We start from the raw sequence: 72089 nt of genomic DNA, 5'->3' as shown, positions 1-72089 counted from the left end.
AAATTAGAGACAATACAATACCAAAAAAAATCCCCTTAACATATAACAAGTTTCTAAAGTCATATAAAAATGACCATTAGTCATAGAAAAATGGGCAAAGAAATGAAATACCCAAAGTAAATAGACCAAAGTGATGGACCGGCAAGATGGCTCAGTGGGGAAAGGCGTTTGCGGCCAGTCCTGACCACCGGAGTTTGGTCCCTGAGGACCCACCTGGCAGAAGGGAAGAACTGACTTTTGCAAGTTGCTCAAGGACATCCATTTGGACAGTGTGGCACCACAATTCACATACATATATTTGCATATATAGAAAACAAACAAACAAACAAACAAATAAATAAATGTAATTTTGGGGGAGTTTTGAGACAGGGTTTCTCTGTGTAGCTTTGGAGCCTGTCCTGGAACTCACTCTGTAGCCCAAGCTGGCCTCAAACACAGAGATCTGCCTGCCTCTGCCTCCCAAGTGCTGCTGGGATTAAAGGTGTGCACCACCACCGCCAGGCAAAATAAATCTTAAAAAAAAAAAAAAAAAAAAAAAAAATCTCTGCCCTGCCCTGGATATTTTACAGTCTCTGTGAAAATTACATGCACACAGACGCTTTTACCTAACAAGCCTTCTTATGGAGTCTACCCAACAGACTCACATGTAAGATGACACATGTATATTCAGCCATTCTACCCATTAAATTCTTGTTGTTGTTGTTGTTTTTAGTGTAGCCCTGGCTGTCCTGGAACTCACTCTATAGACTAGGCTGGCCTCGAACAGAGAGATCTGCCTGCCTCTGCCTCCCGAGTGCTGGGATTAAAGGTGTGTGCCACGACTGCCTGGCTTAAAAATGGTTTATTAAGCACATCGAAGACTCCAAGGTACTGGCCATAAATTATTCTTCATCTACAAAACAGAATGATTTGTAGTCAATACAAAAAGTGAGATAGGTCTCAGCTGGCAAGATGGCTCCACATATGAAGGTGATTGCTACCAAGCCTGATGACCTGACTTTGATCCTTGGGACCCCTGTGGTGGAAGGAGAGAACTGACTCTCACAAGTTGTGTGAGCTCCACAAACTAAATAAATACATACACACAATAAGTAAGTAAGTAAAGTGAGGATGTACAAGAAACAAATAAAAATTTTAAATGGACAGCTCTAATTGTGTTAGACATAAATATTATGCAAAAGGCAGTACAACTTACAATGTATACAGTAGATTCACATTTGAGTACATGTATATATTGGGTACACACACACACACACACACACACACATGTGCACAAAGCATTTAATACAAATTGCTGTAGATGCATCCAAGATCATCAGCTCAGTGTATAAAAACACAGATTCCTATGTTTCTTGCTTTACATCCTCCATTTCTCCATTCCTCCCCCACACTCTTCATCCTGGACATGTTCCTTTATATGATGCTGTAACCAGTCTTTCTCTGCCCCTCCTGCTAGCCCAAATAACTACATGGAGACTTCTTATTAATCATGAATGCTTGGCCTTAGCTTAGGCTTGTGCCTAAGTAGTTCTTATAACTGAAATTAACCCATATCTTTTAATCCACAGTCTTTTACGTGACTCGGTTGTCTTTACTCTATACTACTCACCCTGTTTCCTCGGCGTCTGGCTGGCAGCTCTGCCTTTCTTCTTCCCTGAGGCCTCTCTGTCCACAGAAGTCCCGCCTGACCTCTTCCTGCCTAGCTATTGGCCATTTAGTTTTTTATTTAAACCAGTCATAGTGACACATCTTTTCACAGTCTAAAGGAATATTCCAAAACATGATGGCTGTAACAGTTAAGTAGTTATGTACTTTGACCATGGCTAGTAAAAAAAAAGATGGGGCTCTTGTCCCAATTCCATTGCAGCAAAGAACTCTTCCCGGTGGCCCTCTAGTGGACATCCCCTTGAGGACCATTGGGCCTGCTCCCTCTTAAATTCACCTCAACAGTAGAAAAATTGCCAAAAGCATCAGACCAGTAGGTTTCAGCCTGGGGTGGGTTTTGGTTTTGTGTTTGTTTTGTTTGCTTTTCTTTGCTCTTGTTTGGCTTTTGCCCTGGCTAGAGCAGCTGGAGATCCCCTCAGTTGTTACATCTTAGGGAAAGGTGTCCCTAGCATCTGCTGAGCAGTGCCTACACCCAAAATAACTCACTGACATAGACTGGTTGTTTGGTGAGCAACTCCTGCTGGGACATCATCCACTGTGACTAGGAATACCTTGATTGGCATAAGGTCAGTTTTCTACATCCATATTTTCATACACACTTCCCTTGCTAACTTCCTGACCGGGATCCTGTGTCTCCCTCTGAGACCCTGGTAAGGGCTCTATGTATGAGAGGACCCCATGGTTCAAATAAGAGGGGAGGAGTTCCTCAAAGGCCGAGAATTGTGTTGCTGGGAGAAAGCTGAGTTTATCATTACAATATGGGGAGGAGAAAATAGAAAGAAATGTGGAAATCTGCTGATTTACTAGACTTGAAGGAGCGACCTAGCACTTGGAAGGATTCCAAGAGAAACCAGACTGTGTTTTCTAAATGTAGCTCCTGACACAAACAGATTTGGGCTTCTCTCAATGTTGCTCCCAGATACGTCTTACGGCAGTGGGTAATGGTTAATGTTCAAAGGGCCGTCTGTCCCACACCCCCACCTCACCGTAGCTCATGGACCATCCGGGAAGAGGGGTGAGCAGAATTAAGAGCCAGTCTATAGACTGGGACAGTTGCTATGAAATGTTGTCCCCTGGACAGGACATGGCTATTACGTACACGGACTTACAGCAGCTATGGTTACCTACCCAAGACCAAGCCAGGTGAAAACTCGAGCTTAGAGGATGGAGGGGCTCCCAACGTCCCACCCCAACCAAGGAGCTCTTGGTAGTTGGTGGCTGTTGGGAGGAGGGAGACTTATTTTCTTTGGGGAGGTCTCAAATCCCTGCCCCCCAGGTTGCCTGAGCTACCTATGAATTTCCAGTGAGACTTTGTTTAAAAATATAAAATAAAATAAAAAAAGATACATTGCTCTGCCCATTTTGACTAGTTGTGGATTTCTGTGATAGGCTCCTCTGCCATAAAAACTTCTTTGGTGAAGGATTATGGCATTAAGAATGTTATAGACATTTTAAAAAGCAAACTGTGGCATCATATAGATATATGATTTATCCTTAGTTTCTTGTTCATAATTCTTTTCTCAAGGCAAGTCATAAAAATTAGAATTTCTGTTCCCAAAAGAGGTCATGGAAACTGTTGCTTATGCCAGGTGTGATGACACATGCCTTTAATCTCAGCACTTGGGAAGCAGAGGCAGGTGGATATCTGTGAGTTCAAAGTCAGCCTGATTGAGGGACAGCAGGGCTATGTAAAAAGACTCTGTCTCAAAAAAAAAAAAAACAACAACAACCAAAAACCAACCAACCAAACAAACAAACAAACAAACACACAAACAAACAAACCAACACACATATACCAAAAAAAAAAAAAACAACAACAACAACCAAAAACCAACCAACCAAACAAACAAACAAACCAACACACATATACCAAAAAAAAAAAAAAAAAAAAGACAAAGACAAACAACAACAACAAAACTATAACCTTCCCCCCTGCACTGGAATTGGCCAAGAAGAAATGCCACGCCATGTTTTGCCAGCATGTATGTATGTTCAGTCCATGCCTGCTGGTGTCCATGAAATTCAAAGAGGGAGTGGTGGCTGCTTATGAACCATCATGTGGATGCTGTGGAGACAGCAGCAGCAGCAGCAGCAGCAGCAAGAACAACATTGAGGAAGCAGCGCCAAGCCGCAGTGAGGCAGGGTACCCTAGGTGACTGTGGGCGCAGAGCCCACCCCAGCCAGCCTCACCCAGCTTTTGGCATAGCCCTCAGCTCTTCACTTCCGGTTTGCCACTTCTCCTGTGAGCCCAGGACTGAGGTTTCCTCCCCAGCCTGCCTGTGGCCTGCCCGTCTTGGCAGGCCAGAGCCAGCCAATCAGAAAAGGGCAGATCCTGCAAACTGCCCCCTTCTCTTCTTTTTTTGATATATCTTTGGGTGTGCCCTGACCGGTCCAACGATGCCACAGCTAATCGAGTTAAACTAATGTAACTGTTGTTGCTTAGCCAATCATGTTTGCTGGAGATGACCTACTGTCCCCGGAATCCCCTATCTGGGGCTAAAAGCAGCTGGAAGCTTCTCTCAGGGTTATCCCCATTTTTGTGTGGCTGGCCCCTGCATACGGGAATTTTCTCTTGAAAATAAATTCTTTTGCTTTTGCATACGTGAGTGGTGGTCTTTTGTGGAGTGATTCAAGGACCCTAACACTGTGAATCAAACCAGGATCCTCTATAAGAACAAGTACTGTGGTGATATTTTATTTGTATGTTAATAAATAAAGTTTGCCTGGAGATCAGAGGAAATAGCAAGCCGTTTTAAATAAACAAAAAAGTCAGTCATTGGTAGCACATGTCCTTAATCCAATCACTTGGCAGGTAGGGTCTCTGTGTGTTCAAGGCCATACTAGGGAACAGAGCCAAGCGTGGTGACACACACCTTTAATCCCAGTACCAACCATAGAGATCTGGAGGTCTGTACAGACAGGCAGTGACAAGGAAGTGAGGTAGCTGGGCTAAGAGCCGATGAGAGGGCAGAACGGCAAGGCAATAGAGACCTAGGTAGACAGGAAGTTGTGGCATTTTGGAAGCTGCAGAGCTGGTGAGGTAAGGTTGGTTGGTGGCTCTATTTCCCTGATCTCTAAGGCTTTCACCCCTATATTTGGCTCCATGGTCTTTATTTAATAAGACCGCTTAGAAATTTGGCTACAAAGTACTATTAATTGCTGAGCCATATCTCCAGCCCTCAAATGACATATACGTTTTGGGAGACAGACACAACACAAGTATAATAGGTGACGGTTAATGAGAATACTCTTGGGGGAATGCTCTCAAGACTGGTGGAGATATGTCTGGTGCCAGAACACCTGTCTGCACTTATGAACAAGACACTGACAGAAAGCCACATGAGAGGTGGGTTGTAACTTGTGCATATCTGTGCATCACCTTTATGGTAACAATCAGGCACAAAGGAGGTGGTGCGGGGCATCTTAAGGGCATGTTTTCAAAGTCCACATAAGAAGTGGAGTCAGCTATAATAATTATAACATTGATGATGATGAAAATGATGATGGTGGTGGTGATAGTGAGGAGGAAGACCGATGATGTATTTCTTGATAGTATTTGATTTAGGCTTTCTTCAGGGGTTTGCAATTTTGTGCCTGTCCCATCAGTACCATGTTTTGCTACAAGGATGTCCCCCGAATCTCAGAACTCTCTCATTCGAGGTTCACATCTCTGGGTATCTTTTTCTCTTCAGTGTGCATGACATTTTCTACACTTAAAAGTTTTTTTCAAAAGTTTTCAAGGGTGGCAAGATGGCTTATCAGGTAAAGGCACTTGCTGCTAAACCTGACAACGTGAATTCAGTCCCCAGAACTAACATGGTGGAAGTAGAGAACTGACTCCCTACATTGTCCTTTGACCTGTGCATGAGGTCAGAGGTCATCTTTGGAATCTTCGGGGATTTATGGGGCCACCTGAAGCTCCTGTCATAATTAGATATAAATGAGATAGCTTTCAATGCTGTATATGTTCTTATTGAAGACAAGTCCAGAGTTTGGGAAATCTACCCATGTGGACTTTGATCATTGTCTCATAGAGGTCATTGGGCTTTGTCAATGAGTGTGGAATTTCATTACCAAAAGGACCCCCAACCCGTGTGTGTGTGTGTGTGTGTGTGTGTGTGTGTGTGTGTGTGTGTGTACGTGCACATGCATACACATTCTAGAGCTCACCATGATCGCTGTCTTCAACTGCCTTCCACTTTACTTTTGGAGACAGAATCTGTCAGTGAATCTGGACCTCGTAGACTGGGCTAGACTGCCTGGCCAGGAAGCATCCAGGATCCTCCTTTCTCTCCTCCCAGCGCTGGGATTCTGGGTGTATGCCATTCCATCTACCTTCTTATGTGGAAGCTTGAATTCCCACTCAGTTCTTTGTGATTTCACAGCAAGAATTATTGGCTGAGCCATTTTCTCTTCCTCTCCTTATCCTGCTTTCAATTGTAATAGTGAGTAAGCTGAGCCTGAAGGTGCCTGTCTGCCCATAGACTCTCATAGGAGTTCATCTCTATTATTTCCCTTCTTGCATGAAGCTACCTGGTCTCTACCTAAAAGTTAGTGTTGACCAGGGTCATTATCTGACCCCAGGAAAGACAACTTATCATTCAGTCAATAACCTATCAGTTACTCTTTCATTATGATGCTGTACAATGGGTACCATTCTATCTGGTTAGCTGGATCAGTATCAGCTTTGTGTAGCACAGTCTTAAAAGTTCTTCTTAATAAAATCAAACCTGGAGCCAGGTTTTGGGTTAAAGCTGGAAGATCAGAGAAGCAGAACAAGCCACAGCTTCCTCATCTTGCCAATCCCTCAGCTGATCCTGTTTCCTCAGACTAGAAGCCTCTGAGTCCTCATCTGGATGGATCTCAGCTGAACTGCTGCTCAAAAGCCTAAAAGATTAACCAGTTCTAGTTCCTGGTCCTCACACCTTATAAACCTTTTTGCTTCTTGCCATCATTTCCTGGGATTAAAGGCATGAGTCACCATGCCTGGCAGTTTCCAGTGTGGCCTTGAACTCACAGAAATCCAGATGGATCTCTACCTTTGGAATGCTAAGATTAAAGGTGTGAGTGCCACCATTTTCTAGCCTCTGTATCTAGGGGCTGTTCTGTCTCTGACCCCAGATATGTTTATTAGGGTGCACAATATTTTGGGGAACACAATACCACCACAACTTTGTTGGGAGGCATCCATTTGGTAGCACAGGCCAAACTGAAAGACAAACGGAGAAAATGTAACGATGGGAGCCGACAAGCAGGGGAGTTCAGCAAACGCACTATGTTAACTAGAGAGAGAGAAAGTCTTGTGTTTGGTGAGCATCTGTGATCAGATGCAGAAAACAGTTGTGTCTTCACTATAGAAAAGCATGCAGCAAAGCCACGGGAAGCTACTCAGCTATGAGAATTATTGAACATGCAGAAATTCTAGTTCTCAAACCACATTTTATCTTCTTGAGTCCTATGTCTCTATCCCTATAATCATTGAACTCTACTCCCACGCTGTGTGGATGAACTCTATCAGGTTTTTAAATCAATACTAATTTAAATAGAGGATTAAAGAAGTCAGTATGGGGCTGGAGAGATGGCTTAATGGTTAAGAACACTGGCTGCTCTTCCAGAGGACCTGGGTTCAATTCCTGGCACCCACATGGCAGCTCACAACTGTCTGTAACTCTAGTTCCTGGGGGTCTGACACCTTCACCCCAATGCACATAAAATAAAATTATATAAATTACAAAAAAAAATCAGTATTGGTTTGAATAGACAGGGAAACATTTGTTCACAAGACATTAGTAATAGGTTGCTAAAACGACACTGAAATAAAAAACCAAGTTTTAAGAATGATAAATTAGAGGGCCAGGGTGGTGGGACTGGGGGAGCCTATGATGGAGAAATATGTCGTGGGAAGATGGGAAAGATGGAGTACATGGTGGAGAGAAAGAGGAGCAGAGCGTTGCTGTGGATATCAGTCCATATAAATAAAGTGCTGATTGGCTAGTAGCCAGGCAGGAGGACAGGGTAGGCCAGAGAAGGAAGAGGAGAAGGCTGGGAACAGGAAGGCTGGGAAGAGACACTGCTAGCCGCTGCCATGAGAAGCAACATGTAAGACACCGGTAAGCCACAAGCCATGTAGCAAAATATAGACTAACAGAAATGGGCTAAATATAAGAATAAGAGCTAGACAATGATAGGCCTGAGCTAATGGCCAAGCAGTTTAAATAATATAAGTGTCTGTATGATTATTTTATACATGGTTTGTGGGACCGCGGGGGCTTGGTGGAACCTGGAGAGAAGCTCTCCAACTACAGAGCGTTCTTGTGCTGTGGAGAGGAGGGGAACTGGAGACAAGATGGTGGTGAGGAACAGACCTGCACTGTCTCCTAAAGCCATGTTGATGTCTGAGGGCCATGCCAACGGGGGTCCTGTGCTGCCACCTGAGGCCATGGCGATGTCAGGCCTGGGCCGTCCCTGAGGGCCATGTCTGGGTCAGTGGTCCTACTGCAGCTGGGGTCTGTGTTGATCTCTGTGGCCCTTGTGACCACCAAGGGCTATGCAGATGTCATTGGTTTGGGCTGCCACCCGAAGACATGTTGATGTCTAAGTACGGGGCTTGACTGGCCCTGCCCCTCAAGTGTGGGCAAGGGACAACTGGCCAGGCACCTTGTTGAGGGGGAGGGGAGGCCTAATGGAGACCCAGGCTGATCAACTCAGCTACACCAGGTCCATGGTCTTGAGTTGGCCCATCCTAACATCTACCCCATCTATGAGCTGCTACAGCACATTAAGAGACTGGTCCTATAGAACCACAGTGGCAAGGTCTCCATGCCTCAGGGCAATAGCAGGATATCTAGAAGAAGTCTAGGAGAGGACCCACCTAGTACTGATGGTGTAGCAGAAGTCAGAATGACCACCAACTCATTATAATGACAATTTTCAGTAAAACTGTTCGGACAAAAGGCTATACTAAAGGACACAGGGAAGCTTCTAATGTCATTATGACAACGAACATGTGATGCAGAGGTAGGAAAGACAGAGGATCAGAATGGTACATGTACAGTGGAACTGGAGATGTGATAGTTGTGACCAGTATAAGAGAAGGCTGTAATTGATAAAGGAGCAGGTTGTTGCCCAGAGGGGTTGACAGCATGTTTGTTTATTTATTTATTCATTTTTTTTGAGACAGGGTTTCTCTGTGTAGCTTTGGTGCCTGTCCTGGATCTCGCTCTGTAGACCAGGGTGGTCTGGAACTCACAGAGATCCACCTGGTTCTGCCTCCCGAGTGCTGGGATTAAAGGCATGCGCCACCACCACCTGGCTTAATTTTAATTTTTTTATTTTAATTTTTATCCCTTCCTTCCTTCCTTCCTTCCTTCCTTCCTTCCTTCCTTCCTTCCTTCCGTCCTTCCTTCCTTTCTCCCTCCCTTCCTCTCTCTCTCTCTCTCTCTCTCTCTCTCTCTCTTTCCTGTTGAAGCAGACTTCTTTCTTGCCTCATTCCAATCATAACTCCTTTTGCAGAGGACCTCCCCCACTCCACTCCCCCAGAAAACCTTCTGGCTCTTATTTCAAAGGGCAAAGGAGAGAAAGGACATGTAGAAACAAGTGACTCAGGGAAAGACATAGCCAAAGAAATCAGCTCAATGGAAAAAAAAAGATTCTATAAACTCAACATGGGCCAGAGACACTTGAGTTCCAGCATTTGAGACTCAAATGATGCTTTCACACATTATTTCTAGTGAGTATGATGAGTAGGACTAATTGCAAGGTCTGGTGGGTGGAGCTCAGTGGTGGAGCTCTTATTCTATATGCATGGAGCTCTGGGCTTTATCTGAGCCCTAGGAGTCGGGGCACAGACTGAAACAAGGATGGCCGAAGAATGAATGAAATCCAAGCATGGAATCCTCAACCATGACACAAATATCTATGTAGCAAACCCGGTACAGATACAGTTTAGAGTCACTGGTCCTGAAGAGATGACATGGACAGGGCATAAGCAGGGCTATGGAAAGATGATCAGGAACCAGTGGGTTTTTGTGTTACCCATCTCCTTGAGGTAATACATGAGTCCAGGGCAATGAGTGATCCTGGAGAGGTTTCAGTCTAACTCTAAGAATGAACAAATTAAATTCCCACATATCTGATAGAATTAGAGAGTGGCCAGGACTCAAAAGTACAATGAGGTAGAGAACATCTTTTGTATATTTGTATCTGAGCCCTGAGGCTCAAATCCTCTTCATTCATGTTATCAATAACAAAAAAAGAACCAAGGTCACTTCTGAGTTTCACATGAATCACAGTGGCTGCAATGGCAGGCTCTTTTAAGTCACAAACCTTAGAGACATGGTAGGAGAATCTTATTCTTCCAGAATAAAGACAAATATCTGTACTAGCGCCTGTCCCTGCCCGACTGGGGCCAATCCAGTCGACCATTGAATGGTTATCAGTCTTTGCCGTGTGACCTCTTGCTGTTGTGCGTCCCTGATGCCATCCTATACCATTCTGGCAACTCAGCTACTCTCTATAGCTCTGCCGTTCCTGCTGCCATGCAGCGAACTGGCTTCTGTCCATTGTCTTTCTTAGCTCTGGCCATTCATAGTTTCTGACTACTCCTGACTTTCATTGTCCCGTAGCTTCTGATCATTGCCTTCCCTCTGGCTTTGTTCTTTTCATGTTATGAACTCCACTCAGCAAACTACTGGCTTTCTCTGTGTTACCTACTCAGCTTGGTAAGAGAGAATACTGGTGTTTGTTCCACCCTGGCCACTTCTGATAAGCAGAGCCATTACCCCAGATTTAGTTCCAGCTGAATTGCGGCTACTGTTGGAGCTTTCAAGTTTTTCTGAACCCACATCACAAGGGGCTGCTTTTGTAGTTGACTCTGGATGTGATAATGATAGTTACAAAAATAACAGTTTCTTTCTTTCTTTCTTCTTTTTTTTTTTTTTTTTTTTTTTGGTTTTTCGAGACAGGGTTTCTCTGTAGCTTTGGAGGCTGTCCTGGAACTCGCTTTGTAGACCAGGCTGGCCTTGAACTCACAGAGATCCACCTGCCTCTGCCTCCCCAGTGCTGGGATTACAGGTGTGCGCCACCACTGCCCAGCTGAAAATAACAGTTTCTACAAAGTGGGCCAGAATTGTTTCAAGTACTTTATCATTTGTCTCTTCAAACTTTTAAATATTCCCATTTCAAAGACAAGGAGGGCAAGCTGATTAGCATGGAGCAATGTTTCCAGGATTGAGTACCCAGTAGCATAACCCCAGGATTTTAGTTCATTAATCTAGCTTTTAATTTTAACTACTGCAGTGCTGATGCAAGTGAACTTCAGGAAGCCTCTGTTGGAGCTTTTGTGTGTGGCAGACAATGGGATAGGAGAACACCAAAGACTCCAATTCTATGTTGGCTGTGTCCAGTTATAACTGGGAAGTGTTTACCCAGCTGGAGACTATTCCAGAGGAGGCCAGGGGCTTTTACTCCCCTGCAAGGAGGGTCGGGTGGGGAGGATAGGCCTGTCTGCCACCTGTTATTACTGCTGACAGCATAGCTCAGAGAGCAAATGAGTATTTATTGAGCACGTACTATATGTCAGAGTAAGTGACTGGCACTTTACATTAGTTCTTTTACTGAATTTCCTACCAGTAAGGTTAGCATTATTGTTTTGTTTTCTTTTTTTTCTTTAGATTTATTTATTTATTTTATGAATGAGTGTTCTATCTGCATGTACATGCCAGAAGAGGGTATCAGATCCCACGATAGATGATTGTGAGCCACGTGGTTGCTGAGTGTCGAACTCAGGACCTCTGGAAGAGCAGCCAATGCTCTTAACCACTGAGCCATCTCTCCAGCCCAGTTTTCTTGTTCTTTATTCTGATATTGAGACCAAAATCCAGGGCCTCACATATGCTAGGCAAAGCACCCTGCTGCTGAGCTACATCCCAGCTGTTTTTGGTTTTGGTTTTTTGTTTGTTTGTTTTAAAGACAAAAATTGAGACCTGAGAGACTTATCATTAGTTTCTCTTAGGTTAATAGATTGTACCAGTAATAGGCTCTTCTGTTCCATATGTGTGGCTATATGAGTTAAGTATGTTGTATGCTGGAAAAGATACTAGAAGATCTTTCCTCAGATCTCCCAGTACATTGTCTGAATAATAAGGATTGTCCATTTGGAGATGAGAACAACTTCCACATTTGCTGGGTCCAGAGTCTAATAGATCTAGATAGCGTATATTCCAGTGTTGGAGGCTGAATTGTGTTGCAAGTGAAATTCATACACTGAATCCTTAATCTCCAGCACCTCACATTATGGCTGCATTTGAATACATGGCCTTTGGAGAAGTAAAGGAAGGTAAGATGAGGTCCTAGAACAGGACTTCATCTCACATGCCAGGTGCCTTCATAAAGAGATTCAGACGTGGGGTTGGAGCGATGGCTTAGTGGTAAAGAGCACTGGCTGTTCTTCCATAGGTTCTGGGTTCAGTTCCCAGCACCCACATAGCAGCTCAAAGCTATCTGTTCTTTCAGTTCTGGGAACCCTAGGCCCTCACATAGACATACACATAAGCAAAACACCAGTGCATATAAAATAAAAATAAATAAGTCATTTAAAGAGAGAGATTCAAATGTAGACAGTATAGACCTAGCCAGAAGGTAGTTATTTACCATCCAAAAAGGGAAGGCCTCAGAAGAAACCAAACCTGCCAACACCATAATTGTAGATTCCTAGCATCTAAGTCTATGAGAAATAAGCTTGTGTTGTTTAAGTCACCAGTCAGTGTTTTGTTATAGCATTGTTAGCAAACTAATACACACTCAGTCCTTCAGAGTCAACATGCTGAATAGTTTAGCCTTTGAAGCCACCACAGCTGTAACTGGCATAGCACACAGCAGGGTTTTGCTATTTTAACCACTTTCAAAATTGGGAACACAATATTCTGTTTTGTTAATTCCACAGACATGCAGGCTCTGCTTGCCTCCCAGGAATCCATTTCCGGTAGACGCTGCTGCTTGATTTTCTGAGCTGCGACAGATATCGTCCTCCTCAGTTAAGCCAGGAGTCTCCCCACTGATCCCGTTGACTGTTTCAGTCTTTGCCTGTTGCTGACAGTGTTAACAAGAAGGTTCTGCTAATAAGCCAGAAATTCATCAAATGCCTGCTTCTTGAGAGAAGTAAGAGACAGTGACTTGATTCTTTTAAACATTTTCATTCACTGTTACTCACCATAACAGGCTGGCAAGAGCATGTCACTATTCTGTTCAGGGACATCTCTTTTTATTTCTTTTCAAGTAGGATGAAAGCCTTAGGAAGGCCATTTCATTAATATTGGATTTTTCAGAGTTTTGCAAAAGCATTTTATCATCTTGTCCTATTTAGTTGATAGAAATACAGAATCAAGTACTTATAAATAATGCCAGTGGTTTACATAAAAAATTATGGTAGGACTCAGAATCCAATCCTGTTCATCTTTATAAAAAAATCAGAATACATGGAATCAACAATAATGAATACAGAGTCACTTGAGAATCCCTAGAGATGCATTACTGATATTCTTGTTACAAAGACTATTATTACAAAGGAACTTGCCTAAATGTAGCAAGTGTTCTGAAGAGAAGTATGATTTTACTGTAAGATAGAGAAGGAGCTTGAATTGAATTATTCCTTGTGATGTTGTTGAAGCTGGGCTAAAACACAGCCAGCTAGATGGCTTGTGCAATCCAAGTTGCATGTTGCTAGCTTTTGAATTACCAAGAGCATTTGATTAAATAGCATTGCTCACCACCAAGGCCATTCCCACAAGAGCAGCTGTACTCACAGCTGGATGAAGTCGTGTTCTCAGAAAAGCGTCTCGACTTTGGTAGCATGCTTGACCTCTCCTTCCAGCCCACGTTGCCAGTCCCCCATGGGTCTCAACTCTTGCACTGCTTTCAGACATGCTCGGGAATAAAGCTGAAATGGAATCCTGCCATAAACCAATGCCTATGAATGCCTGCTATAGAATTCTTAATTTATATGCTACGTGGTGTGTGTTCTTTGGAAATATGTAAAGCTATGCAAATACTAACCAGAAATCAATGCGGAAGAGGACCACTTTGCTAAGAAAAGAAGCAACAGAACTCAGCAGGCCCTACACACAGTGTAGGGCTGTGACCAAGGAGTCTGTGGGAAGCTGGTAAATGTCTAAGCCAAAGAGATGCTTATCTTTTATTGCCAAACTGACTCAATATTGTGTAGTTCTCTATTCTGTCTACTTGGAAGACATAACAAATCCTTAATGCAGTTTGTAGCCATGTCAGAAGTATGAAAGGGTGTTGTGTTTCCCACCTCTTGCCTGGGCCTCTATTTGCTAAAAGTCTGCTGTGAATATATGCAGACTGTAGAAGGCTGTTTCCTCATGGGTAAATGCTATGATTCTGGGTAATGAGGTCCACCCCCTAACAGTTCCTCCTCCCCTACAGTTGTCTTTCAGAGTTAAAATGGGAAAGTTTGAATTTTGCATTGTTAATGTGTATGTCAAATATTCTACAATTTATGCATACTTGCCTAATCCCAGGGACTCAGAACTGCTCATCTTTATCACAAGCACTCAAGACAGAAAACGAGAGCGGGGCTGATTTCATACCTCAGCTACAAATGCACTTGGAAAATTACTTTTAGTTCAACTTGTCTGTAATCAATCTTGGAATTGTGTTGTAATACGTTGTAGACTGTTAGTGGGGAGGAAGCAAGTCCTGGGGGCCTCTTGCTAACCTCACAGGGGGCCAGATGATGCTACTTGCCATTTTAATTTGCTTGATGATATTGAGGGAAACCAGATGCGAACGCATATTTCCAATTAAACTTTGCTGTGCTTGGCTGATGTTTATCTTCAGCATTGCATTTCAGATGACAGAGATGCATTTAACACAAAATTTGAGCCAGTGAGTTTTAAGGCTGAACTGTAGAATGAAGTCTGTTTTTTAAAAAAAGTGGAGGCACCTGTTGCAGGAGCTTATTTGGCTGGTGAGTCCAGAACTCAGTTTTAGACACTGAAAAAGAATTTCCCACCCTGAGACAGGGTTTCTCTGTGTAACAGCTCTGGATGTCCTGGCACTTGCTTTGCAGACCAGATTTTCCTTGAACTCACAGAGATCCGATGGCCTCTGCCTCCCAAGTGCTGGGATTAAAGGCATGCATCACCAACTGGCTAGCTTGGGTTATATCTTTTTGATCTGATGGTCCATAGACCCCTGAAACATTACAGGCTAAAGCCAATGCTATCCTCTACAACCTGGCAGTAAGACTCTGTTGCTGAAGACACCAGCTATTGTTGCTGTGCCATCAAATGTGGAGAAGTTGAGCTACTGTTCACTTTGAAGCTTCACCCCTACTGACTCATGTTCACAGTGCTGGAGGAACAGTACATGCTACTAGAGGAGGAAAGTAATCATCAGTCTCACCCCACTCTGAATCCTGCAACCTACAACCACCACTGGCTTGTAATATGTACCTACTGGGGCAATGGCGGCAGAAACGTTATGGTAGCAATGAACTCTTTCTTGATTGGATCTAAGGCCTACTCCACCAGACAGAACTCAAACTTGACACCGTTAATGAGAAAAAGAACATATGACTGGATAGGTCAGAGACCGCAGGGGGATAACCTACTACAATTAATACTGCTAAACGGACATAGCAATAAAATGACTCCTAATGACATATTGCTATCCTAAGAGTGAGTCAACAAACCTTCATCAGAGAATCGTCTTCCTGTAGTAGATAGCATTTATCACAGTGTCTTAGGTAATGTTCTGTTGCTGTGAAGGGACACCATGACTTAGGCAACTTGGCAACTAAGTTGCAACCAAGGAAAGCATTTAACTGGGGGCTCCTTAAGTTTCAGAGGCTTAGTCATAGTGGGGAGCATGACGGTATGAAGGCAGGCTGGCATGATCTTTTTTTGGAGAGAAAGAGTATGAAATGGCGTTTGTAGGGAGAGATTTGTACCAAACTGACAAAACCAACCAGTACGGGATTGGGGATTTAGCTCAGTGGTAGAGCGCTTGCCTAGCAAGCACAAGGCCCTGGATTTGGTCCTCAGCTCAGACAAAAACAAACAAACAAACAAACAAACAAACAAACAAACAAAAAATCAACCAGTACAATTTACCACTTGTCAACTTGACACACAAACACATCACTTTTTAATTCATGACATTTCCCTTTTTGTTCACCCCTCAAGATCTCAATATTAATATTAATATCAGGGGCCTGGAGAGACAGCTCAGGAGTTAAGAGTACTTGCTCCTCTTTCAGAGGACCAGAATTCACTTCTCAGCACCCACATGGTAGTTACTTGTGGTGGTTTGAAAGAAAATGACCCCCAAAGGGAGAGGCACTATTAGAAGGTGTGGCCTTTTGGAGAAGGTGTGGCCTTGTTGGAGGAAGTGTGTCACTGTGGGGGTGGGCTTTGAGGTCTCCTATGATCAAGTTATGCCTAGTTTAGTTCATTTCCTGTGGCCCGCAGATCAAGATGTAGGACTCTCAGCTCCTTCTTCAGGACCATCTCTGCCTACATGCCGCCATGTTCCGCCATGAAGATAATGGACTAAACCACTTAAATTGTTAGCCCCCCAATTAAATGTTTTCCTCTATAAGAGTTGCAGTGGTCACAGTGTCTCTTCACAGCAAGAGAAACCCTAAGTCACATAGGTTTTCACAACTACCTGTGACTCTAGTTCCACAGGATCTGATGTCCTCTTCTGACCTCTGTGGGCACAAAACACCCACACATAAAACACATTTGAAAAGTTAATACCACAGTATAAAACATAGATCACTTTGAAAGCCCCCCAGTCTTTAAAAGTTCTCTCTGAGGTTCCTGCCTGCTCTGTCCTTGCCCCATGGTGCTTGGGATTCAGGTTACCTCATCAATATGTGTCAGGTTGAATTTGGCTGAACGGTGGAGGGGGTGAGGTGCTTTAAGAGGTAGCCACTTCAAATGAGCCGACATGGAAGGCGTAAACACAGATCTGCCAGGGTTGTGAAGCAACATGAGGCCACTGCCGAGCAAAGTCCCACAAAAACCTATGTGAACAAAGTAGATGAGTTCAAAGAGGAAATCCGGAACAGAAAGATCGGATTTGGTTCTTGCCTTCCCAGTATCCCGCCGCTAGCTTACCGGCTACAGTTATTTAGTTTTATAACTCTGTCACCTTTTCTGAATAACTCAGACCAAATCTATGGGGAAAAGAATTTTCAAGGAAAGTGTAACTTTCTTTTCTTCTATCTCTTTTGGAAGCATACTTTCCCTAAGACTTTGGATTTTCCAACATTTGGGGCTTCCTTATGCTTTCTCTAAAGCGGCACACCCCTCCCCACAACCATGTAGCTATGTGCTGGTCTCATGTCTGACTTGCCAGCTTAAATGGTATGGCTTTTTTCCTTTTCTCCTACTATCTGTTACATTTATATCTTGATTGCCCTGAGGTTTTTTCTTTTTAAAACTCCAATAAAATTGCCCTTGAGCTTCCACCTGAGCCTATTGTTAAATTCTTTTTTGTTTGTTTTTGTTTTTTGAGACAGGGTTTCTTCCAGTAGATTTGGTGCCTGTCCTGGAACTCACTCTGTAACCAGGCTGGCCTCAAACTCACAGAGATCTGCCTGTGTCTGCCTCCTGAGTGCTGGGATTAAAGGCGTGTGCCACTGCTGGTTTTTTTTTTTTTTTAATTTTTTTAAAAAATTTTATTAATGAGACTGAGAATCCTTGAAGGGACCCTGATTTCCCCCAGTATCAGGAACCTCTAGAGCTGGAGTTTCAGGCGATGGGTGTTGGGAAGTGAACTTGGGTCTTCTGGGAGAGTGTTAAGTGCTCTTACCTGTGTAGAGATCCCTCCAGCCCTTCAGTTTTTAATAAGTGTTATCTAAAACTTGTTAATTGTGACAATAGCACTTTGTACTATTTATTTAGAAGTAGCACCAAGGAGATACTGTTAGATGTTACCTAGAACCCAGGAGGTCAGCAAAATTTTAATGGGTTAACTGGTGTTGGGGCTGCACCACCCAGAATCAGGTGTGGTGATTCATGTCTGAATACTAACATTTGGGAGGCCCAGGTAGGTCTGTCACAATTCAAGACAGCCTGGACTAGAGTGGAAAAAAAAATCATCTAAATAATAACAATAATAAAATCTGTCATTCATTTCATAAAACAATCAAATAGGGCAGCTGCCTGCAGAGATCACTATGGTGCAGCTTTTCTGAGTTCTAATTCAGAAGAATGTAGCTTTTTATGTTACATTTCTTTCTCCTCCCACCCCCAATACTGACCTCAGGTATCCTCAGGAGAAAATGGTGTGGCTGTCTGTCTCTTCCCCTTCTGGCAGCTGCGAGCATTGACAGCTTTCCTGCCTTGTTTTCTCTAAACTCTAATAAACTTGTGTAGATGTAACCGGCTTGTTAAATAAGAAGCACAGAACCAATTGCAGAGTTAAAAACCACGAGGTCAGAGCAAGAGTGGAAAACCTTACCCTTCACTGCTTCTGCTGTTCTTCCTCTCCGCAAGAGAGCTACCTCTCTGTGTCCTATCTTTTTTATAGATTTTCTGTTCTGTTTTCTCATTGGTTGTAAACCCAGCCACATGACTTCCTCGTCACTGCCTGTTTGTACAGACCTCCAGGTCTTCTATGGTTGAGATTAAAGTCGTGTGTCTGCCAAGCTGGCTGTGTCCTTGAACACACAGAGATCCACCTAGCTCTGCCTCCCAAGTGCTGGGATTAAAGGCGTGCACCACCACCGCTCAGCTTCTGCTCTGGCTTGCTCTGACCTCAAGGCAACTTTATTAACATACAAATAAAATCACATTTCAATAAAAATAAAATATCACTATAAACTTGTTCTCAAGTTTCCTTTTGAGTCTATTTTTAATTCTTTTATTAATGAGATTTCACAGAGGGCAGTGGAAGTAATCTAAATATTTTCTATCAAAAGAATGATCACAGGAACTTAAACTGTGGAATGCTATTTTATAACCTTCACCACCTTGAAAAATTGTGTTTCCACGAAGGCCTTGCTACATTCCTGAAACTTGGTGGCCTGGAGTGGCTGCCCTGGTTCCCCATTTCTTCATTTCCTTCCCTCTGATTTTATGAAAATTAGGCAACTTCCAAAGCATGTGTGATCAGACTCCACCCAGTGGGGAAAAGACACAGTGCTGCAAAGTTAAGAATTAAAAACCTACCACATTTCCTACTGTGGGTTTGCTGCTTGAAAGAAGCTACACACTCTTTACATAAGTAAATACTCACTTTTCATTTAAAATAATAATAGGATAATGGGAAAAGGCACTTCAGGTTGTGTGGGAGGTGGGGGTGGGTATGTTTAGGGGTAGTGGTTGGGGGTGGGTGGGGTGGGTGTGGTTATGGGTGGGATTGGGGGTGGATGAAGGGTGAATGGGATGGGACTGGTGGTTTGGGTGTGGTTATCGGGTGGGGGTTGGTGTGGGTGTGGTTAGGGGGTGGGTATGGTGGGTGTGGTTATGGGTGGGGGTTGGGGTGGGTGGGATGAGTGTGGTAGTTTGGGTGTGGGTATGGTTAGGGGGTGGGGTTGGTGGGTGGGGTTAGGAGGTGTGGTTTGGGTGGATGTGGTTATAGGTGGGGGTGGGGTGGGTGAAGGGTGGGCAGGATGAGTGTGGTGTTTGGGTGGAGGTGTGGTTAGGGGTGGGGGTTGAGTGTGGTGGGTGTGGTGGGTAGATGTGGATGGGTAGGGGGGATGGCATGATAAGAAACTGCAGGAGTGGAATAGAGGTATGTGTTCAGCAGTCAGGCAATCATGTATGGAAAGAGGGCCAAGGCCCAACCTAAAGCGTGGTGACAGAAGGGGCTCCTAATGTGAGCCAGAGCGGTGCACAAACAACGTATTTTGAACTTCATATTGTAGGTGATGATCTTCAATAGCTTTCTTTCTTTTGAAATACGAGAATTTTGGAGAGTACAGGTCAGTGACACCACACCGAGTCTCCAGTTTGGGTTTGTCTGATATTTCCGTCTAATTAGGACTGGTTATGCATTTTTGGGTAGGAAAACCAGGAAAAGATGCCCCAACTTCTTCATGATTCATATAAGATTTTCACTTTGACAACGTGTTTCTCCACTGTAAATAACTGTCTTCCCTTTTAAGTGTTTTGTAGGGAGTTATATAAAGAGCTATGTAAAAATATGGTGAACTGTAGAAAGCGCTTTGATTTAGCAAGTGAAAGAGGAGACGCACAAAGTTCTAGCTAAAAGGATGTTTATTGATACCTTTATAGTAAATAGCAATTAGAAATAGCCCATATTTCTATTTTTAGCGAATTTGGCTTAGTAAATTATTCATATAATAGAATACATGCAGTCACTAAAGTATGAGACAAGTGTATTACTAACAATACACTTAAGTTTACAATACAGTAAAGAAAGCAAGTAACTATATTGCATTATATGGCCCATTAAAATAAATATATATATTTTGGAGCTGAGGATCGAACCCAGGGCCTTGTACTTGCTAGGCAAGCATTCTACCACTGAGCTAAATCCCCAACCCGTTAAAATATATTTTAAAGTTTTATTTATTATTGTGGTATATGTGTGCATTTGTGCCATGGGATGCATGGTGGGAATCAGAGGACAGCTTTGTGTGCTGTGGAATAATCCATCTGTACACCGTAAAAATGTGTTGCTTTCGTTGTTAATAAAAAGCATATTTTCCAATAGCTACCCAGGATTTTAGGGGCAGAGAGAATGCTGGGATAAAGGGGGTGGAGTAAGAGGAGTCAAGCAAGATATGGAGAGGAAAGAGGAGGTACAAGATGAAAGAGAGGTAATGCCACATGGCAGAATGTAGATTAATATAAATGGATTAATGTAGATGTAACCATCATGTTAAACAAGAAACACAGAACAATTGCAGAGTTAAAAGCCAAGAGGTCAGAGCAAGAGCTGAAAACTTTACACTTCACTGCTTCTGCTGTCTTTCCTCTCTGCAAGAGACCTACTTCTGTGTGTCCTGTCTCTTATATAGACTTTCTGTTCTGCTTTCTCATTGGTTGTAAACCCAGCCACATGACCTCCTCATCACTGCCTGTCTGTACAGACCTCCAGGTCTTCTATGGTTGGTATTGAGATTAAAGGCATGTGTCGCCATGCTGGCTGTGTCCTTGAACACACAGAAATCCTCCTAGCTCTGCCTCCCAAGTGCTGGGATTAAAGGTGTGCACCACCACCACCCAGCTTCTTCTATGGCTTGCTCTGACCCCAAGGCAACTTTATTAATATACCAATATAATATCACCACATTTCCCCTTTTCTATTTTAATAAAAGAAAAAAGGAAAAAAGTTATAACTAAAATGTCTAGTCCATTTGTATTTGACAAATTCAGAGAAAATAATTCCATTATCTATCCTATTTTGGTAAGTCCAAAATGTACCTGATTCACTTTCTATGCTAACTTATATTACTATCGGAACTGTCTTACAACGTCTTTCAAATTTATACACTTACAGCTCTTAGTGAGTTTTTCTAAAATCCTTAATAAAGAAAATTATAACTATAAATAACTGATCTTCAACTTTCTCAGAGACCCAAGAAGGAAATAATACTATCTAATAAAAAATAAAAACAGGAAGTACATGCAGGCAGCTCCCCCAAAAAAATGTGAGTTGACAGAAACAGCCAGCTGCCTGGACAGTCATCTGAGGTTTCTCTGCAGTGTTGGGGCATCATCTTTAGCCTATAAACTTAGTGTATATGACAGACTCATTTGTGAACTAGGATGTATACAAGGTCAAGAGTTTGACCTCACATTTGGTGAGAGCAGTCCATGTACCAGAAACACCTGAATTCCATTAGTGTCATGTCATGATTCAGGATTTTAAGTTCTGGAAATTGTTGATTTTTTCTTTTTCTTTTTCTTTTTTTTTTTTTAAATTCAGCTGTCCATTTTTCTTCAGCTGTGTATATGTGGCTTCATCTCAGCATCCTGTTCTTCTCCACATCCCTCTATTAAATGCCAGTCTACTATTGAGAGGGGTGAGCTTAGTTATTCTTCAAGGATAACTGTTTCATCTGCTGTTCCATTGCACATCAGAAACCATCAGCCCACTCCCTGTTCAGCTGCCTTCAAAGAAAAGGGCACGGTACCTTTTACAGATTGCAAAGGCCACTCACTTCAGGGATGGTGCCATATTGTCCTGGCTTCAGAAGATGCCTTTTGTTAAAGCCACAACCACACTTGTTTTGGGCAAGAATCAGTAGTCCTTGGTTTCATGTCCTGTCTGTCAGCAGTTGATTCGAGGATACTTTGTTGTCCAGTGGCTAACTTTTGCCACAGTGAAAGTTAACTCCATATGCAGTTTCTTCAATGCGCATGTTTTCTCTGAAGTAGATTGGTACTGCCAGGAGCTGACATGTCTCATAGTCATAGCAAAAAAGAAAAATTCCTAAGTTATTAAAACATTTTAAATGCCATATTCTGTAGATCTCTGAAGGGTTTGAAGATGACCTGTCTATCTAAAATATATCTTTTCGATCTTGAAAACATACCTAATATGACTACAAGTTCAATTGTAATGTCTAACTACAAACTTTCATTTCTATATATCCTAATAGTTGGTAATACTAACATTCAAGGATTAGCAAATTGCATTACATTGTTAAATGAATGGTATAAGTACAAAATCTTGAGCAAGATTAGAAATATGTGTATGGTATATTCTAACAATCTCAATCTCAATAAATATATGTAATTTGTATACAATATAAAACAATCCAATCCAATGTAAAGTATTTAAAACTAGTCATTGTCTTTTTCTTTTTCTCTCTCTCTCTCTTTTTAAACAAGTACCTTAAATCTAATCTCCTTTGTCTAGCCCTTTTCCTAACCCTTAACTACTTGTAACCAACCCTCCTAAGCAATGAAAACTATCCCAGACCCAAAACCCATAAAAAGACCCAAAAAAACCACCTGCCCCACACCACTCCTTTGGGAATGTGGGTGTCATAGTCTTAAAATTGCTTCCTGCTGGGTATGGGCAAAGGTATCTTTATTCTGAAAAGAAAAATTTTGGGTTAATTGTCAAATTCTAGGAGAGGTAACTATATTCTTTGTTATCCATAATTTCAAAGTTCAGGGTTTATCTCAAGTACTTATTTAAGTAGTCTTTGAAACTGGATCATCTCAGCTAGCCATCTCAGAATTGCTCTAAGCACTTTGTGGTCAAAAGCTGATCTGTAGATGATGTTTGTCAGCTTAGGATATTATTATTGTCCACATGGAATTGTCATTATGTGGCCCATCTTCTTCCTGGAGATTTCAGTTGATGTTAGGCCTGACTGTGATTTCCTACAGAAAACTGATAAGAGACTCGAACACAAAGACATGTATAGGCAGCTAATTGAAGCCTTTTCTCTAGAATTAATTAGTACTCTATATGACCATTATTATCTTAACAAAGTTTTATATATATATATATCTTGTAAATTTTGATATAAAATTCATACTTTAAGAAACGTTTAAAGAATTAGAATAGAATCAAAGAATTGAGATTAGTAATAGAATAGTCCCTTAATTAATTTGGTTTTTCTCCTGTCCCATGTCAGAAGATGGCTCTTTCTTCTGGTATGATACAGGGAATTTGCATTTCCCTTTTAACAACATGCTTGAGTTTAAAGGAGGAGAGAGCCATTCTCTAACTCCAAAATCAGCTTTAATTTTTAATTGAACTGGGACTACAAGAAGACCAATAGTGTTAATTTTTTAGAGAAGAGCAGAAACAAACATTTAGGAAGATTTATGAAATTTTGTAGATGATATACCAATAGGCCATTTTATTCTTTTTCCTGGGACAGATGATTTGTCCTTTTTCTTGAGTTGTCTCATTTGTCCAGTGTTCTTCAGATTCCTTAGCCTTCATTCTCCTAAAAGACAAAAACAAAAACCCTTCCCCAAGACTAATTTTGGGGAGGTTCCCTTTTGGCAAGTTATATCTGATTAAATGAAAAGGCATGTATTAATGGTATAAATGAGTTTAAACTGTATGGTCATGTTGGTTGATGAACTATCACCTCCTCTAATTAAGAGGTCTCTCTTGTTCAAATTGAACCTTTATCAATTTTGATGGTACCCACAGCTTATCTTCTCCTGCAGAAACAAAAGCAAAACCTCGTCCCCAACATCACACATACCCTGGTTTCCATTCTGAGGTCAACACATCCTTGAAGTATATAGGCTGATTTAATTCTGTAGTTTTTTCTATTATCCAATGTCTCTCTGCAGCTGTTGTTCCTTTCTCATTGACATTGAGAAAATTCAAAGTTAATAGAGCATTGTGCAGTCTATTTCTGGGGGTTTTTGTTACCCCTTTCTGTTTATTTATCATGTCCTTTAGAGTTCTGTTGGATCTTTCTATAACTGCTTGGCCTATAGGATTATGTGGTATAGCTGTAATATGCTTTATACTATAATAAGCAAAAACTGTTTCATTTTAATAGAGACATATGCTGGAGCATTGTCAGTTTTAATTTGTGCAGGTATACCCATGATGGCCATAACTTCTAGCAAATGAGTGATTACAGAATCAGCTTTTTCAGAACTCAAAGCAGTCGCCCTTGAAATGCTGAATAAGGGCTGGAGAGATGGCTCAGAGGTTAAGAGCACTGACTGCTCTTCCAAAGGTCCTGAGTTCAATTCCCAGCAACCACATGGTGGCTCACAACCATCTGTAATGAGATCTGGTGCCCTCTTCTGGCTATAGTCATACATGCTGTATTCATAATAAATAAATAAGTTTAAAAAAAAAAGAAATGCTGAATAAGTATCAATAGTATGGTGTACATATTTCAATTTTCCAAATTCTGCAAAGTGAAACACATCCATCTGCCAGATTTCATTCCTCTGAGTACCCTTTGGGTTACATCCTGCTGGTAATGGCGTCTTATTGCAGAAGGAACAAGTAGGACATTTCTTTACAGTTTCCTTGGCTTATTGCCAGGTTATGGAAAAATCCTTTTTTAAGCCTTTACGATTGACATGGAATTTTATGAAATTCCGAGGCCTCCAGCACATTTCCTATCAATAATTTATCAATCTCATCATTACCTTGTGCTAGAGGGCCTGGCAGACCAGTATGGGATCAGATGTGAGTTATATATAAAGAATGACTCCTTTCCCTGATTGTATCTTGTAATTGAATAAATAGTGAAGTTAATTCTGAAGCATCAGGGATAAATTCTGCTGTCTCAATATGTAATACCACTCTTTCAGCATACTGAGAATCAGTAACTATGTTGAGAGGTTCTGAAAAATCCATTAATACCAACAGAATAGCATATAATTCTGATTTTTGAACTGAATTATAAGGACTTTGAACCACTTTAGTTAAATTTTCTGATTTGTAACCTGCCTTTCCTTGTTTGTTGGCATCTGTATAAAATGTCCGAATTCCAGATATGGATTTTTCACGTACAATTCGAGGCAAGATCCAATCAGCTCTCTTTATAAGATCAATTCTATTGCTTTTGGGATATTTGCTGTTAATTTCTCCCAAAAAATTACTGCAAGCTCTTTGCCAAGGTTCACTTTCTGTCCATAATTTTTCAATGTCCTCTTTAGTTAAAGGTACAACAATTTCTGCTGGGTCTATTTCTGCTAATTGACGAAGTCTCAATTTTCCTTTCAAAATTAAGTCAGAGATTTTTTCCACATAAGTTTTTAATTTTTTATTTGGTTTATTTGGTAAAAATATCCATTCCAATATAGTATCTTCTCTCTGCATTAATATTCCTGTAGGAGAATGCCTAGAAGGTAAAATAACCAAAATGCAATCCAGCTTTGTATCAATTCCATCCACATGTCCTTCATGTACTATCTTTTCTACCAAGGCTAATTCTTTCTCAGCTTCAGGTGATAATTCTCTTGGACTATTTAATTCCTTGTCACATTCAAAGTTTTGAACAAATTATTCAGTTCATCATTTTTTACCCCAACAATAGTTCATAGATGGGAAATGTCTCCAAATAATCTTTGAAAGTCATTAAGAGTCTGTAGTCAATCTCTCCTAATTTGCACCTTTTGAGGTCTAATTTTTTGTAGCTCTATTTTATATCCTATATAATTAATAGAATTTCCTCTTTGTATTTATTCAGGAGCAATTTGTAATCCCCAGCAAGGCAATATTTTCTTTACTCTTCAAACATTCTTTCTAAAGTATCTGCATTTGAGTCAGCTAGTAAAATATCATCCATATAATGATAAAGTATAGATTTAGGAAATTTTTTACACATCACTTCCAAGGGCTGTTGTACAAAATATTGGCACAGGGTTGGACTATTCAACATTCCCTGTGGGAGGACTCTCCATTGAAATCTTTCAACCGTTTGAGAATTATTGTAAGTAGGCTCCATGAAAGCAAATCTTTCTCTGTCTTTTTCTTGTAAGGGTATTGAAAAGAAACAGTCTTTTAAATCGGTAACTATGATAGGCCATCCTTTAGGTAACAGAGTAGGCAAAGGAATTCCAGATTGTAGAGAGCCCATTGGCTGAATTACTTTGTTAATTGCTCTAAGGTCTGTTACCATTCTCCATTTACCAGATTTCTTTTTAATAACAAATACAGGAGAATTCCATGGGCTGGTAGATTCTTCAATATGCTGAGCATTTAACTGTTCTTCAACCAGCTCTTCTAAAGCCTGGAGTTTCTCTGTTGTTAAAGGCCATTGATGAACCCATACAGGCTTGTCTGTTAACCATTTTAAAGGTAGAGCTGTTGGTGTCTTTGGAAGATCATCAGTTTTTGTGCCCTGTTCTTGTATAATATGAATGGCTGGTGACCACTCATTAGAATAATACCTTCTAATATTTCTCTCAGAAACATGTGCTAGTTTGTGATTTATTTCTGAGGTTGGAGGGATGTTAATCTGAGTATTCCATTGTTGTAACAGGTCTAGACCCCACAGGTTCATAGCTATGTTAGCCACATATGGTTTTAATCTGCCTCTCTGTCCTTCTGGGCCATCTTGCACTCTGTTTCACTTGAGATAATGTTCCAATTCCTAACAGTTGAACATTTACCTCCTGAAGAGGCCAAGATGGATGCCAAAATTCTGGTGCAAGTATGGTCACATCAGCACCTGTGTCTACCAGACCAGAAACAAAACACCATTTATTTTTACTGTTAATTTTGGTCTTTGTTCATTTATAGAAGTTTGTCAAAAATTTTTCTCTATGGTTTCTCCTGAATTTTCTGTTTTCTCTGTCTCAGTTGTTCCATTACTCTGAGTAGCCTGCTTTATTCCAATAGGCATTTGGTTATTTAACTGCTCTGAGTAGGAGTCTCCTCTATGATTGCAGGAAAGGTCTGAACTAGATTCACTGTAGGGGCCTGCCTGAGGCCCCTCTGGGAGTTTCCCAAAGACTGAGGCAAAGTATAACCTTGTCTGTCCCTTGTTGATCTACATTCATTGGTCCAGTGTCTTCCCTTACCACACCTTCTACATACTCCAGAAGGAAGGGGCATTCTGTTGCCATTGTTCCTTGAAAAAACATTGTTTCTAGAAGTGACCTGTTTACAGTCCCTTTTCAAATGTCCTTGCCTTCCACATCCAAAACATCTGACATTCCTCAAACCTCTTGAAATTGCTTCTCCTACCCACATATTATCATGATCATGAGCCTCAACATTAACCGTGTCTCTAATCCAATCTTCTAAGGGTGCAGATCTTGCCTTTAATGGCCTGATTATTCTCTCACATGCTGCATTTGCAATATCTGGCTAGCTTCTGAATTTGGGACCATTCTCTTTACTGCTGAAGTCAGTCTTTGTAAGAAATCTATGAAAGATTCTTTTGTAAATGACTCAGTTTTCTTTCCTGGATCCTCAACTCTGTCCCATGCATGCAAGGCTGCCATTCGACATAGAATTAGAGTTTGGATATCATATAAACATTGTGTTTGTACTACAGCATATTGGCCTTCTCCAACAAGCTGATCCTGGAAGACTTGTATACCTTTATCCCTACATTGCTTTGCTATGTTTTTAGCTTCCTCTTTGAACCATATTTGCCACTGGAGCTGCTGTCCAGGTTCCAGAACCGCCTGTGCCAGCTCCTGCCAGTCCTGTGGTATTAGCCTATTATAAGTTGACCAGGAGTTTACATTTGCTTTACATATGGGGAATGCATGCCATAAGATACTATTGCTTCCTTAAACCTTCGTTAATCTAACATTTCAACTGGAGTCCAAATATTTTGCATATTCACTTGACCAGGTTGCTGTTGTGTGGTTACCAGATAAATTAAGGGTGATTGTGTGAAAACAGGCTTTCTTTCTGTAACCTTATAATCCAATCCTGAAACAACTTCACTGTTAATTTCTTCTGTCTGAATCTGAATTTCTCTATAATTCATTTTAACAGGTTTAACAAGTTTTTGTAAAATTTTTATGTTGGCACTTAAATTAACTATCTTTTTAAACAGCAAAATAAGGATAAGAAGAATAATGTACATAATTCGATCAACATTAATTTTCTCATATAGTTGTTCTATTGTTAGACTGCCTAAAATTTCAAAGAAAGCCCAATTTTCTTCCAATGTACACCTAAAACCCATTTTTTTTAAATGTGGAAAAAAAACTCTTTTAAATAGTTTCCTTTAAAATATCTGATATGATTGACTTACCAATTCTGCGTAGAACAGTAGAAATCTGAGGGAATTTCAACACAGCTATCTAGTGTCCAAGGTGGGAATCGAGAGAGAGAGAGAGAGAGAGAGAGAGAGAGAGAGAGAGAGAGAGAGAGAGAGAGAGAGAGAGAGAGAGAGAGAGAGGGAGAAAGCATAGCCATGTTCTGGCTAAAAGCTTGAATCCAACCGCTTCAATGTTCCTGTCTGAGCGGAGTCGAGCCTGGGCTCTGGTTTCCTTAAGCTCCGTCCTTTGTAGTTGCGTGTAGCTACTGCAATTAGCGGTAGCTCCCACAGGCCTGAATTGTTTGTAGCACCAGTTTTTTAAGCAAGTAACTCCAGCTGTTGCGGTAACAGCTTGTAGCTAAGGTAGGTTGGGCCTGAGTCCTAAGCAGAGCTTGGCCTGAGCTAGGAAGCTGGGCCCGCCCAGGTGGGAAGCCCGACTCACTGCCAAGCCAAGCGGTTTTTTAAATGATTTTTTAAATGAATTCTTGCCATGTTGGGCGCCAAATGTAGATGTAACCATCTTGTTAAATAAGAAACACAGAACAATTGCAGAGTTAAAAGCCAAGAGGTCAGAGCAAGAGCTGAAAACCTTACCCTTCATTGCTTCTGCTGTCTTTCCTCTCTGCAAGAGACCTACTTCTGTGTGTCCTGTCTCTTATATAGACTTTCTGTTCTGCTTTCTCATTGGTTGTAAACCCAGCCACATGACCTCCTCATCACTGCCTGTCTGTACAGACCTCCCTCCAGGTCTTCTATGGTTGGTATTGAGATTAAAGGCATGTGTCGCCATGCTGGCTGTGTCCTTGAACACACAGAGATCCTCCTAGCTCTGCCTCCCAAGTGCTGGGATTAAAGGTGTGCACCACCACCACCACCACCACCACCACCACCACCACCACCACTCAGCTTCTTCTATGGCTTGCTCTGACCCCAAGGCAACTTTATTAATATACAAATAAAATCACATTTTACAAATATAGTATCACCACAGATTAATTTAAATTCTAAGAGCTAGTTATTAGTAAGCCTGAGTTATTGGCTGAGCATTTATAATTAACATTCAGTCTTCCATGTCGGTTATTTGGGGACTGGTAGGCAGGAAAGAAAAGTCTGTCTACGTTTGTGCAATTATTTCCCTTCTTGCACACTTACACATGTTCTCAGACTTAAACTCAAGTAGTTATGTCTGAAGGGCAAGCACTTTTACCACTGAGCCATCTTCCCAGGCCCCTCAATATGTTTTATTCATAGTAGGACTTGATCTTTCCCACTTGTGACCCTTTGGTATGAGAACTATTTACACAACTCTAAGTGCAGAGGTTCATATAATGGTATTATAGTGATATTTTATTTGTACTGAAATGTGATTTTATTTGTATATTAATAAAGTTGCCTTGGGGTCAGAGCAAGCCATAGCAGAAGCTGTGTGGTGGTGGTGCACGCCTTTAATCCCAGCACTTGGGAGGCAGAGCTAGGAGGATCTCTGTGTGTTCAAGGACACAGCCAGCATGGCGACACATGCCTTTAATCTCAATACCAACCATAGAAGACCTGGAGGTCTGTACAGACGGGCAGTAACGAGGAGGTCATTTGGCTGCGTTTACAACCAATGAGAAGGCAGAACAGAAAGTCTATATAAAAGATAGGACACAGCAAGTAGGCCTCTGGTGGAGAGGAAAGACAGAGCAGCAGTGAAGGTTAAGGTTTTCAGCTCTCAGCTATTGCTCTGACATCTTGGCTTTTAACTCTGCAATTGGCTCCTTGTTTCTTATTTAACAAGATGGTTACATCTACATGGTATACAAACCAGACACTGAGAACAAATCACAAGGAAATTTATTTTAATTCTTTAGGACCAGTGAGATGGCTCAGCTGGTAAAGGCACTGGATGCTAAGACATTCAGTGATGTGTTCCATCCCTGGGACTCAAATGGTGCAAAGAAATGATTCTGCAACTTGTCTTCTGACCTCCAAATGCCTGCTACAGTGTGCACAGGCCAACACGTGCACACACGCGCACGCGCGCGTGCACACACACACACACACACACACACAAACACTAAATGTAATAAAGAACACAATTCTAAAAAGTACAAAACAATTTTAAAAAATAAACTTTTAAAATATATTTTATTTTTATTTATGTGTATTTTCTGTGTGAGGATATACTGTGTGTACAGATGACCATGGTGTTGTAGAATATTTTAAGATGTGTTACATTTGTTTATGCTGTGGAATATTTGTTTAATGATGCAAAGATGTGTTGCATTCCTTTATGTTGTATTTGTTTAACTCTGTGAAGCTGTATTACTTTGCCTGTCTACATCTGATTGCTCTAATAAAGAGCTGAACAGCCAATAGCAAGGCAGGAGAAAGGATAGGCAGGGCTGGCAGGCAGAAAGAATAAAAGAGGAGAAGAAATGTGGGAGGAGAGCTGAAGGAACAAAAAAAGGAGAAGAGGACTTGAGGGGCCAGCCACCCAGCTATACAGCAAGACACAGAGTAAGAAGTAAAAGTAAACAGAAATAGATAAAGGTAAAAGCCCAGAGGCCAAAGATAGATGGGATAATTTAAGAAAAGCTGACTGACTAGAAATAAGCCAAGCTAATGCCAGGCATTTATAAGTAATAATAAGATTCTGTGTATGATTTATTTGGGAGCTGGGTGGCAGGCCTCTCAAAAGAGCCAAGAGCCAAAAAAGTACAAAAATAACCAACACCACCATGGAGGTCAGAAGAAGAAATGGGATTTCCAGGGTTACAAGTGGTTGTGTGCTATCTCACAGGTCCTCTACAGGGTCAGTAGTTCTCTTAACTGCAGAGTCTTTAGAGCAATATTAACATTTTAATACATTTTTTTAAAGATAACAGCAAATTTGCATTACTAATGAAACATATGTGCTTGTTCATTCTACATAAAGAAATCTTGGGCAGGGTGTTGTAGTGCATGCCTTTAATCCCAGATCTTGGAAGATTGAGTTTGAGGACAGCTTGGTCTACAGAGTAAGTTCCATGACAGCCAGGACGAGGACTATACAGAGAAACCCTGTCTAGAAAAGCCAAAACAAACAAACAAACAAACAAACAAAAAAAACCCAAGAAATCTTAGTTGAATATTTGACACTAGGTCATAGAGTATATTTATATCTTGATTTATAATTGTCAATGCTGAGAATGCTGCTTTGTATAAATACATGGTACAAAATGGCATATGTATGCTGGGTGGTGGGGGCAGCGGAGGTGGTGGTGGTGGTGGTGGTGGTGGTGGTGGTGGTGGTGCACACCTTTAATCCCAGCACTTGGGAGGCAGAGGCAGGTGGATCTCTGTGAGTTCAAGGCCAGCCTGATCTACAGAGTGAGTTCCAGGAAAGGCACCAAAGCTACACAGAGAAACCCTGTCTGGAAAAACCACACACACACACACACACACACACACACAAAAAAAAAAAAAAAAAAAAAGGCGAAGGTATATTTTGTTATTTTGTTCCATTTTAGAAATTATTGGAAATTCTAATCCAATCCAAAATCTACTGAATAATTTTTTTTTTCCAAAATAGACAGGGTTTCTCTATAGTTTTGGTGCCTGTCCTGCATGTTGCTGTGTAGACCAGGCTGGCCTTGAACTTACAGACATCCACCTGGCTCTGCCTCTCCAGTGCTAGTATTAAAGGTGTGTGCCACCACCACTTGGCTCTGAATAATTTTAAAAAATGAAATTCAAGTCAACAACTCCAACAGCAATATATAGAAACATTCAATTCATTATGCAGAGTTCTAACCACCATAGGACCACTGCTACTCAAAGGCAATTCAATCCAAAAATACAAAACTATACTGATTTGATACAAGTTGAAGAATGATGGTCGGGAAATACTAGAAGTTTTTTTTTTTTTTAAATGAAATCGTTATGCTTAAGAGCAAAACACCAAGTATGGTAAAAATAAAACAGAACACGGTAATTCGGTAATTCACCACCAGCAGTGTTCAGGTAGCGTTTGTTGGCTGCCTGTGACAGCACCCCCAGGCAATGCAGTGTATCAGTGGGTTCAGAATCAACTCTGCAGTGAAGTCCTGATGCACACGATAAGTGTTTCCGGAAATACCTATGATGCATTTGGCGTTTGATTTTGAATTAACCTTTGGTTGTTAGGTTTTCCAAAACCTTTCACTATTGCCAAATATTTCATGACCCCACATTAGAAGTTGCGAGCCATAGTTTAGGAAGCTGGGGTTTGTAGTCCTATGTCATATACAAACACACATATGCAGTCACAGACATTTTTTTGCCTAAATGTATACACTTTTATTAGAAGTTATACAGCAAAAGTTATTAAAGGAAATATGAACTTTTCTGGTTTGTTAAGGTGGAAAAGATAAAAAATATCTGCAGCATTTAGTTGATGATCAAATAAATATCAGTTTTTTTTTTTTCTTCTAGTGACAAACACAAGTTAGAAAACGGCAGTTCTGGAATGTACTGATTATGTGTGGCTCAAAGATTTAGGCGACAGGTTTGTATCTGATAAGCTTAGTCTAAAAGCTTTCTAACTTCCCCATTTCTTGACTAGCAGAATTCCCTCAAACCATAAAATCAGATTAATATGAGAAAAAAACCATCGTTGGTATTGAACCATCTGACAGTTAGTAGCACTATTTACTTCAATGGCGGGGTGTGAAAGGCTCCAGAAACGGCTGATTTCTGTCTGGGCTCCATTGATGTTTTTTTTTTTTTTTTTTGAGAATGCGCTTTTTTTTCTTTTCTTTCTTTTTTTTTTTTTTTGAGGATCAGGTTTGAGGCAAGCGCTGCGGGAGAGAAGCGCAAGTCAGAAAAGGGAGTTTCTTCCCAAGAAGCGACAGGTGAACCAAAGCAGAGGACCCCACGCCCTTTCCGACACCTGCGAGTGTGGGGGACACTGAGGGTTCAGGAATTGCACTGTCCGAGTCCCGACATCACGCCCGAGGCAAGAAGGCGCCCAGACAACGAGCGGAAGTACGGTGTAGGGTCTCCACGGACCTCACGTGGCGCCACCGGCGCAGCAAGGCTAGGCGGGCAAGCAGAGGCGGGGCGCGGCGCTGGGGCGGGGCGCGGCGCTGGGGCGGGGCGCGGCGCTGGGGCGGGGCGCGGCGCTGGGGCGGGGCGCGGCGCTGGGGCGGGGCGCGGCGCTGGGGCGGGGCGCGGCGCTGGGGCGGGGCGCGGCGCTGGGGCGGGGCGCGGCGCTGGGGCGGGGCGCGGCGCTGGGGCGGGGCGCGGCGCTGGGGCGGGGCGCGGCGCTGGGGCGGGGCGCGGCGCTGGGGCGGGGCGCGGCGCTGGGGCGGGGCGCGGCGCTGGGGCGGGGCGCGGCGCTGGGGCGGGGCGCGGCGCTGGGGCGGGGCGCCACTACGCGTGCGCGGCGGGGGCGGGGCTGTCGGGCGCCCGCTGGAAGCGCGGGAGGGGCGGGGCAGCAGGGGAGCGCGCGCCGTGGGGGCGGGGCGCTGGCGGCGCGGGCGCCGTGGGGGCGGGGCGCGCAGCGTAGGGGCGGGCCCTACTCCTCCCGGTCCAGCGCCTAGGCCTAGGGGCGGAGCTCCTCCCGGGCTGGGTCTCTCCCCTCCCTCGGCCGTTCCTCCCTCCTCCTTTACCTCCTCCTCCGACAGGCAGGCCGGCAGTCAGTCAGACAAGCAGCATGGCGGCGGTGGAGACGCGGGTCTGCGAGACGGACGGCTGCAGCAGCGAGGCCAAGCTCCAGTGTCCCACCTGCATCAAGCTGGGCATCCAGGGCTCGTACTTCTGCTCCCAGGTAGCCGCCCACCCCGCGCCCCTCCGGGTCTCCTCCTCCGGGCCCTGCCGCCTCCCCCTCGGGCCTCAGAGCGGCCCGGGCCTCGGGAGCCGGCCGCCGGCGCTCGTGGGAGCGGAAGCTGACCTGCGGCGGGTTCGGGCCGCGCATCGGCAGCGGGGAGGGCGGCCAGGTGTGTGGGCAGGTGGGGACGCGCGGGAACCGGTAGCCCAGGACCTCCGCCGGAGCCGGGGTCTGGTCCGGACGCCGCGGGCCGCGCTCCCGGGGCTCCACTCCGGTGCCTGTGCAATCCGGGACGGAGACGGAAACGACCTGCCGGGGCCTTGGGGTGGCCGCAGTCTCCTGCAGAGCTAGTCTCAGCCTCACTTCTCCTGTGTTTTACTACCGTGCTTTGGCGTTTAAGCAACTTGGAGTGTGGGAGTGGAGGGGGGGGGGTCTGTGCAATTCATTCTTTTCCGTTGGCATCTCAGTTTATTAATTGAGAGAACCGGTGAGCTAAAGAGATGAGTCACTTGTGTTACTGAAGTTCCCATAGAGTGGGAAGGACAGTTCCCTCCGGGGTTACGCTTTAAGGCTCCGATGTATTTAGGAAGTGGTGTGCAGCTGAGCAAACCCGGTGCTGAATGGGCAGTGTGTGTTTATGGAGCAGAATTTGTGTTCCACTGCGTTTGAGACTCAGAATGATGGCTCTAAGTTACAGTTTGTTGATGAGGGGCATATACATATTTTGGTAATAATCTGACAGGTTCCTGGGAGCGGTGAATTAATCAATAGTCCAAAGGCCTTGGTCTGCTAATTTCCTGTGAGATCTTGAGTCAGTGAAGATACTTAACTTCCCGAGTTCCAATGTTACCCTGCTCAGACAGAGTGAGGATAGTTTTCCTTCTGTATTTCACAGGTTTGCTCTGACGCTGAAATTAAGATAAGACCCTGTAGCCCTACAATGTAAGAAGTTTGTGTTTTAAAGGATTCCACTACAATTAATACTGATATCTAAATAAAATTGAAGTGGCTACGCGGTGGTGCACGCCTTTAATCCCAGCACTTGGGAGGCAGAGGCAGGCAGATCTCTTGAGTTCCCAGAAAGCCAGGGCTACACAGAGAAACCCTGGCTGGGAGGGCGAGGATAGTTATGGGAAAACAACAAAAAGAACTGTTTTCAAATATAAAGTGCATGCAAAAATAAATGTAAAATTAAGACCTATGCTTAACAGCCTTAAAATTTGTAGATAAGCCATCACGAGTTCCTCACAGTTGGATTGGTCTTGTGTTTAGAGAGTATGTGATCCTTGACCTTGTTGCTATCATTCTGCAAAATGATGCTATGGGGAAGAGTGTTGCTTGATCTAAAAATAGCATTAGGGCTATCAGTCCGGCATAGGGCCTCTTGTGGCTTTAACATTTTCCAGTTCCAGCTTACCGAGTTCTGTGTGGGACCTGGACTTAAAATAAAAATTTTGCTGAGCGGTAGTGGTGCACACCTTTAATCCCAGCACTTGGGAGGCAGAGGCAGGCGGATCTCTGTGAGTTCAAGGTCAGCCTGGGCTACAGAGTGAGTTCTAGTACAGGCACAAAGCTATACAGAGAAACCCTGTCTTAAAAAACCAAATAAAATAAAATTTGCTATGAAAATTGTGAGTCATCTTAGTAGATTAATGTAGTCTATACAATGTTTATTTTGGTTTTTTGAGACAATTTCTCTGAGTAGCTCTGGCTGTCCTGGAACTCACAGAGATCTCTGTTTGCCTCTCTCTCCTAAATGCTGGGGTTAAGGTGTGTGCCACCATGCCCAGCTCTATACAGTGTTTAAAGTTGGGAGGTGCTTTAATTCCATCATTTGGGAGGCAGAGGCTGGTAGAACTCTTCTAGGCTAGCCTGGTTTACATGGTGAGTTCAAGGCCAGCCCATGGGCTAGGAATTGAACCTAGGTCACCTGGAAGTGGCCAGTGCTCTTAACCATTGAGCCATCTCTTCAGCCCAGCCAGTTTCTTCTTTTTCTTTGTTTCTATGTCTTTCTTTCTACATTTCTTTCTTTCTCTCTTTCTTTTTCTTCCTTTCTATCTTTTTTTGTCTCTCTCTTCCTTTCTTTCTTGAGGAAAGAGTCTAACACATCTAATTACAAAGAAGAGAGGCCATAGGTTTAAGAAAGAGCAAGGGGTTTATGGCAAGGGTTGGAGAGAGGAAAAAGAGGGAAGTGATGTAATTATATATTAATTAAAATGTATATAAAAGCTCAAAAGGTTTTGAGAAACTGTTCATCAAGCATGGGTGGCATTCTGTTATAAAGAATATTGAATCTTTGTAGCTTGAAGAAATGTCAGACATTTTGTCAGCGCATCTGAGACTTATGTATGGTAGAGAGAATGCAGCCTGTGCTGGAGCCTGGAGTTACATTACCAGTATTACTGCTACCCCTGTCATCAGACATTCAGAGGGGCTTCTGCTGTCTTTCTTCATTCCCGTTATCACCGTCCACGGGCAGTTTGTAAAGTCTGTCACTGAGTCAGTGGAGCAGTTCATTCATTTCTCCACTGTATTCTTCACTTTGTAAACAAACCACTCAAACCAAAGCAGACAAGGTCTTTCTTCCCCAGTTGGCTCATGCTTATTTCAGTGCTGAGATTATTCCTGCCTTTGTGTTCCGACTCCACAGTTAGGGTAGCTCCTCTCAGGCTGCCGGATTGTCTTGCTGTAGCCATGGGCTGTGTGTATACTCTTTACTTACCCAAAATGTCACTTGCTCTCTCTGAAATCACAGCTGTTCTTTCAGCCCCAGTAGAGACCCTAAACACATTTTATATAGTGTTGAGACTAAGGCTTTCCTTGCCATTGAGTATCTTCTCTTCAGCGTTTTTTTTTTTTTTTTTGTTTTGTTTTGTTTTTTGTTTGAGACAGGGTTTCTCTATGTAGTTTTGCGCCTTCCCTGGATTTTGCTTGGTAGACCAGGCTGGCCTCGAACTCACAAAGATCCACCTGCCTCTGCCTTCCCAGTGCTGGGATTAAAGGCATGCGCCACCACCGCCCAGCCAGAGTTTTTTTGTATGCTTCTCACTTTTCCTAATGCTGGCCCCTTGTCTTTCTGACCAAACTACAAAGATGCCTATTTATAATACCGTAACTCTTTTATAACATTTTAATGACCTGCAATTACCTTATTCATTAGAAAACAGTGTCTTTGATCATTTTCACAGCCGAATGCCCATTTCCTTGTGCTGTACTTTGGATGCAGCAAGTGGTCAACACACTTGAATGCCTAAATAAATGTCTGAAAAGGCAGAAGGAGGTTCCTCCTCTGTGTAACGTTGTGCAGATGACTTCTGGCTTTCATTGTCTTTTGGAATAGGGGTACTAATAGTTCCTACCAAATGGTTTTGTAGGTGAAATGAGTAGGTAAGGCACTGACCAGAAAAGTAAACTATAAATAATGGCTCATTTTATTGTTATGCAGTATTTTATATTTAAAAACATAAAAATGTATTTATCAGAGTTGTTTCATTTTAAGAAAATTTCTTCCTTTAATAGAATAAGACCTATTATTTTTAAAGTTGATCTTTTAAAAGGTTCTGATATTTGAGTATCTTGATAGTTATCCCTTCTTTCTAAATTAATAGTAGTTGTATGTACCCAATTTTCTTTACTTGTAAGTGTTTTGTTTTGTTTTTTGAGATAGGGGCTGAGGTCCACTCATTTTTGTGTTTTCTGCAGTTCCTTGTGGTGTCAGTATACTCTCAGTTCATTAAATGAAAGTTGAAGGAATGGGCCTGCTGTGGAAAGTGCAATTCTACTTTTACATTATCCTTTTAAAGGGTGGATAATACTAGACAAAGGTGTCTATTAATTACTGTCATTTATTAATTATGGCTGAATTTAAAATTTCAGTTTCTTTCTATTTTTCTTTTTCTTTTCTTTTTTCCCTGAGCCAGGGTTTCTCTGTGTAGCATTGGCTGTCCTGGACCTCTCACTCTGTAGAACAAGCTGGACTCCAACTCACAGACATCCCCCAGGCCAAAATTTCAGTTTCTTAACTGTTGTTATTTAACAAAGTTCTGTGCTGTTCATTGTCTTGCCCTGAGCCAGTTATCAGCTGGGAAGGAACTAAAGATGCGTCATTGTTTATGGATTTCAGAACTTAAAACGTCAGTGACTAGCTAAACGGAGGAGACTGCATCTGCAGTCAGACCTGGGTCTCTGTCTTTGCTCCAGTATCCTTGGATAACTCATCTTCTAAGAGAGGAGAGATGGATGGTACCCTTCTTAGAGTTAGGAAGAAGGTGGATAAACATTATGTAAAATGCCTAGCGTAGTGTTTGGTAAAGGACTTCAAGATGCTTATTACCTTATGTATCATTTAGATTTATTTATCATGTGTGTGAGTGTTGTGTCTGCATGTGAGTGCCTGGTGTTCTTGGAGGTCAGGAGCAGTCATCTATCTGATCCCCTGGAACTGGAGTCCGGGATGGTTGTGAGCCACCATGTGGATGCTGGGAACTGAACTAGGGTCCTCTGCAAGAGCAACAAGTGCTCTTAACTACTGAAGAATTGCTCTGGTCTCAACCTCATATGTCGAAGGAAAGTTTAAAAATATTTGAGAGTATTACTTAAGCACATTTGGGTACATTGTTTTTATTATTTTTGAGACACGTTCTCATGTAGTCCAAGCTAGGTCCTCCCTAAGGACTCTGGCAATCCTAGCTTAGCTTTTTATGTATGCTGGGATTACAGGCATATGTACCACTATGCCCAGTTTATATTTTGGACAAATTTTTGCAGCCAGTTCTTTCCAAACAGCAGGGACAGAATTCTAACTCTTTAGTCCATAGATTGCCAGTAAGTACATACTGGACGTGCATGTCCCTCAGCCACCAGTGTCCGCTTCTGTCCGCGTCCATCACTGATGCTGTTATTTGCACTCAGCTCACATGGGTGTTCCTCATCCAAACTGTCATGTGACATTTCACAAAAATGGATAATCAGAAGGAATTGACTAACCAAAATAAAATACGACAAAGAAATGACAAATGATAATGTTGGATATAAAATTTAAACTAAATACAGAGCTGTAAACGGCACATTTTGGGGGAAGTTAGATTGATGATGCAGTGTTTAGAGCATTTGCTGCTCCACAGAGGGCTAGAGTTCAGTTTCCAGAGCTCTTAGGGGTGGCTTCCACCTGCCTTAAAATTCCAGCTTCTGAGGTTCTCATGTCCTCTACTGGCCTTTGTACTGCATGTGTACATGCACAACACACACACACACACACACACACACACACACAGCGTGCGCACTAGCAAATGAATCTTATAAAAAGACATGTTGGTGACATGGGATTGTTGACATTGCAGGCTTTCTAAAGATTCTAGCTGTGTAGCCAGAGGAAATGGGATTGGTGTGTGTCTGTCTTTTGGCATAAATGTTGGAAGTATATCATCTTAGGGGAGTGGCACTAGTTCATGCTGTAAGTAAAGTACTAGGCTTGACGTTAGGTATTCAGCAGTAAATATAAGATGGTTCTTTACCATTTGAGACAAATATTACATAAGTAATCACATAGTCTAAGTTATAAAGACTAATAAGAAATAAACAGTACATGGGGGACATAAAAGAGGGTCAGATTATGTTAAGAATGAATCTATTCTAGCAGTAGTAGATATCAAAAAGGCTTCAGACTAGGGAACAACCAATACAGATTGAGCACGATAGTGGTAGCCTCCAGATATGTACCCAAAGTTAAGACTTTTTTCTTTCTTTCTTTCTTTCTTTTTTTTTTTTTTTTTACGATTTTAAATGTGGACAGGTGGTGGTGGTGCACACCTGTAATCCCAGCACTTGGGAGGCAGAGGCAGAGCCAGGCGTATCTCTGAGTTCAAGGCCAGCCTGGTCTACAGAGCTAGTCCAAGACAGGCTCCAAAGCTACAGAGAAACCCTGTCTTGAAAAACCAAAAAAAAAAAAAAAAAAAAAAAATTTTTTTTTAAGTGTGTGTGTGTGTGTGTGTGTGTGTGTGTGTGTGTATGCATGCATGCATGTGTAGTGTCCACAGAGGACAGAAGAGGGCATTGGATCCCTTGGAGCTGGAGTTACAGGCAGTTGTAAGCCTCCTTATGTGGGTGTTAGGAACAGAACTTGGTATCTGTTCAGTCTTGTAACTGCTAAACATCTCCTGTCTATACTCGTAATGATCCATGAGGTCCTGAAGAACTACGGAGAATTGGCTTTTAATGCAGGCAATTCTTGCTTTGCTTTTAATGGTAGGACGGAACCATAGAAATAGGAGCTGATTCTATGCAAAATAATCTTTATAGCTAATAGGAAACCTTCAGTTTTTTTTTTATATATCCTTTATATTTTTCTTTTGGTTAAAACATTGAGAACTCTCTAACTCTTGGTTACTGTGGTAGTTTTCATTGCTGTGGCCAACTTCCTGAGGAGAAGAAACTCAGGGGAGGAATGGCTGTTTTGGCTTACAGTTTAGGGAGAGGAAAGCTGGTGGGCCAAGCATGAGGCAGCTGGTCACGTTGTATTTGCTGTCAGGAAGGTGGGTCAGACATTAGACCTCCAGGCTAGCTCCAGTGACCCATGTCTTCCAGCAGGGTTCCTTCTTCAAGGTTCTCCAGCCTTCCTCTAGGGAGAAATGTTCAGTCACAGCACAGGGGTGGGTTGGGGCAGGGCTACCGCAGTTCTGTTGAAGGTACTACTACACACTCTGCCACTGAGCTATAACCGCAGCTCAGATTCCTTTCTGAACTGATCCTTGAGTTGATGGCCTTGCTTGCTTGCTTGATCTCACTTTGTCTCGTCTCCTTCCCTCATGCCTCTGCCTCCCCCGCCCCCCCATCTCTCTCGTGTTTTTGAGACAGGGATTCTCTGTAACAGCCTTGGACTAGCTCTGTAGACCAGGTTGGTCTCGAACTCACAGATATCCATCTGCCTGCGTTTACCTCCTGGGTGTTGGGATTAAAGGTCTGCATCACAGTTGCCTGGCTGATGTAATTTCTTAAGCTTTTTATAAATATTTATCTTTCAAACTCTTGTGTTTTAGTCTTTATATTTACTTTTAATTTTTGAGGTAGACTTTCATTCAGTGTGTAGTCCTGGGTGGCCTGGAACCCACCTGCATGCCCCTGCCTCCACAGGGGTGGGATTAATAGCATGTGCCACCATGCCTGGCCCAGTAAGTGTTTCTTCTGTGTAACAGTTCTTAAAAATGTTTCTGATTAAGGAAGGCCTGAAACTGATTTCCTTGTTTGTTCTTTCAGGAATGCTTTAAAGGAAGTTGGGCTACTCACAAGTTACTGCATAAGAAAGCAAGTAAGTAGCATTGCTTATCTTCATGCCCTTTGCCTTGGACACAGCTTTTGTGTGAGTGTTGGGACTTCTCTTGGTTCTGAAAGTGTAGTTCTGACATCTGGAATTATTATTCCTTGGTAATAATATGTTATAAAGTATGTCTAATGACATCTGGTTAACCTTGTTTCATAAGGAAAACCTGAGACCTTGGCTAGGATAGATGGGTCTAGGTTGGCTAGTACCTGATAATGCCCTAATCTTTTGGTACCCTCTTGTCTTGGCTAGAAGTGTCTGCATATTGTAGGCCGAGGATACAGGGGCTATTCTGAGGACTCAGGGGGCTATTCCGAGGATTCAGGGGATTGTCCAGATCTCTGTTGCTCTGTAGCTGATAATGGTTTTAAATCCCTGACCTCCCTGTTTGTACCTTCCAAGTTCTGGATTATAGGCATGTGTGACCACACTGTGTTGATTTTTGGGGTGTCTTGTATTACCCCAGAAACTATTCACTATTTCTTAGCCGTTGTAACCACACTGGTGTGGTTATTCTTCAGATAGCCTTTCTTCATCAGTTCCTCATCCTGTAAATGTAGTTCTTAGTGTGGCTGACCCGAGACAGCCCGCTACAGTTACCTGGAGATTGAAAAGGACTTGCTGTGCTTATAGCATTGCCATCTGATGCTTACAGTTTTGGCAGGTAGTTAGTGTCTTGACTTTCTGTCTTGTCAAGACTTTCTGTCTTGATGATTTTGTTGCCTTGTACTCATCTGTCTCTGTTTTCTATGAGTTTGTTGGTCTAATGAAGTTTGTTAGTTTGATTTACCAAAGCACCTGAGGTTATTAGCCAAACTATCTTTGATGGGAAAGGAAATAAAATTAAATTTTTTTTTTTTTTTTTTTTGTGGTGGTATAAAGTGATACCTGTGCTTAATAGGAGTTCTGGGTTATTTATCCATGGGAGGAAATGTAGTCTGAGTGTTTACCAAGGCATAGAGCAAGACATCTACTTCTTTTGGTTGGTTCCTTTGAATGGAAGTGTACAGCTTGGAGGTCATGTATTTCGGGCCTTACATTGCATGAAGTCCAATGCTCTTTGGTGCTCTGCCTGTATCTTGTCTGATCCTATTGCATTGTGGTTTTTGAAAAATAGCATACAATGTCCTTTGCTTTCAAAGTTGTTTACAAAGTTTTGCTACCAGCCTCAACTCATTTCAAGATTACTAGGAATCAAATGCTTGTTTAGCATTTGGGACTTGGGTTAAATGGGTCCTGAAATGTAACTTACTTAAATTTTCAGATGTAAATTTCTAGTAAGTGAGTTCTTTATAGAGATTAGAAAAGAACTTGCTGTGTTTCAGCCTTGTTTGTCTTGACAGCCTTTGTGTTGTTTGTGTGAGGCCTGCTTTCAATTCTCCTTGAAAATACTGTTGGTAGAAGGGCAGGAATGGAGACCAGGTGGGAGATTTGAAAGGCTTCCTTTCCTGTTCCTTGTTTCCTCCCTAGGAGGATGGTAAGGCAAAGCTGTTTTGACTTTGTTTTGAGACAGAATCTAGATGTTTTTTGAAATTTCATTTACCACCATTTTATGTGTGCTTGTGCATGCATATATGCATGAATACATGCTACAAGTGTGGAAGGGAGTCAGGACTTTGGGGGGGGGGTCTGGTTTACTCCTTTTACCTTGTGAAGTGTTGGGGATCAAAATTAGGCTTGGGAAGTAAGTGCCATGTGGCCAGCTCTGAATCTAGGGTTGTTGCACTCTGTATGACCTGAACTTAATGAATCCCTCCTACTTTAGTCTCCCAACTATTGACAGATGTACCACTGCTCAGCAAAAGCCTGAATCTTGATTCTTCTATCCTAGATTTAAAGAGACATAACCCTAGAGGTTCCTGTTTCACACACACCACTTCATGCTAGCTTTACATGAAGCAAGCATCAATTGTCATTTTGAAGAATTTTCATTAATACTTGAATCTAGCATCAGTGAACGGAGTCCATTTTGGTTTTATGTTCAGAAATAATTTTGTATTGATAAGATAAAAACCTTCACTGGAAATACATTATTGGGGGTTGGGGAGATTGCTCCATGGTTAAGAGCATTGTCTGCTCTTCTAGAGGACCCGGGTTCAATCCCCAGCACACAACTGTTTGTAACTCCAGTTCCAGGGGATATGGTATCCTCACACAGACTTACATGTAGGCAAAACACCAATGCATGTAAAAATAAGTCTTATAGTTTTGGTTGTGAGCCTAGCCTTTAACAGCTGAGCTATCCCTCCAGCCCGTAAAAATAAATCTTGAGGAAAAAAAATAAATAAAACTTAAAAGCCATTGTTTGGTTAAACTGGAATTTTTTTTTTTAATGTAAGTTTGTTGTGGGGTGATTTAGGATCACCACTTTTAAATAAGAGCATAGAATTCAGCTGTTAAGTCTGAATTCAGATGGGAGAGTTTAGCTCATACTTGGTATTTTAAAGTTAAGTTTGTATGACTTGACATCGTAGAGAGCATACATTTACCATTGGCTGCCATTCTGTTTGAGACTGTACAGGGTGTCTGAGTGCTTCTTCCAGACACTGAGGTCTGAGCGTGGAAGACTGGTGAGCAGAGCGGTAAAGCAGCTGCTTGGTCAGGCTAGGCTGGCTTTTTGTGCCTGGGCTCTCTGGTTTTCAGCAAAGAGAGAAGTGAAGTATGCTGCTGCTTGGTAGCTGAAGACTGAGCCTTTCTTTTTCTCTTGCTTTTACATCTGTCCATCACTCTTTCTCACAGAAGATGAAAAGGCAAAACGAGAAGTATGTTCCTGGACTGTAGAAGGTGATATTAACACTGACCCATGGGCAGGTTATCGGTACACCGGTAAACTCAGACCGCATTATCCACTGGTGAGTATGTAAAGTCATTAGAATGGAACATTGTCTTTAACCAGTTTTCAGTTTCCTGAAATTGATGCTTGTAATTTGTATTCCAGTAGTGAATCACGAGCAGGATTGCCTTCAGAAGGAGCAGTGTACATTCTATCTAGATCTTAGGGTGTATTATTTGGGAACTAGTAGGACAATTGGCAGTTGTGGAAGAAGTGGAGAAGATTTTAGATATAAAGACTAAAACTTTATAAATTTTACAAAGGAATGGGATAAATATTTATTTTGGTTTTGGTCTTTCCCTGTGTAGCTCTGGCTCTCCTGGAACACACTCTGTAGACTAGGCTGTCTTTGAACTCAGATCTGCCTGAGTCTATCTTCCAAGTGCTGGGATTAAATTAAAGGCATGCGTCACCACCTGGTGGGATAAATACTCTGTAGCCCAGGCTGGCCTCTAAGTCACAAGTCATAGAGATCTGCCTGCCTCTGCCTCCAGTGTTGGGATTAAAGGCGTGCGCCACCACCGCCCGGCTGGGATAATTACTCTTATTTATGGCTGGCATGAGAGCACTGTATAATGCCGCTCTTCTACAGTTTTTTGTAGAGCGTGACACATTGTAACTGAATAACAGTGGTTTAAGTACCACTCCTGGCCCTACCTGTAGGGAATTTCATGCATGAATAGAATGTGTTTTGATCAGACTCACCCACAGCTCACTCTCCTCTCTAATTCCTTCACTACATTCCTTCCCAACTTCATATACTTAAAAAAAAAAAAAATACCAAGTCCACTTAATGCTGCCATTATGTGCATGGATGTAGGGCATCTACTAGAACATGGGCAAACTGTCAGGGGCTGCATCCTAAGAACACTGACTCATTTCTAGCAGGCATCAGTTGCCTATAGCTTTCCTGCCTGGGGTAGGACTTCATGAGCCCCTCCCCATCCATCCTGGAACTTTGGCTTGTTTGATCTTGTACAAGTCTTGTGCATTCATTCACAGCTACTGTGCAACAGCCCTCTTCTGTACAGTAAATGCTGTTTTGAGAGGTTCACAGCCTCTGACTAGTGGGGAAGGCCTTAAATCCAATGAGAAATAGATTCTTTACTTCTAGAGCATCCATGCCATTTTGAACTGGGTACATGGAGTCAGCCTGGTCATGACTGTAGCTGGAAGGGTTCCTAACTGGGTAAGCTGTTGGTTACTTTCCCCTGCTGATGGCATGTCCAGCACTCTCCAGAGCTATGAAAGCCAGTGATCAGCGAGCTTCCACATCAGGGAAAGCTTGGTTTTCATAGGACTCAAGAGGTTTGCCGTTTTGAGATGAGGTCTCTCCACATAGTCCTGGCTGTCCTGGATCTCATATGTAGACCCAGCTGGCCTCAAATCCACCTGCCTCTGCCTCCCAAGTGTTGCGGTTAAAGGCATGCCAACTATGCCTTCTGGACTCAAGAGGTTTTCTTTTTTCCTTTTTCCAGACAGGGTTTCTCTGTGTAGTTTTTGGTGCCTGTCCTGGATCTTGCTCTGTAGACCAGGCTGGCTTTGAACTCACAAAGATCCACCTGGCTGTGCTCCCAAGTGCTGGGATTAAGGGCGTGTGCTGCCGCCGCTGTCCCCCCTTAAAACTTCAGAATTTACTTAAGTTTAAATTTGCTACCCTTGAATTTTTTTATTTTATTTTATTTTATTTTTTTATTTTTGTTTTCTGAGACAGGGTTTCTCTGTGTAGTTTTGGTGCCTTTCCTGGATCTCGCACTGTAGACCAGGCTGGCCTCGAACTCAGAGATCCGCCTGGCTCTGCCTCCCGAGTGCTGGGATTAAAGGCGTGTGCCACTACCGCCCGGCACTGCCCTTGAATATTTAAAATGACTTGACTGGTACTTTTAATAAAATGAATATATCATTATTATAAAATTTGGAAAACTGCCAGATACATAAGAAAGTTTCTGTATCCCTCCCCTCCAGTGATTGTGTCTAGTAATATGTCCTTTTTCTTTTTACTCTGAGATACCACTTTACAGTTACCAGCTTGCCAGTTTGAAGCGACAGGTTGCCTGGTGATTTTTAATTTTTTTTAAAGATTTACTCCTTTTATTGTTTAAATTATGTGTTTATGTCTCTGTGTGGGTATTTGCACACGAGTTCGTGTGCCAGCAGACACCAGAGGTTACAGCAGGTTGTAAGCCACCTGATGAGCACAGCAAACTCTTACACACTGAGCCATTCTCCAGCCTCATACCTTAGCACCCTTAGCCTCTCTCCTTCCTCAAACATACATGTGGCGGCGCTGACACAGGGAGTGAGTTGAGCGGCAGTGAATGAAACAGGAGCTTACAACATTGACACACGGCTAGAATTACCTTCTTAAGTAAGGCTTTTGCTGAGCCTCCCTCTGGAGTCTTCTCCCAGGCTTGTCTTTGTTACTAGTTAATAGGTGTTGAACAGACCTATCCCATTACTTTTTCTAGATGCCAACAAGGCCAGTGCCCAGTTACATTCAGAGGCCAGACTACGCTGACCATCCCTTAGGTAAGTCCTGCCTGCCCGCCGGCCTGTCTCTGCATTCCCGTGTGTGGGCTTGGCTGTCCTTACAGAGTTTTCAGCGCTGGACATGTAATGTAAACATTGTTTGTTTTCCGGAGCTGAGGATCGAACCCAGGGCCTTGTGCTTGCTAGGCAAGCACTCTACCACTGAGCTAAATCCCCAGCCTCATTGTTTCTTTGTTTAAAGCCACATTAGAGCATTTAAGATAAAGACACCCCCCCCCCCAATTAGGAATCTGTCCAGTTCTGAAAACAATGTTTATGTGGCTATTAAAGACTATATTCAGAAAAATACAATATTTTCTGTTACACGAACTGCCAGATGGGAGGGAAGGCTTTGGTTTTCCTTTTGCTCTTACCTAGATGAAGGCAAAAGTAGATTACCAAGGCAGAGTGGGCTGTAGCAGTACAGGGCTAGTGAAGGTGGTGCTAGTGGTAGTTGTGCTGAGCATGCTGATGATGGTTCTCTAATAGTAACTGATACTTATTTCTGCTTAACTGTGTGTCAGGCACTGTGCTAAATTCTTTGCACGTGTTACTCCATTTAATACTTTCAACACGTCTGAGGTAGGTTCTGTTGTCTTCTCTATTTTATAGATAATAATAGTGAGACATGCAGAAAAGATGAATAATTTGCCACACGGGTCAGTGGACTTAGTCTCTGACCTTTGAACTTGTACAGTATTTAGGTTGGATTAGGCGATGACTGGTTTTGCATGTCAGAAATGAGAAAAGGTTGAATACCAGTGACTTTTTTTCTCCCCACCCTCCTCCCCAGGGCTGAGGACTGAACCCAGGGCCTTTTTTGTGCTTGCTAGGCAAGCGCTCTACCACTGAGCTAAGTCCCCAACCCCAGCCAGTGACATTTTTACATTATTTTTTTTTTAATTTAGAACATTTAAAAATTTTTGGGCTTGACATGATCTAATTACCTAGCCCAAGCTGGCCTCGAATGTGCAGTCGTCCTGTCTCAGCCTTCTGAGTGTGGGACTGCTTATCTGCTGCCACTGTGGACAGCCTGCACAGCTATTCAGCTTAGATAGCTGCACGCAACCATAGTAATATTTTTCTATGTAATTTAAAAATTTAGTTGAATTCATTGTGAATAAATGTAAGGAAGACAGTATGGGTGATACCTTGGAAACATGTAATTTTATTCTCTTTTGAATGTAGTATTAACTTATATGTTAAATAAATATAGTTTTTAATAGAATAGAATGTTAAGTGTTGAAAAGAAGCCCTGCTCTGTAGAGATTTAAGAGCATTCCCAAGATAGTCTGTGAATACCTATTAGACCAGTGCTGGTTTATGTACAGTTGAACACACCACATATACCTTTTCATCTTTTTGTCTTCTCTTAATATGTTAATATATGATGAGTTCATGTAAGTTCTTCAGTTCCGTAATTTAATTTCATTGTGTGGGTGTATCATAATAATCAACTAGGCCTCTCCTAATGAAAGGTTAGATTAGATTATTTGCAGGGATTTGCTTCTGTGAATTCGATTGTAGTTTCTATTTTTGTATTTTCATCTTTGTTCACAATTAAGAATTTTTTTTAGGTTAATTATCTAAAGTAATGGTTTGGATCAAAGGATATATACATTTTTACTTGAGATAGTAGAAATTTCAGAGCATTTTGCCAGTTACTACTCATAAAAAGCATAAGCATGAGCATGGGCTTGGCGGTGGTGGTGCACACCTTTAATCCCAGCACTCAGAAGGCAGAGGCAGGTGATCTCTGAGTTTGAGGCCAGCCTGGTCTACAGAGCAAATTCCAAGACAGTCTCCAAAATTACCTTTTTGGAGAAAACCCCTTTTCAAAACAAAACAAAACAAAACAAACTCCAAAAAACCAACCTAACAAAACATGTTTTGCTCTGACAAAACAGTAAAATGTGAACAGTACAGTGAAGGCTAGCGTGATTCCTGTGCGAGGATGCCCTCAGCTTCATGGAGTGCCAGATTTTACAAGAAAAACAGAACTTTGCTTCTCCTCCATTGTCACCAGCATTGCTTGTTCTCAAGTTTGTATGGTCTTTAGAAGTCTGAAAGGCAGAGAAATTGGGTATTTTTAGTTTAGCTTGCATTTTTAAATTATAAGGTTTAACATCTTTTCATATTAAATGCTATTTTCTTTCCTTTTGAATGTTTGTTCATAATCTTAACCTCTTTCCCCATTAGACTATTAGATTTTTTTTCCAAAATTGATTTCTAAGATGTTCTTGGTATATTAACACTCTGAATTATATGGTAAAAATGTTTTTCCCCAGCGGAACACTAATATTTTGTCATTATTCTGACAGACTGGGCATTTGTATGTAGTAAGATAAATGTGTCTTGTGTTATTGCATTTGGTTCTCATGTCTTTAGTCTGGGGTTTGACTGGCCCCCTGGTCTAACCACAGCCATTGCCAAGCGTAGCTGTTGGAAACGTTTTCCTGTTTGTAGGCCTTGTTGCTATCTCCTTAGCTTTTCTCAGGAATTCTCTTGGTATTCTTGCATGATACTTTTTCTGTACTAAGTTTATAATTTTGTCTTGATTCCAAAATATCTTGTTGACATTATTTATTGGTATAAAACTCAATTTATAAATTAATTTTGGAACAATAATATCTTAATAGTACTAAATATTCTATCTGAAAATAGGTTATGTTTTCTGTTATATTAATCTCCTTTTATATCTTAAAGTAAAGTTTCAGAGTTCCTTTTGTTGTTGTTGGTTTTTTGAGACAGGGTTTCTCTGTGTAACAGTCCTAGCTGTCCTGGAATTACTCTGTAGCCCAGGCTGGCCCTGAACTCACAGAAATCTGCCTGGCTCTGCCTCTCGAGTGCTGGGATTAAAGGCGTGCGCCATCACCGCCCGGCTCCGAGTTACTTTTGGGAGCTTTTTCACTGTTACACCTGTTCTGAGTCCTTTATTGTTAGTAGTTTTTAGCTTGTTTGTGTTACGGTAGGTAGAGTTTTTAATTTTGGCATCTTAACTCCAAACTTACTAAATCCTTATTTTCATCCATTTCTCAGATGATTCTTTTGTTCTATGGCTGTGTAATATCTGAAATTGATAAAGCTCTTATCTTTTTAGATTTTATATTTCTTTTATTTATTATTCTAATATTGCTGGAATAATGTTGTGCCAGATGATACTCATTCTGTGATGTTCAGTTTTTGATTGAGATTTATATTTTAAGGTGGTGGCCACTCATGTTAGGAGGGTTATCTTTCTGGATAATCATTTATTTTCCAATATTGAATTAATAACCCTGTGTTCTGATGTGAATCTTTTCTTAGTTGATGGTAATGAAAACAATTCTTTAGGGGCTGGAGAGAGAGCTCAGGAGTTAACAGCACTTACTGCCCTTCAAGAGGACCCAGCTGCCTCTAACTCCTGTGCCAGGGTATCCCTTACTGTGACCCCACATACCAGCACACACATGGCATACACATAAAAAAGTATTTGGGCATTTTCCATTTCAGAGAAGGAAAACAGGATTCATTGATAATTTGTTGCATTTCCCCCCCAAGATTTTGAAATTGCTATATTGACTCTTTTCTTTTAAGTATATGTAAAACTTGAATTAGACTAATTTTATTAATTAGGATTATTTTCCTAAACTTTTATTTATGACCTTGAGTGATAAATGGGTTTTATGACATGATCTGTGTGCATAAAAATCATAATCAGGCACTTCACAGCCGTATTCACCTGGGGCTTTCTAATATAGAGTCTGGTAGGTCTGCTCCTTTTTCACTTTTCAGATGTTAGGGAAAGCCTACCAAAAGTCGTAAACCAATCTGCAGAGATGGCTCAGCAGTTAAAAACACTGGCTGCTCCTCCAGAGGATCCAGGTTCAATTCCCAGCCCCCTCCTGATGGCTCCCATCCTCTAGGAACTTCAGTTCCAGGGGACCTGATTACCTCTTCTGGCCTCCAAGGCCACAAGGCATGCAGGCAGAATACCTGTACGTGAAACTCTAAAACCAACCAACCAACCCAAGAAAAGGTCCTAAACTGTGGTTTGAGGAAGAACAGTGAGGTAGTTGGTTAGTTGCTGGTGTGGAGATGCTTTGTGACATGGCCGTGAAGAGTTTATGCTCTGTGCTGGTCAAGTGCATTAGTTAGTGACTGTGAGTATACTGCCTGGCATGCATCAAGAACTGAGCATTGACTGCTTCCTGGTAGAGTTCTAGAAAGTTTTTCTTTCCAGTTTCTTTTATTTCATTTTTGTGTTGAAAATATTAAAACAGTAACCTAACTTGGACCTCTCAATGTGAAATAGTATCCTCAATGTGAAATAGTATCGGGGATGGTACATAAGGAGAATCACCTGTTACCGAGTCGTCAGGGTATAATGTGCTGAGTTCTGTCTTTCTCTTTGTTGTGGTTTTACTCACTCATTTTTCATTCCAGGAATGTCTGAATCTGAACAGGCTCTTAAAGGTACTTCTCAAATTAAATTACTCTCAACTGAAGATATAGAAGGGATGCGACTTGTGTGTAGGGTAAGTTATTTTTTCTTCACTGGTAGAATAGGGTTAATAGTACAGATAGGAATCCTGTCAGTGATTTGTGGTTTATAAAGCTGTAAGAATGTTACATTGTAAACTGCTACTAGCCACCCCTTTCCTTTACCTATTTTCAAAACATTTTTTAATATTTAAATAATCGATTTTAGAATAAAAGTAAGAGTGATTCATCTGTAGTCACCATTTTTTTCATCAGCTTTGTTGATTTGCATAAAAATATTTACTGAATCGCAAAGATTGAAAGATGAGCATGACTTTGCTCAAGAGCTTACAGTATTTTTTTTTTTTTTTTTTTTTTTTTTTGAGAGAGGGTCTCAGTGTAGCCCTGGCTGTCTTGGAACTCACTCTGCAGTCCAGGCTGGCCTTGCACTCACAGAGATCTACCTGTCTCTGTCTCCTGAGTGCTGGGATTAAAGGCTTGACCACCACACTCAGCTTTATTTTTGTTCTTTGTTTGTTTTTGCAGCATAATTTTTAGAGTGAAGTTTGTATGGTACTTAGTCATTCTAAGTTTACAAATATAGCACAGGACTAAGTCCAAGGCTCATACAGAGTTAGACTAAAGTCTTGTGAGAATCCTATATTTGAAGTATGGATGGGATTATTAATAAAATCAAACCTGAGGCCAGTTATTGGGGTGAATGCTGGAAGATCAGAGAAGCAGAACAAGCCACAGCTAATCTCACCTGGCCAACTTCTCAGCTGATCTTGTTACACCAGACTGGAAGCCTCTGTGTCCTCATCCATCCAAATGGGCCTCAGCTGAACTGTTGCTCAAAAGCCTGAATGCTTAACCAGCCAAATGCTTCTAGTTTCTGGTCCTCACACCTTATATATCTTTCTGCCTTCTACCATCGCTCCCTGGGATTAAAGGCTCCCTTTTCTGGCTGTATCTTTGTGGCCTTGAACTCACAGATCCAGACAAATTTCTGCCTCTGGAATGCTAGGATTAAAGCCGTGAGTGCCATCATTTTCTAGCCTCAGTATCTAGTGGCTTTTCTGTTCTCTGACCCCAGATGAGTTTATTAGGGTATACAATACCACCACAGGATTAGTAAGATGAAATCACATATTTAAATTTTTTTTCTAAAGAAAAATAATTGATTGTGTTCATTTAGATATTCATTTAAGGCTTTTGTGCAGCATTTTAAAAGTGATTTGATGCTTATATTTATTATTTGGGGAATTTTGTGTTATGTCTTTTACTTTGATTTTTTTTTTAAGGAAATTCATTCATATTTTCTTATATTTCCTTTCATGTTCCATTTTAGAAATGTAACATCAGTTGATTGTTTATCTAAGGATATAAATCTTCATTAAGTTTACTTATTAGTGTTAGATGGTGGTGATGTGCACCTTTAATCCCAGCACTCACAGGCAAAGGTAGGCAGATCTCCAAGTTCAAGGCCAGCCTGGTCCATGAAGTGAGTTCCAGGACTGTCTAGGCTGTTACACAGAGAAACCTTGTCTAGAAAAACTAAAACCCAAACCAAAATAAAGTTATTAGTAAATCTCTTTAATCCCAACTTTTATATAAATTTATTTTTACATACTTTTATATGTTTCTGATATTTAAATATTGCATACAAAATGATATCAAATGATATTATTTGGCTAGTTTTTCATAAAATCAAAAATAGTGCAGAGTATAGGTTCTGTTTTATTACTTCTTGAATATACTTATTTTTCAGCTTGCTAGAGAAGTCTTGGATATTGCTGCTGGGATGATTAAAGCAGGTGTAACTACTGAAGAAATTGATCATGCTGTACACTTAGTAAGAGCTTTACTTTTCTTATTTAGAAGTTTCAAATTACTAAAATTTTTAACTTCATTTTTATAATGTCCAAATTAACTTTATTAAGCGAATTTGAAAACTTACATTGTTTTAAATATGGGAAGCATTCTGTAGCTATTACACTGGTAAGTATAATCTACCTACAGGTCTTGGGCATTCAGGCATTCGGCCAGCAGCAACTGAAAATGTTTGGGAAAAAATAACTTAGTTTTGTACAGACATGTTTGTGTTCTTTCATTCCCTGCTACTGTTACCTACATAGGGAGTATTTACAGTGTAATAGAGTAATAGAGTGGCTGAAAGTATAGGGGAGATGTGGATAGCATGTATGCAAACACTGCACTGCACAAAAGAGTTGAGTTTCTGCAGATCTTGGTAGCCAGCCAGGTGTTGAGGTACCAGTCCTGCACAGATGCTTAGGCATGACTATCTGTGATGCTGAAATCCAAGGGCACTTGAGACCTGTTATTCCAAACCTCAGCCTTTTATCAGCTTTTATAGAATTGATTAACCCGTACTTCCAATAAAACATACCACTGCATATGCCAAGTGCTCTGAAATACAAAACAAACTGCAGAAACTAGACTAGAAATCAATTTTCCTTTCATACACAGCAAAAAGGCAGTAAACAGATCAGACAGGAAGGTCCTGCCGTAGTCAGTGTTGCTTTGAAGAGATGCCATGATCACAGTAGCTCTTACAAAGAAAGCATTTCATCTGGCCTTGTTTACAGTCCATTGCCCTCATGGCAGGGAGCATGGCAGCATGCAGGCCTGCGGGAGTGGGAGGGGAGAGAGCCCACCCCCAGTGACACTTTCTCTACCAAGACCACACCTTCTAATCCTCCTAATCCAAAGTTTCCTCCTACCAGAGCTCCACTCTCTGATCTTATTGAAACCACATATCTTAAAAAGACTTCATTAACAAGGCAATAAACAGATCAGATAAGATATGACATGGCGATACCTTTTTTTTTTAAATAAAGATTGCTTGTTAGAGTGTATTAGATGTAGACTAGTTATACTTCATATGTCTAAGTTGTTAACAGAAAAGTGTTAAGTAGTTCAAACACATGGACAGTAGGCTCTAAAGAGTTCTGTATCCATCCATTACTCATGAGATGAGGATGAAACCGCTCCGTGCTGTTACAGTGAGATGGTGTTGTAAAGGGTGACAGCCTTCCTGAAAGAATTGGACTATATGTCTGGAGTTTATAAAAATGTCTAAAAAAACATTGTTGGAGGTTTTTTGACAGTTTGGAATTTATTGTTTGGTTTGTCTGAGGTGGTGTGTGTGTGTGTGTGTGTGTGTGTGTGTGTGTGTGTGTGTGTGTGTGTGTGTAGAGGTCAGAAAAACTTGTGAAAATCAACTCTTTCCTGTCAAATGGGTCACAAGGATGAAACTCAGGTTGTCAGGCAGGTGACAGGTTCCACTACCACCTGAACCATTATGCTGGCCTTGTGAATTTTTTTTATTTAGACTTCATGAATTTTGATCTGGGGTATTGTATATATTAGTGTATCATAGGTAGCATTTTGAGTACTCCTCTGGCCATGTGCTCTTTAAAGTAAGGACCTTCAAATCACTCATTCACTATCACCAGCATCCTCTGGAAGTAGGTAAGGAGCTGGTGCTACTGTAGGTGCATTTTGTAGGAACTGAGGAGAAAGGTGTTAGTACCAAAGTCATGTGGAATGATAACTGCAGAGGTACACCCACATAGGGGAAGCACAGGAAGATGTAGCTGTTTGCTGTGGAGAGTATTCTCTACCTCAGGGAACTTCAGTTACTTACACAGTTCTAGAAGTTGTGGAGTCTCTTAAAGTTATGGACTATTTCACAAACATATCTTGTGCAGCCATTAGAGAGTTACTAGACCTGAACCGCTCGGCAATGTGGATCCTACAGCACTGTGACTACCGTGGTGTAAGATTCACACAGCTGTTTTCCTACTCCACTGAATATCAAAAGTGAGCATTAAATGCTGCAGAAAGTACTTTACCATTTCTTAATTATACATGTACTCATTTTCTTGTTATAGGGATGCAGTTGGCCTTAACATAAGAGGGTATTATTAAAAGTGCTTATTAATATGCATTCCTTTTACTGAAGGTATGTTTCATAAGTAGTAGTTAAGTCAGAGTAGAATCTTGATGGATGACACGTATTTGTATTATGTGAATTTGATTCTCCTTTACCTGAAGACCAGTAAACTGGTTTGCATACAGTATATTTAATTAGCCTAGAGCATACTAGATACTGGACAGGATAACATCTACTGGCCTGGCATGGTGTCATCGATATGTCTGTAGTACCATTTTCTTGGTCTATGAGTTCTAAGAAAAGCCTGGGTGGCAATAACGTGTGTGTGTGTGTGTGTGTGTGTGTGTGTGTGTGTGTGTGTGTGTGTGTGTGTGTTTGCTAGTACACATTCATGCACATATACATGCACATACATATGCCCCCATCACTGTTTTCAAGTAAAATATCAGTTCTTAATAGTAGCATCTGTCATAAAAAATTTTCAGATTTTATGATCTAATTGTGTATAGATTTTTTCCTTTTATACATTCCAAATGATTTTCTCTGTATTTTAATTTACTGTAGGCATGCATTGCAAGAAATTGCTATCCTTCTCCTTTGAATTATTATAATTTCCCAAAGTCTTGTTGTACCTCAGTGAATGAAGTCATCTGCCATGGGATTCCAGACAGACGGCCTCTGCAAGAAGGTGATATTGTTAATGGTAAGAAGTAATGTGTGACATTTGTGACTGTGAGTAAAGAAACAAGCTTTTTGAGTGTCTGTTAGATGGTTTCTGTTTTCTTTACTTGATTTTTCTCTATTTAAAACTCAGTGTCACTCAAAATTGAAGGAACACTTTATTTGTTTGTTTATTTGTTGGTTTGTTTTGAGACAGGGTCTCTTTGCAGAACCCCACCTGTCCTGGAACTCATTATGTAGACCTATCTCTGCCTCCCAGGGCTGGTGGATTTCCTGTTAATGATTGTATGCATGCGTGCGTGTGTTGTTTTCAGCATACATTTAGTATGATGTGTTTTATACAACCTGTATTTCTTCACAGCCTGTTCCCCTTGTGATTGGTAAGTAGGCAAAAGATGTCAATGCAGAAGTAATATCGGGCCTATTATGTAATTTTTCTTTTACCAAAATTTACTAATGGTTATGAAGAGATCAGGGTAGGTTTTCAGGGGAGATTTCAGGGAAACCCTTAGTTGTAATTTAGAAAGACCTTAAGAAAAGGGAAAAACTGCAGAAGTGCCTTTTTAAAATGGAGTGGCTTTGAACTCTTGTACTCTACTGTTATTGAGCTACAATAACATTTCCCTTTGGGGTTGAAAGTATCAGTGAAGGTAGCTCACCTAGAGAAAAGAAAATCAACAGTTTCATCCAGCTGTGAGCCCTGTGAGCTACAGTAACAGCTGTCTTGACAAGAGATAGCCCTGGTGCAATAATAACATGGATGTTGTGGGGATACCCAGGCACTTTCTGATTTAAGAAACTCATGCCTGATACTGTTAACTGTTACCAAAAGCCCTGATTGGCTAAGTCCATAGGCTTCAGGGGAGAGTGTGATACTACCATTCTGCTAAAGGACACGGTATTAAACTACCCTAGGTTCTTACCTTTACACCCACGGATCAGTATAGCTCTCAACTCTCATCAGAGAACCTTCTTTTTGTAGTAGATGGTGATTAATAGAGACTCATAACTATCCAGCATGCAGAGAAATAGATGAGACTGGAGTACTTAGCTCTAAGTGGAACATCTGTATCACACCTGCATCCTCTCACCCCACACCCTGCCAAGGCTCAGGGACCAATTTAGAGGAGGGGGCAGAAAGATCCTGAGAGTCAGAGGCAGTGAAGCAGCATTTGATGTACATGAGGGCTGCATACATGAATTTCCAGTACCTGTGACTGCACATACAAGGCTTTACGAGGTCACGCCACCCAAGGCTCTAGCATTGGGTGTGGTTCGGAGGCTCATGAAGTCCTACTACCCTTAGCTGAGGAGCAACAGTGGCTTGAGGGAGGGAGAGTCAGGGATGCTACCTATGCTCCAGGAGGTGGTCCTACACCCATGCATATAGAGGTAGCACTAAGGGGATTCGGTGTGTTTAAAACTAACATAAAATTGGGAATGAAGAGTGGAAGGAATGGGGGTGGGTTTTATTACAACACATAGTCAGTCATATGCTGAGTTCTAAATCAAAAATGGTAGGCCTTTCTAGATGTAGTCGTGTGTGTGTGTGTGTGTGTGTGTGTGTGTGTGTGTGTGTGTGTGTGTGATGTGTGTGTGTGTGTGCGCCTGATGTGTGTGATGTGTATATATTTCAACTTATGTTCAAACGTATGTAAAGCTTGTGCTTGAGTGAATGTGTTCTTGTATGTGTGCGCTCACCTGTGCACACTTGTATGGACACCAGAGTTTAACTCTGGGTGTTTTCCTCTGTTGCTCTCTACCTTGTTTTTGAGGGTACTCTCACTTAACCTGGAGCTCACCATTTTAACTAGACTAGCTGGCCAATGCACCCCCAGGATACTCCTGCATCTGCTTTCTCAAGGCTGGGGTCACATTGGACCTCATTTATGTGGATGCTGGGAATAGAAACTCAGGTCCTCATTAGTGCTTGGAAAATGCTTTAACCATCGAGCCATCTCTCCAGGCCTCCCCTACGTGGCAGTTTTATTACTAATGAAATTAGTCTTTCTAGTATTCAAAGAAGCAAAAATCCAAATTAGAGACTACAGATAGAAGAGATTAAATATAATACTGCCTTTATTGTAGTTGTTACTGACTTGCTTAAGATTGTTTATGAACATTTCATAAGTTCTGAGTTCAGCCCTGATTTTCATGTAATATTTAATTATTGTTATTATTTGCAACAGAGTCTCACTATTGTAGCTATTGCTGGCCTTGAACTCAAAGAGCTCCTCCTGACACTGCCTCCCCAGTGTGAGATTAAAGGCATGTACCACCACACCTGGCTAAAGCTTATTCTTTTTGTTATGTGCACAGCATATGGTATCTTTCAGGAATGAATTGTCTACTCTGCAGTGTTGCTGGTGCCCGAAATCTGTAGCGTAAAGTGTTATTCTCTAGATAGTCATGTAGTTTATTGTAGTGACACAGTAGTAATCTTTATTGAGTCTGGGATGAAGACAGATGAATACTTACAGATGGATGAAAGACCAGTGGAATTTTTAAAAAAACCTAGAACTAGATAAGCTTTGCTCTTGTGTCCCAGGAAGAACAAGCTAGACGAGTGGAAATGTTTCATGTTTAATTTCAGAGCTTAGTGAAGTCGGCAGTTCAGTGTTGCTAACCTGGTCAGTTGTCTTACACAGCTGTCTTCCATGTCATATTTCTTCTGTCACAAAGATCTCATTACTAGCATGAAAGCCCGCATCTTTCTTGTGCTGCATGTCGGTATTCTTGTTCTCTACAGGGAGTTCAGTTGAACTGCCCTTGAGGGTTTTCTCTTAGGCAGCACTACACTCACTGGTGAACTAGCAAATACAGATAGAATTGTTTTCATTTGGTTACATGAAGCTGTTGTGCTTGACTTTACAATGTAAATAAATGTGGCCTTTGTATCTGCCTTTCTGTTTTCTTCCAGTGGACATCACTCTTTATCGAAATGGTTATCATGGGGATCTAAATGAGACCTTTTTTGTTGGTGACGTGGATGAAGGAGCACGGAAACTTGTTCAGACTACATACGAGTGCCTGATGCAAGCCATCGATGCAGGTCAGCCTCACCGGTGCTCCCACCTGCAACGCCTCCACCAGTGTTCAGTGGCTTTTATTTACTTATTTCTTGGCTTTTGAGACAGGGCTTCGATTTGTAACAGCCTTGGCTATGCTGAGTAGCTCTAAACCAGGCTGGCCTTGAACTCAGAGATCCGTCTGCCTCTGCCTCCTGAGTACAGGGATTAAAGGCGTGCACCATTACTGTCCAGCCCTGCATTTTTATTTTTATTTGGTTTTGTTTCCACTTGCACTGTGTTCTTCTCCTAGGAAATTAAAACAAGGATAGGGATTTGGAGGATGAGGTTGGAGCCTCCTTCATGATTGCCTGCCTCTTGGCTTCTCCCAGTGTTCTTAGTGTTTGTAGTCTTTCTCTTTCTGCCTTGTGTTAAGGCAGATACAGATAGTATATGTGCTTAGTTAGGGTAGAATCATAGAGACATTCTAATTTGCTATTTTTTCAACTAATATCTTTTTTTGTGTGTGTGTGGGGGGGTGTTTTCGAGACAGGGTTTCTCTGTAGCTTTGGAACCTTTTGTGGAACTCACTCTGTAGCCCAGGCTGGCCTTGAACTCACAGAGATCCACCTGTCTCTGCCTTGTGAGTGCTGGGATTAAAGATGTGAGCCACCACTGCCAGGCCAGAGTGGAATTCTTTAAGAAATGTGTGGTTAAGTCTGATAACATTGATCTATTTTTACTGTTTTTAGTGTACTGTTTGACATATAAGAAATGAAGAAGCTTTTACTGATTTACATAAAGGCTGCATGAGTTAAAATGATAAGTTATTAGTGTGGGAAGTTCCCCTCACCCCAAGTTTAGTTACTGTGCAATAAAAAAAAAACTTTAAAATCTTAGCACACAAATGGAGGAAATGTTCCCATATTTTAAAGAAAAATCCAACCGTGTTTGCAACAGTTAAAAACCAACGCCCTTCCCAGTGTGGAGTATAGAAAGCTTGAAAGATGATTACAATTTCTAGAGTAGAAATCTTGGGTGTATCTATTAGTGGCACTTTGAGTCTAGTAATATTTTAAGATGTTTAACTGTATTTCTGGTGCCTATCTACTGGATACCATATCAGCTCTCTCCTGTGTGACTAAAATTGACTCCAGATAAGACCCTTGGGATCAAGGTTGTCCCCAGTTGGATATTTGGGAAATAATCCATCTTGATTCCTCTGCCATTATTGTTGAATGAGGATTTCTTCCATGATGTATTGTGCATTGTGGCCTGAACTTCTGTTGCATGTCCACCATGTGCCCAAGACTGATAAGCTCTTGATGGGAGTGAAAAAAGATGACTGGAAAAGTTACTGTGGTAGTTTCTCAGAACTCAGATGTTGATTAAAATACCCCTCTGGCTGGCTAGTTATCCTTTAGGGGAAGTTTTACTGAAACCTCTGGATGAGGTAGCTTAGTGAGCTAAGGAAGAGACTGGGGGCATCAGAGGGCACACAGACACATGCTGTGTTCTCCAGGAGTCTGGGAGGTTCTGGGGTCTGAGTGCCACACAGCTCTTAATAGCAGTGACAATAAGTCCTTGATGTCACGGGACCAGGGTTGAAACTCAAACACAAAGCAGACTAGTAAGAACAGCAAGCAGAGCACCTTTCCAGACCGTCCAGGTCAGCAGTTGGACGGAGACCTGGGGAAAGTTACTCCCTGGACACTTCTCCCCTTGTGCCTCACTGGCTCTCTTTAAGTGCCGTGCAGTTGTTTGGTGTCTGTTGTGTGCACGTGTATATGCTAGGCCCAGTACTCTCCTACTGTGTGGTTCCTGGGGATGGAACTCAGTCTCAGGATTGGTGGCCAGCACTTTGACTGGCGGAGTAGTCTCACTACTCCACTCTGTCTTCTGCTCTGGAATGGAGTGGAACAAAACAGTCCTCCCTTAGTGTGGTGGCTGTCAACCTGACTACATCTGGAGTTAGCTAAACCCCAATGGCTGAGCACACTGGTGAGGGATTTTTTCTTAAATACCCACATCTAATCTTTGAGGTGGGAAGATCCTCCTTTAATCTGGGCCACACCTCTGCTGGCAGCCAGCATAAACATGGAAGAGGGAAGCTTGCTCTCTGCCTACTGTTCTCGCTCTTTCTGGCAAGTCCACTCCTTCGCTGGCATGAGAGCCTCCTACTTTGGGATTCTGGTGTATATACTGAAGCCTAGCTCAGACATCCTACCTCATGGACTGAACAACTAGTGGGCTCTTGGACCTTTTGTTGGTAGCCAGCCGTTGTTGGACTAGCTGGACCACAACTTGTTAACTGTTCTAATAAGTCCCTCCTATATATATATATATTATATATATATAATTTCAATATATTTAATGGGTACATACTGATTTTCCATATTTCAAAAAATGCATTATTTTTTCATTCTATAAGTTCTGTTTCTCTAGAGAACCCTGGTACCCTTAGGGAAAGAGGATGAAGAAATGTGTTTTCCATTCTGTTGTTTAGTGATTGTTCTTAGAGGAAACAGAAGGTGCTTTTTTTGACCCCCTGGGTCTTCTGCATGGTGTTCCCCCTGTTTTTGCATTAAGGGAGGTGTTCCTGTTTCAGAGTCAGCTCTGTCCTTTCCTGGCTGTCTGCATTTCCCTGTGCCTTCATTTCCTCCCATGTGTAATCAGACATCACAGCATGTGTGTACAAAGTCCTTGCTACATGTAAACCAACTGCTCACCTAAGTGCTCCTCTTCCTCATGGACTTTTCTCTCTTTCAGTGAAGCCTGGTGTGCGATACAGAGAACTGGGAAATATCATTCAGAGACACGCCCAAGCAAATGGATTTTCAGTTGTTCGGAGCTATTGTGGGCATGGAATCCACAAACTTTTCCATACAGCCCCCAACGTACCACATTATGCCAGTGAGTACTGTCCAAATACTTGGTTATTTCTACTTATGAACAAATACTCTAGTCTAAGTCAGTGTCTCCTGGTTTGTCTTCACTGAAGTGATGTGCTGGCTATGAGCACAGCCTTCCCTTCCCAGTTTTACCTGTTCAAACGTGAGTCCGGTTGAAGTCTGACTCAGGTATGTGGACTAAGACATTGTCAGAGATCTTTTCTCTAGAACTATTAGCAGGAGTGCACCTGTTATTTAGTGTTAGAAGTGAAAGCTGTCTGTGAAAGTGAGCAGCAGAAGGAATCTAATCTAATGCACATGACTGTATGACTTAGACACATTTCTTCCTCTCTTTCTGAACGTTCATGTAAACGCTCAGTACTGTCTTTGTGTTGATTTTCTCACCCTACAGTAGTAGGGAATGATGGTGTTGTTAGGACTGAGTTGATACCTGGGGAACACTTAGAGTTCTGCCTGATACTCATACATAAAAAGTGACCTGATGTTTTAGAATGATAGTCATGGTTATATGCATTATCTCATTTGATTGTCCCATCTCTAAATCATTTCTCAGCTTTGTTTATTACTATTCCAGTATTGGATTGAACCCAGGACCTTGTGCCTGCTAGGCAAGTGCTACACTGCGCTACATCCTCAGCCTCTTCCAGCCCTACTTTGAAAAGCAGATTATGTGCTCACATGGACAGTTGGTTTGCTCAGAATCACACAGTTTAGTGAACAGTGCCAGAGCTGACCTTTGGGCTCTGCTGACTCTGGAGTCAGTCTTTTTACCTGTATTTAGTACTTCTTCAGTAAGGACTGAAGCAGTTGGTCACTGGGTCCTGGGGATTAACTAAAGCATGCCTGAGATTTCTGTCTGTGGATGAGATGGGAAAGCATTGCAGGTGGAGGAGACCTGAGTAGATGCTCCAAGTTGAGACCCAGGCTGAACTTGTCTAGAGGTTTCTTTTGAAGGCTGGGAAAAGCTGTCTGAGGAGGAGAAGATGGCAGATTCTGACTGCTCGGCAAGTACTGTATCTAGCAGATATGACATAGCAGTTGAAACTGTGAACACAGCAACTGTGACTGCTCATGGGTCAGGAAGAAAGGAAAAGAGAAACAAGGGTAGCAGGGGACTGGCTGGGGAGAAGGAAAAGGGTGGAGTGGGAGGAGGTGGGCGAGGGTAGTGGGGCTGAATGTGCTCACTGCATTGTATACAAGTGTGATGCCGCCACAGAGTCAAAAAGGAAAAGAATGGACACAGCCATGTGCATAAATGTGTGTCATAGAGCTGGTAGTTTGGGGTGACAGAATGGACAGTAGTGTCTAGGTTATATTGTGGTGAAAGGTGTTCAAGATAACTGGTCTCATGGCAGTGATGCTGTGGGCAGCTGTGTCTAGGTGCGTGCCTGTGAAGAGGAAGTAGGTGAGCGTGAAGCCCCTGGCAGGGGACGGTAGAGTGGTGCTGTAGAACAGCATGCAGCGTATCGGTGAGCACTCGCTTGCAGACCACATCATTCTGTGAGCTGTGGTGTTAGGAGAAAGGAAGAGAAAGAAAGAGGAAAAGACATAGTATTAGAAAACACGTAGCAGCTTTATTGGTGGAGGTTAGACCCTGATGTAACCTGAGTGTCGACTCCATTCACAAAACACACATGCTGTTGTCATCACCAGGGCCAGGTCTACAAGAGACCACAGAGAGGGAGTGAGTTTTTTCCCAGGTGCAGAGGCAACAAGCTGGTACAAGTTTAGACTAGTGAGGTTGAAGACGGTGATATTTGTGGGAGGAGAGGGGTGTTGAGTCATTAGTGGTGATATACCAGAGACCCTAAGTTTCCTATTAAAGCATTTACTTAAGTATGAAAAAGAAAACATGGCTGGAGACATGTTTCAATGATTAAGAGTACTGGCTGCTTTTATGGAGGACCCAGATTGGATTCCTAGCACCTAGGCAGTTGATGAACTCCATAATTCCAGGTTCAGGGAATTTGATGCCCTCTTCTGGCCTCTGCAATCACCCAGCACACTAAGCACATAGAATAGGCACAGATTCTTATTTTATTTTATTTTATTTTTTGGAGACAGGGTCTCACTATGAATCCCTGGCTGTTCTGGAACTCACTCTGTAGACCAGGCTGGCCTTCAGAGATCTGCCTGCCACTGCCTCCCAAGTGCTGGCATTAAAGATATGTGCCTCTTCACCCGGCTCAAGTGTTTAAAATTTACCTGGGAGTAGGGCAACTAACTCCTCAGATAACCTGTGTTTGTTGATTTTTGTTCTTGTTGTTGTTGTTTTTTCCCTCGGGACAGAGTTTCTCTGTGTAGTTTTGGTGTCTGTCCTGGATCTTGCTCTGTAGCTCAGGCTGGCCTTGAACTCAGAGATCCGCTTGGCTCTGCCTCCCTGAGTGCTGGGGTTAAAGGTGTGCAGCACCACCGCCCGGCGGCCTGTGTTTGTTGAGTTGTTAGAGTGACCTGAGTGGTAGAGGTTCAGTGACCAATGGACGAGAGGCGGAAACAGGACTGGAAGGTAGGTTTTCTGTTAGCTCCGTCTAGTAGCTAGTGGTCTGAGCTGCAGAGTGTTTTAACTCTTCTAGTGGCTGTATTAAAAAGTAGTCAGTGGGATTTAATTCTTTACCCTTTGAATCCATTATACTTTAGATCTCCCAACATTTAATTAGTATAAAAGTTAGTGAGATACATAATACTGTTTGAGTTGTTAATGTTGCAGTCTTTTTGTTTTTGTTTTACATTAAACCCATCTGTTGCTGTGGCAGCATCAGACAGCATAGCTCTGGATCCCTCCATCCCTTTTATTCTCTGTGATGCCACACAAGAATTCTTAGTACTTTTTCCTCTTACTGACTCCCTGTAAATCAGGCCACTTTGAGAGAAAGTTTATGATATTAGAAATGAAAAATCAATCTAATTCTGATAGTTCTTAGTTGATTTATTCTTCCAAGGCCTCACATGAGTTTCAAAACAGGATTTGCAGTGAGTGCACTTTGGGACCCCTAAGGTAGTGGGGAGCAGTATGCCTGGCTGAACACCAGGAGGGGGCTGGAATGGAAGTGTGTGGATAAGGCTCCATCACACCTTGCCAGTCCAGCTGGAGTAGATAGAGCAGCTGTCCTGCTGAGATGGATGTGTAGCTGGAGGGCCCCCCTCCCCCCAATCCTGCAGCACACTTATAAAATAATCACTCAGAAGCTTATATTACTTATAAACTATGTGGCCATGGCAGGTTTCTTGCTATCTAGTTCTTATATCTTAAATTAACCCATTTCTATTAATCTACAAGTTGCCACGTGGCTCGTGGCTTACCAGTGTCTTAACATCTTCTCATGGTGGCGGCTGGCAGTCATATAAGTCTCTGTGTCTTTACTTGGCTGTGGGACTGGCAGGTGAGAGAGATTTGTCCTGACTGTGGGCCAGGTAGGACCAGGAAAACTTCAGCTCCCTGGATGCCTTTGACAGGAAGTGAACCTTGGAGCTGCTGACGTATTTGCCCTCTGGTGGCCAGCCTGAGCAAATGCCATGTTCATTTAGCTGATAAATTTATCACCTTTTATGCTTTAAATTTTAAAATTTAAACCTGTGCTCCATATTAGTCAAGATCTTCTGAAAAGACTGTTCCTAGTTTTTAATTCTGGCTTTGGAGATGAAGCAGGACTGGGTTTCCTTAATCATGTCTCATGGTGGTCATGAAAAATACTATTTGTGAACTTGACCAAAGGCCGCATATTTTAGAGTGTGAAATGCAATTTATTTTCAGATAGAAAGAAATGTCTCCTCATTCTTTAAACAGATTGTGTACTATGCACAGTTTTATTTCCATTTGAGAGTGGGATAAAAGATTACTTACAAACCTTCCTGAAAGTTATGTATTTGTTTCTATATATAAACATACTCCCCTTCCTCAAAGATGTGAGAGGCTTCTGATATGTGACACAAATGTCATTCAAACTTCCATAAGTGGATGGGTGATGGGTAATGAATGGCATTCTGTTTGACAACCAACAAACACATCCCTCCACACACTTGTGGAGTTCTGGAATTATAATATGCTCCACTATACTGAGCAGTGGTTGCCTTTTCTAATCTGTATTAACATAAAGAGTGCTTTTCCTCAATGGTGATTGTATCTGAAGCCTATGCTGTGGACATCTCTGTATTTTATCTTAGATAGCATAAGTCTGGAGTAAAATCTTCCCGCATACGGGTGGTTACTGGTGATGGCCTCTGTGCTGAAAGACAAACGAGGATTTGGGAGAGTTATGAAGAGGAACTCCTGGACATGTCAGTCCCATGTTCCTGCAAGCTGTTCAGTTCATTGCTGTTGAGTTTTGGTGTCTTTTGAGACTTTCTTTTAATTTCAGAAAATAAGGCAGTTGGAGTGATGAAGTCAGGCCACGTGTTTACAATTGAGCCAATGATTTGTGAAGGTGAGTGTGAGTGTTCCTATACCCTATTTGTAACTCTTTTTTTTTCTTTTAAATTCTTATGTCTTTAATTTTCACAAGTGCACTCATAGTATGTAGAGGGCAGACAATGAGTGGAAATTGGTTCTCTGCCATGTGTGGCCTGGGAACCAAATGTAGGTTGTCCGGCTGGTGGCAAGTACCCTTATCTGCTGGTGCACCAGACCTTGTAACATTTGTTGAATTTTTGTTTTTGTTACCCATCAATCAGTAGCTGGTTCTGCTTGCTTTCTTTGCTTTGTTTTCCATTTCATCTTGATTGGTAGTGTGTAGAAAATTGACCGTTTAAGGATTTCTAAGGAGATACTGTCTACATGGTAATTCTTCTGCTGTCGGTAAATGTAAAGTACCTGTCTGTGATCCCTATGCATCACAGTCTTAATCAAAGGATGAGTTGTAATAAGATCCTGCATCAAGCCTCTAGAAGTTCTTGCTTGACGTAGGAAGGGGAAGAGAAGACAGTCAGTTATACAAGTTAATTCCCGCTAATGAAGAAGGCATCAGAAGAGTGAACAGATCCTTGAAGAGTGTAACTTGCCCAGGACACACAGCTGCTTATGTGGCAAAATTGGCCAGACTGATGAGCCATCTACTGCCTCAGTCAGCATCCACACCTTGTGGTTTCAAGCAGCATCCCAAGGAAGCACGTCACAGACACTGGTCTCTGGTGGCCATTCCCTGTGATCCTCTGCTGCATGGCGGGCTCTTGGTTAGGAGCATTCATAGATCATAACTGGGAAGTACTTCTGCCAGCTCAGTGGATTTAAGCAGTGTAGCACGTCAGTGCTGCTGGCTAGTTTCCTGAGCCCTCTGTTGAAGCACACCTTTCCAGATCCTCCAGGTGTAAATACTCCAGGTGTACTTCAGTGACCAGAGCTCAGCCCGCATGTTCTGTTTCTCTGGAGCCATCCACTTTGTTTTTGAAGTAAGTCTCTCACTGGGACATGGGCTTGCCAATTAGGCTAGGCTGGCTGCCAGTGAGCCCCAGGAGAGCTGTCTGTGTCTAACTCTCTAGAGCCTAGCGTTTTGCACAGGTGTTGGGTATCAAACTTAGGGCCTCATGCTTTTAAGGCAAGTGCTTTGTCAACTGGGCCATCTCCTCAGCCCTCATATTTTCCTTAGCCCTCAAAAACTCTACTTCTCAGGCTGGATGATGGTGGCACAGGCCTTTAATGTCAGCGCTCTGGAGGCAAAGGCAGGTGGTTCTCTGAGTTCCAGGCCAGCCTGGTCCACAGAGCTAGTTCCAGGGCAACCAGGGCTACACAGAGAAACCCTGTCTTGAAAAACCAGAAAAACAAAACCAGCCAACCAACAAACAAAAACCTCACAAAACCCTATTTCTTTTTACCCCTCTTTCTCTGGTTATAAGGATTTCATATTATAATCTGTCACCAGCCATTTACAGTTACATCAGGAGTGATGTGTTGTAACAGTGCAGGAACTCTTGTTCACTTTGTACACTGGGATAGTTTAGTCCATTAATGTGGAAAGTTGACAGTTCAAGTTTTTGCTCAGTTCTTTGTGGGTGGGGAGTAGTTTCCATGTGTTTGCTGAAAGAAAGTCTGGTGCCTTCATTTTGGAAATGCCACCTTGATTTGATAATGAGAAGTAGAAAAACTGTCAAATTGCTACACATATGAGGAAAACTAGACATCATTACTTCATTAGTGCTGCAGATGGGAATGAAAGTGGAGAGGCTTCAGCTAAAACAAAGCACTAAGAGGGGTCTTGATAGTGCATTTGACTCCTCCCTATTTCCTGTGTTTTTATTTTTTGAGACAGGTTTTTTCTGTGTAATATACCTGGCTGTCCTGGAACGAACTCTGTAGACCAGGCTGGCCTTGAACTCACAGAGACCCACCTGCCTCTGCCTCCTGAGTGCTGGCATTAAAGGCGTGCGCCACTGCTGGGCTTTATCCTTTCTTGCTACATACTTACCTAGAGACTATTTAGAAATGTGAATGACAAAGTTAAGTAACTAGTGTTGTTTGTTTCAGGTGGATGGCAGGATGAAACCTGGCCAGACGGATGGACTGCGGTGACGAGGGACGGGAAGCGATCTGCTCAGTTTGAGCACACTCTGCTGGTCACGGACGCCGGCTGTGAAATCCTCACCCGGAGACTAGAGAACTCTCGACCTCATTTCATGTCCCAGTTTTAATTTCTCAAGATGCCTAATGTCTGAACACCATCTTGTACTGTGCATTTTATTGAAAGTGCAGAAATGAAGAGCTTTTAAAACATCACTCATTTTGTTTTGACTGTGGATAAGAAAGGACTACGGCATTTGGTGTGTGTCTGTCCTCAAGAGCTTTTGGGGTCTGAAAAGCTGAGAAGAATAAAGGAGACATGCTTACTGCCCTCGGTCCCTGGCCTCACCCTCAGTCGCTGTACTGTGTTTTCTTCTTTGTTCCTTGAGCACTTTGCCCCTAAGTCTGCTCTCATTGCTTTGTCACTGCCACAGACCAGCCACAAGGGCCAGCTTCTGTCCAGGAGAAGGGTGAAGATGGGACGTCTCGAGACCATAGCAGCATGTGCTCCAGATTTCTATTATGTATTGATATATATGAAAGTATATATGCACACATTTTAAATTCCACAGACATAATTACTGAACACTCCATGACCTTTGGTTGGGTTGATTCTGCTTTGACAGGATATCTGCTATCATAAATGTTTCCATAATTTGTTAGTGATTGATTCCTGTTGGGAATTGGCCTCCTCTCACCCTCATGCTAATTATTTACCCTTGTCTGTGTGCAGGGAAGACTTCCTGCAGTGTGCACTGTCAGTGAATGAAAGGTGGCCAGACTGTGAGGTCTGGATGGTAGAAATAGCTGTGCTGCAGGTGGTGGCTGGCAGCTGCAGAGTCATTTTACAGTCCACTGCTATTTCAGACCTCTGTGTAGCCAGAAGTGTGAGGTCAGGAACCCCTTTCTTCAGCATCCTGTCCTAAGGTATACCTCTGAAGAACTCAGAAGAGTGGAACTTGTCCTGGGGCAGATGATGGGAGAAGAATTCCAAATGTCTCCAGGCCTGCGCAGTCACGGGTGGCTGTGAGATTCTACTGTTTAGTAAACAGCAGTGAGAACTAAGTGCTCAGTGGGGAGCTACTCTCCTGTATTGCAATGTACCTCACCTGTGTAGTTGAGAGCCTCATCAGAAATGACCCTGGTCCCCAGAATCTGTGCTCTTCTGTTGTCCAAATACAAGTGTATGCAGTGGAGACACACCAGATCATAAAGTTGTCATGAGAGTATCCTTGATTACTGGGTATCTCATGACTTTATTGTATATGATTTGATGCCAGTGACACATTAAGACACCATCTTTTCCAGAGTGCCTCAGACCTTATTGCTTTAAAAGAATGATAATGTTTTCATGACTTTAATGATTTAGTAAAGTGATTGAGTCTGGTGTAGACTTCAGGGTGTGTGTGTGTTTAAAGTTTTTATTGAACTGTAATATTTGTGAATGGAATGCCTTGTAATATGAATGTTAATATAATATGTAAAGGGGAGATTAAACGTTTGGATGATTATCCCACTTACTGTAGTTGCATTTGTTGTGATTTCAGAGGGAATTGATGGGAATGAGGCTAATTTCATAATCTAAACTGAATTGGAGCACACACCTTTTCAGGTATATTATTCCATAATTGCATGTTTAATCCAGCAGCATGCCAGTACTGTTTGGGGTATAGCTGTATTGTGAGAGCTTTTAAGGCCAAGAGTATGTATGGTATGTGGTGGTTTTGTGTTCCCTGAAATGAACTTATCTGGGGTCAGAGAGCAGGACGGCCACAATATTAAACATGAGGATAGGCAGTGGTAGCACACGCCTTTAATCCTAGCATTTCAGAGACAGAAATACCTCTGGATCAAGGCCACATTAGAAACAGCCAGGCATGGTGACACACACCTTTAATCCCAGGGAACGATGGCAGAAAGCAAAAAGACATAAGGCGTGAAGACCAGAAAACTAGAAGCATTTGGCTGGTTAAGCATTCAGGCTTTTGAGCAGCACAGTTCAGCTGAGATTCATTTGGATGAGGATTCAGAAGCTTGCAGTCTGAGGAAACAAGACCAGCTGAGGAAGCTGTGGCTTCTTCTGTGTCTCTGATCTTCCAGCATTCACCCCAATAACTGGTCTCAGGTTTGATTTAATTAATAAGAACTTTTAAGATTCCTACTACAATGGTATATTTAGAGGAACAGTTTGTATTCTTACAGAGTTGGTTAAGTGGGGGTGGTGATCAGTCTATACAAGTAGGAAATAAAGCTTCAGAACAAAATCTTGGGATAGTTTTGTGAAAAGATTAGTCATGGCTGGTAGGAATGCTTTCCTTGGTTTGATTTAAAACAAAACAATGTGGGCTCTAGTCTAGTTACATATCTCCAATTAAAAATAATAGATTTAGTTTACAAAGCATCTTTCACTGTACAACCACAGCTAGTTAATGTATTTTTTGATTGAACTGTTGGCCTTGTATATATAGTAGGCAAGTGTTCTACTCTGCTGCAACATCTGCAGGTTAATTTGTAAGATGGTCATTCTTTGTTCTCCTGTCTTGTAATTCCGTAGTTATAATCCAGAAAAGAAAACATGTCTGCCCTTGGTACTAGTGGTTTTTTTTTTTTTTTTTTTTTTTTTTTTTTTTTTTTGTTGTTGTTGCTGACAACACTCCACAATAGCAACCTAAGGGAAGATTTATTTGGGCTTATATAAAGGTTAAAGGGACATGGTCTATCTTGGAAGAATGGTGTTTTCCTGTGTCCTATAGCCATTCAGTCCCAAGTAAACACACAGAGGCTTGCTTATATTAGTTATAAACTGTTTGGTCTATGGCCCAGGCTTATTACTAATTAGCTCACTCATTTTAACTTAATTCATTTCTATATTCTGTGTATTGCCACGTGTCTTATGGCTTTACTTGAGTTCTATTACATCTTGCTTCTCAGGTGGCAGCTCGCAGCGTCTCCTCTGACCCCACCTTTCTCCTCCCTGTGTGTCTCTTGTATTTCCTGCCTGGCTGTCTCCTGTCTTGCCATAGGTCAAAGCAGCTTCTTTATTAACCAATGGTAGCAGTATATATTCACAGCATACAGAAAGACCATTTCATAGTATGTTGTCCTTATAGGGCATCAAGCTTGTGTCCTCAGGAAGCAGATGAGATTATGCTGGTGTTTGGCTGGCTTCTTCCTCTCCCTCTGTTTTTAGTCCAGTACCTTAGCCCATGTGATGTTGCCATTTACATTCAGCATGGGTCTTCTCAGTTAAAACTCTATGGAAGCACTCCAGACACTCCTGTAAGTGTGTCTCCTAGGTGACTCCAAATCCAGTTTCGTTGACAATGAAAATAAATTATCACATTCCTTACTTTTGTATTTTTTGTAGATAAGCAATTTAGAACCCTGTCACTAGCATGTATGTTTGTCTCATGTGTTTTAAATTGTAGATAAGAAGGCTGGGGATTTGTAGCTGGAGAGCTGCTCTCTGGGTCCTACCAAGTCCTGGCAGTCCCGAAGCCCACTTATAAAATAAACACACCAGTGCTTATATTATTTAAACTGTTTGGCCTAATGGCGCAGGCTCCTAGCTAGCTGTTCTTATATCTCGAACCCGTGGCTCATGGCTTACTGGTATCTTAACATCCTCTCATGGCGGCAGCTGGCAGCGTCTCTCTGCCTCAGCCTTCCACTTCCCAGACCTCTCCTCTCTCTTTGTCCCGCCTATACTTCCTGTCTGGCGACTGGCCAATCAGTGTTTTATTTATCAATCATCCACAGCAGGGATTTGCTATTGTTGCTTAATTACTGTCTTCTAAATCACTTCTGGTTTGGTTGAAATGGATAATAG

At 42.0% G+C, this 72089-nt stretch overlaps 1 protein-coding gene across 1 annotated transcript; it reads left to right on the top strand.

Annotated features, from left to right (window-relative positions):
- The first annotated feature begins 33865 nt into the window (after positions 1 to 33865).
- Metap1 (methionyl aminopeptidase 1) lies at positions 33866 to 69776 on the top strand. The gene is made up of 11 exons (XM_036190968.1): positions 33866 to 34115; positions 41367 to 41418; positions 44170 to 44282; positions 46732 to 46792; positions 51218 to 51309; positions 53025 to 53108; positions 55737 to 55875; positions 58774 to 58905; positions 61631 to 61774; positions 66129 to 66194; positions 68228 to 69776. Exons 1-11 carry the CDS (start codon positions 34002 to 34004, stop codon positions 68389 to 68391), a joined length of 1161 nt encoding a protein of 386 aa, XP_036046861.1. The 5' UTR covers positions 33866 to 34001; the 3' UTR covers positions 68392 to 69776.
- The last annotated feature ends 2313 nt before the right edge of the window (positions 69777 to 72089 follow it).

This window comes from Onychomys torridus, chromosome 6, assembly GCF_903995425.1.
Source record: "Onychomys torridus chromosome 6, mOncTor1.1, whole genome shotgun sequence".
In the NCBI taxonomy this organism is placed as follows: Eukaryota; Metazoa; Chordata; class Mammalia; order Rodentia; family Cricetidae; genus Onychomys; species Onychomys torridus.
This window is presented reverse-complemented; position numbering and strand designations above follow the sequence as displayed.

Coding starts and splice junctions, on each gene's coding strand:
- Metap1 (XM_036190968.1), top strand. CDS start 34,002: ATGGCGGCGGTGGAGACGCGGGTCTGCGAGACGGACGGCTGCAGCAGC. Junction 55,876..58,773: donor AGAAGGTGATATTGTTAATG/GTAAGAAGTAAT, acceptor GTTTTCTTCCAG/TGGACATCACTCTTTATCGA. Junction 58,906..61,630: donor GATGCAAGCCATCGATGCAG/GTCAGCCTCACC, acceptor TCTCTCTTTCAG/TGAAGCCTGGTGTGCGATAC.